Below are 72,089 nucleotides of genomic sequence, written 5' to 3'. Positions count from 1 at the left end.
GTAAACTACCTGTCAACTGCTCACAAGGCGCGGTACGAACTATAAGAGAAATCAGATATCGGCAATAATGTAAAGGCTACCCACCCCATGATCGAGAAATAGTTGTGGATCAGTGGAAGCCCGGCATCTGAGAAGGGAATGTGAAAAGCGCAGAACCGCTCATACAGTTCGTTGCCATGAAACCGCCCTTCTTTTTTCCTCATTTGACGTCACAGTAAAATGGAAAGCGTGATACACTGTACCTTATTGTTCCTTTAAGACGGAACTAATTAAACTGTTCCGGGGGCTAAGGTTAATCAACGCGTGTGATGTTTGCTTTATTTCTTTTTGTCTCGGTTCTTTTGTTCTGAAATTTTACATACCACTTGCAAATGGCATCGAAAGTTCAGTTCTCGTTTAAAGAGGGAGAGAATGAGGGAGAGATAAAGAATTTTTGGACGGTAACTCAGGAAAGTACTACCCCCCCCCCCCCCCCTGAAGAAGAAGAAGAAGAAGAAGAAGAAGAAGAAGAAGGAGAAGAAGAAGAGATAAGGAAAACAGGAAGGGAAAAGTGATTTCCTTTAGAGTTAAATAGTTCAGTTGACAGCTAGGCCTACGACATTTTTAAGCAGAACATGCTAACTATGTATTGTCAGACTGACTATACATAAATTTGATTTATAATTATGATTCTTGTAATGTTGTCATCAACACAATTTATGAATTTGTGAACTTTGTATTTTCATTCATATTTCTCTTCTGCTGAATAAAACAATGAAAGGGAAATGATTTGCAACCAAATTAAATTGTATACAAATCTGTCAAAATCACTTTGAAGAAGGAAGACCCTCTTTCAACGCAAAATTGGAGGGGCAAATGTTTTAAACAGAAATAAGATTCGGGCAACATTCCTTACTGACTCACTCATAGGCGTATATTTCACAGTCAATTGTTCACTCTGTACCGAAAACTCCATTGCCGTTAATTGACGGTTTTGTCTTCCGCCAAAGAATTTGGCCAAATATTATGTGGGAAGTTAATGAGAATGCATTTATTTGTCTTTGTTTTACATGTCGATTGTTAGATTTTAGAATTATTACACATAATTTGGTAAATCGATACCACATTCAGAATTACGAGCTGAATCTCACATTGACCTTTCGCATTTCTCCTGTTTTTATCGTTTGTTTGTTTGTTTTTTGTAGAGCTACTATTTTTGTGTTCATGCTCGAATGGACCACCACAACCGTGGAACGATGAAAATCTCGTTGTTAGTGAAAGAGCAAGCTTTGTTGCTGTGGTGGTGGTGGTTATTTTTTTTTTCCGGCAAGTCTTTCCTTAATAAGCTCTCACGTTCCTTGCACCCGAACATAAGTTGTTTGTGGGCATTGTACAAAATGCTCCATATTAACAAAAAATATCCTCGATAAAGTCTGGACTCTCATTTTTTTTTTTGGTATCATTGGTATAACATCGCGTTGCATAACATATAGCAGAACTTTGTCGTTAGACATAGGCCTAGGCTAAGAATCAAATGAAATGAAATATTTCCTTCCTGAATATAGGTATTCAAAGTATTGCCCAAACATGTCCATAAAACATAAGTAACAAAGATGAATGCCGTTTTGTGATACTAGTGATCGCACATTTACGCGTATTATAGTCATTGGGATGGTGCAAATTCTGTGGGTTTTTCTTCCTCTATGTTTCAGATCACCGTGGTTAAAGCTATTATGACAACTATGAGGAAGCGGAAACGGCACGACGAATACAAAATACCATGGTAAATTACTCCGGGAATTTTCTATACCAAACTTGTTTCGTCATACAGGACGTATTGTGGTTATCGCGATCATAAATACTATTTACATTTCGGCAGGGTTGTTAAAGGGAAAATCCAGTCCAAATATTAGTCAGACTGGTAAGAAAGAGTAAAATATTATGAGTTCAACGGTAACATTTTGATGGAAATCGGGTGAAAAAATAAGGAAGTTATGCCATTTTGAAGCTTAGCTAATTTTTCAGGAAACAGTTCTTGAACGGTCAATATGAATATGCAAATGACAAAGTGAGCATGTCATCCCTCACAAATTGCCATATAGTTTGTACATAAAATTTTGAAATTTCTAGTTTTTCATTCAAACGCAATTATGCCCGAGGCTCAGATCCTGGTACATCTAACTGATCACTATTTTGAAGTTATTCATCCGGGAATAACTTTATGTTTCAGATTTCAATGACAGAAGCATTGCATTTTCGTCATTTTTTCTTTGTTTTTTCTACACAATCAATGGAAAATTGGGAGGTTAGGGCCTATGACATGGTTAGCTCACTCATTTGCTTATTCATATTATCTACTGTACAAAGAACTGTTTTGAAAAAAATAGCAAAACTTCAAAATGTCATAACTTCATATTTTTTCTTCCGATTTCAGTCAAATTTTTACCTTTGAACTCGTAAAATTTTACTTTTTTATCAGACTAGCTTATATTCCCCTTTTATATCACCCCAACGTAGATATAACACTTAAAATATCATGATAACACCAAATGCTTTCGGTCTCTTATTTTGTCGATGCGATTGTGATATTCCCTGTACTGCCAATAAGCATAAGAGTACGAAATGTCCCGCTCAACAACACCGCAGTGGATACGATATTTCAATTTCTGTTGAAATAACCCTCATAATTATTTACTGTTGAACATGATTAACATGGGGTCCTCAATTCTAAAAACCCTATAGGCCCACTTCCCTTTATTAACACCCTCATGACTCACTGACAGCTAACATAATGAGAGGGGCTAAAGCGGTTGCTCATGTTTTAAAACGCCGGATATTGGATGCAATGATTAACAGTTATATTCGGTGGACCACGCCGACTTGCGTTTCTCGATGGATTTCTAGTTATACGTGATAATTCATCCCACCCTTTGTAGAATTGTTGTTCACGTTATATTGAAATCGCAAAAGCACTAAGCATATTACTCTCCACTTGATATCATTAAGTTATAAACACAAAAATATATCAAGAAGAAGTCTGTGTTTTACTGCATCTGTCACATAATTGGCTGTTGCTATCCAGGTTGGGGAAACTCTATCTCTGAGAATAATATGCTCATTGCTATTGACATTGAATAACGTTGATATTGCATAACCTCTATACGCCTTTGAATAGCTGGACCATCATGAACGTCTATTGCGTTATAATCAATGTAACTTACTAACCTTTTTAAGATTGGACTCCTGATGATGAGGGACTAAAATTTTCATTTTTATTTCTTTATTTATCTATTCATTTATCTACACCCTATAGTCAATTAGAAATACATTCTTATATTCATAACTGTTTATTATGTATTTAATCCATTATTATGTTTGTTCGTTTATTTTTTAAATTCATCTATGCATTCATTTGTCATCTACTACTACCATAAATTATGGTAGGATGTTTTGTGATACAACTGACATACACATATGCATCAAATGTGAAGACTCAGTGCCCCAATAGTAAATCGCACCTTTAAGCTTACACAATTCTTACCCCTCAAACCCTCTATTCTGTTTTACTTGTTTTCTTTTGTTAACCGATCTGCGCGTTTACTAACGTGTATTCTTGTGGAGTGTAATTGATAGCTCGTTTGCTCTGTGCGTTTAAATTGGTTGTCTATGAAGCATTATATAACATGTCGTGTATTGCACTGGATGTTATGGCAATGTAGGTCATACAACCTGCATTGCCATAAACTCCAGTACAGTATTTCACTCTCGGACAGCGGAAGGATTTTCTGATACGGTTGACCCTGTATTTTCTCTTTCATCGTACGTTGCATGCAGTTCTAATCTTGGCTAGTCGTATACAGTATAAGCCATCAGCCCTAAAGTGAGATTGTGCAATGTGCTTCAATGGAATTTCAACAATCGACTTTTTTTTTAAGGGAAACTCTACCTCAAAGGGAAAGTCTGTGTTGAAAAAGACGTGAGTGAAATTGCTGCAACAGTTCAACGACAGTTCAAAAAGTCACATGATTTTGTAAATCTTCAGAAAACTCGATTGTTTTAATGTCGTTTAGCAATATAAATTGGCGATCAAAGGTGACCTCGGATGTGGACACAACTTTGAAGTCGCTTGATTGCTTACCACGTGCTCTTCTCAAACAAAACACCGAAAATATTGATGTTTGTTTGCTGGTTTATTTATTTGTTTATTTATTTGGCGAATGTTATAGGAAATATAAATTCTTGATAAGACATAATATATGGAACAGAGACACGCAAAATAATCTCACCCCATTGTATAAGGGGGAAAAATCTGAGTAATATATGAACGTGATACTAGATGACTTTGGATCAATCATTTCTTTCGTTTCCCGCGATCCCTTTATTTGCCTATAAACTTCCCACTTGTGTTTTAATGGGTATTACCGTCCAAGACCGGAAGCATTGAAGGTCAAAACTCCGCGCGAATATTACTGACAGCCCCAGTTTATTTTCTAATATTAGTACATCTCATAAAGCAAAAACCATACAAGATATGAGATAAATGCACAAAGGCGAATCTTCGATCTCTCTGAGAACACGGTTAAGTAAATCGTGACACTGCGTTCAGATTGAAACTCAAATCTGTGCGTAAAAGGAAGTGCGAAGTCATAGCATGTGGTCTTTTACTTGTACGTGTGTTATAAGTAAACGCTTCATCACCTGCTCTCATCGTCACGCGCAGAATAGCAATGATGAACATGATGAACACGCATTTTGTCTGCAGGTGTTTTTTTTTTTTCTTTTTTCCCCCTTTTTTTTGGTTGCTTTTCTTTGGGGTTTTTGTATTCTATTTCTTTTATTTCGTTGAGTGATTTTTTTTGTTGTTATTTGTTGCTCTGTTTCACGTGAGATGTCAATATCTTTGGAAGCGTATCAGATTTATGTATACTTGTAAAGGGGAAAATCCTCTCACAGCTAAAGATGACTTCTGTTATATAACAGACGGACCTCATTATTGACGAATTACTTAGGATCAGTCTAAAAGTCAGTGATTCATATTAAAAAAAATCGAGAAAAAAAACCCCAGACATAATGCACTCTTGGGACTGTAAAGAAACGACACTTCTTAAATGGATCTTACTTTATTTGTAGTCTTTTAATTCTACCAGGGACAATAAATTGTGGAATGATATCATTGGTGATATTATGGCATTAATCGTAATCATAACGAAAATGGTCGTGAAAATATTGGCGGCAACAACAGCATCGTTACATTTCATACAAAGGACGTAAAGAACTGGTTTTACCCTTCCTGTGCCAATGACTCAAATGTGCACAGATTTCACACACATACCTATGGGCAGAAATTTGAAATGAAATATAGATAGCTGGCAGAGGATTAATACATTCTCATAATGGTCCAATTTTTTTTTTTTTTTATGATGATCTCGTGCGTCATTGGACTCGCCTTGGCCTATTTCTCTCCCTGCCAGAGAGAGGGGTGGGGTTTGGAGTGATAGAGAGAGAGAGAGAGAGAGAGAGCGTGAGGACCCGGGGGGAGGGGAATAGAAAGAAAAGGGGGCACATTGTGTCGGGGATATTTACGGAAAAGTTTCCTTTGAAGTTTGATTATACATTTTGAAATTTACTGTTCTGCTCTGACCAGAGTACTAGAGAATCCTTCAGATTTGTACCGAGTTTATTTGGCTGGAATGTTCTGACACATTCATATCAGGAATCAGTTGTGATTCTACCTGAGATTTAGTCATTTTCCCCTCTCATTTATGATAATTCAATGCAATAAAAAAGAGTCATTTTTCATTTGGATTTTTCCCTCCTGGCTTTTCCTCTGTTTTTGCAGCAAAACCATACATTGAGTTCTTGACTTTCTTCATACCCTCAGTTTTTTTCTCCTTTTTTTCCTTCTACTTTCAAACGTGGGAGATAATCCTTCTTAGCCGAGTCATCGGAATGGACCAAAATGAGCCGTTATCACGGCTGAAACACATTTGAATTGGGAGCATTCACGGTAATAAACTCTTGATTTCAAGCGCTCGGAGCGGCGTATATCCAATCCTTGATGACTTGACTGTATTACTAACTGTGGGGGAAGTCAATCCGGAGATCCCCTTACCCGTCCCGTACGGCTCTATAATGGTGATCCGCCGACCCCACGTGTACATCAATTTACATGCATGACCTTGCCATCTGCCACACATCCAACAACTATGATTATCTCTGCTTCATACAGAAAAAAAAAATGAAATTCTGAACAAAATCATATTAAATGATCATAGAAGTCATGTAGGAATGTGGTTTAAGTCATGGGTGTCCGCATGCCGCTTGTTATTCAATAATTGTCGAATGAGCTATTTTACCATGCTAAGTGTATCTGCTCACTGTACAATTTCAATATAATAGTGTATGCAAACATTGTTTATGGATATTTCCAGTCTGTAAGGACCTCGTAACAAGCTTTTTCGTGCACTGGTTGATGGCAATGTATATTCAACAGTTAAAATGCACTTTGAATACATTTAGTTGTTGCTATGTCGGGGCAATACTCAGGCATGTCATGTTGTTGTCAAGAAAGTTTGTGTTGCAGAGGTATGTCTAAAACTGAAGTGTGCTAGTAAACTAGTCTCTTAGTATAATAGTTACGATCAGTGGTCTATCTGTTAAAGCCACTGCAGTGTTTACCATTGGAAGCAGTGATTTAAAAAGTTCGAGTTGTCACATTTGATGCATTATGTGTCGGTCAGTTGTATGACAAAACATCGTACCATCTAAAAATTTCGCGATAAAGCCTAAACTATAAGGAGATATCACTATTTTCTCAATAAAGCATAACTGTAGACAGTTTATTCTTGAAACAATTTGATAAAACTATTGTTCACATTTTGTATATTTAACAATTTTTACATTGTTCGTTTCTATCCCAAACTCACATTTTGGAACTATTTTGAAGCACTTAAGCTGGGTTTTTGTTTCATCTACAATGTGGTAAATACTGTCCTCGAGTCTGAAGAGTACGTGAGAGCAAATGAACAAAACAAACTGTGGTACAGGAATAAACAGTGACAGACAGACAGACAGACAGACAGATGGCGCTGTATCGTTTCAACGAATGTTGTAATTCCTTAAATAAACAAAGTTTAAAGGAAAATAAGGGCCATGAATTATGAATTCCACCAATTTGTGTACCTGATTTGAATATTTCGCGTTGGCGTCTGTCATCAAAAATATGTAATTTGTAAGAATCACAGAACACTATTTGTAACTCCTTAATAGATCATTAACGTATAGGTTCGTCTTCTGTTACACTGGGTACAGAGATCTATAGTTGAACTTTCCAAGGTCCAAGGTGAGGCAATGGTGCAACTTGATGCAACACGGTTCCATTTTGGTTTTGAAATCCAAGAATGAAGGTGTGACATGCAGCATGGTGAATACATGTATATGCATGCCTCCACACTTTTCATTACCCAGTATACCCAGTGGCTGAAGAGAACAGTTTGTATTGATGCTGGTGTTGATAACATTAACAGGTATACCGATGCAGTCAAAGATACCCTGGTTGTATTACGAGACCGATTATTTTAATGCTGCAGGGCGTTTAGGATAACCGGTCACGCATTATTGGGTAATGCGATCCAAACATTGCAAACAACACATTTTAATGTGGTGGATATTACTTTGAGATAAAGCGTGACGGTTAATTTGTTGCTAACTGCGAGTAGGCGATGAAAAACATTTAAAATAGATACTTGTATCACTATGATAATGATATGATGTCGTGTGCATAGAAATCATGGAAGCAGATTTCTCCCTGTCAAGTAAAAGGTGTGAGTTGAAGAAAGTGATTAGCCAGTCTGACAGTGCAACTAACACGCTGTCAATGCCCTTGCGAGACACTTAATTAGGGCCCTTTCCTGTTTTGGGATTAGGTGAAACTCTATCCCTTAATCGAGCCATTCAGCATCACCATAATATCGTCTGTTGAGACCTATAACTTATTACAGCGAATCATTGTGGAGTAAAAGTTGTACACAGATGGCCCAGCCCTTCTTTCCAGCATTATGCACAGCATAGCGTTAACATTGATTATACTATCCTTTTCTCTCTCATTCTCCCCCCCCCCCTGTCTCTCACAATAGGTATATGTATATATATATATATATATATATATATATATATATATATATAGATATAATTTATGATATATATATACATATGTAATTTATAATATATATATATAATTTATATATATATATATATATATGTATAATATATTTATATTATATATAATATATATACATTCTACTGATATAGCGTGTATTTAGTAAGTTGTAATTCATTTTGTAATTATTGATCTGATCAGATTTTTCTACAGTCTGTTATTTTTTCACCACAAAACCCTTTGATTGACCACTTTCAGTGCAAATGAATGCATACAAATATTGTACCATAATATGTTTATGCATTCAGCCAGAGAGAGAGAGAGAGAGAGAGAGAGGGAGAGGGAGAAAGAAAGATAGATAGATTGTCTTGAAATGATATAACTATATCATTGCATAACTTGGTGGTAGATATATATCCAAATGTTCACGATACAGCAGCCGTATCCCGGCCGTTGGTGTTATGTTATGATACTATATAATACGAGATATATCTTAAAATTATAGTCAACAGATATAATTTAATTTCTTGATCTAAATATAGGTCCTATACACACTTTGATTCATTGACCAAACGTCCCCTCACGGAGTCATGGCAAATGTGTTGAATTTTGTGAATATTTGAAGCTGTTGTTCCAAATGAATGATATGGAAAAGAATGCAAACAGTAACGGCAGCAACATAATGACCAAAATGATATACACGTATTCTCGCAATGTGCTGTCACGCAGTAACTACAAATCAGGGAATCAGTATTATGTATAATAATTGGCCCCCCCAAAAAAATGATTTATGCTCGTCTTCTTTAGACATGTTAGAAATGGTGAACGAAACGGAGAATGTTAACGCAGAAAAAAGCAAGATATACTTACATATGACACTTCAGCGTCACCGAAGGTCTCCTGTTGGTGTGTTATCCACTTTTATCACTGTTTTTGTCCCTGCACAAAGTTTGTGATTACGAACACATAATCATTCCCGCTGCATCGGTAGTGTTGCGAAGAGTTTTTGTGGATAGCTATACTTCGTATACTAACCATTTTGCGTTCGGTAAAGTTGCTACTCTGACTAAAAATCAGACAGTGCACGCCGAAGCCGTATGAGGCAGCTCATGGCGGAAATTGGATTATGTTGGCTAAATTCGTTCCTTGTGGACCGCAGAGTCACTCCCCCTCTTTCCACGTTTCTATTTGGTGCGATTGATAAACGTTCCGCTGATATATAGAGCCCTTTGTTCTTTCATTATACTTATATCATGCAAATATAATTAAAGCAAATATACCTGTGGAGATGTTTGCTATATTTTGTTTTGTTTTCTTTTGTTGTTGTTGTTTTTGCTGTTGTTGTTGTTGTTGCCCAGATCCTACAGCAATTCTGATATTGTATGTGTAGATTTGTCGCTAAAGCATGTAAATGGTCGTCGATTTAATTCCTCGATAATTATCACTGGCCATTATATCCCTCTTCTAGTGGTTTATGGCGCTTTCCCCCCTTCCTTTCAGCCAAGTGTTCTAATGTAATCGTAGAATCTCCGTCATCGTTTCAAAGAACGTGGGTCTGTTTTGAATGCGTATTGGCCAGACATAGTCACGTGGTTTCCTCCGAATCGGGGGCAATGAGGATACCAGTCTTTAACCTCACTACAAGGAAAATTGCATCAATTTTGCTCGTAAAGAAAAAAAAAGAGGGGAAAAAAGACGCAAACTCTATTAAATGGCGCTATGAATTATTGATTTGTCATTGTGATGTTATGAGCTAGACATGATACCCTTGACAATTTCGTAGAAGATGAAGACAAACTTGAACACTTTTGGGGGCGTTGTTTCTCCAAATTATTACCACAGTTTCATTTACAATGCAACTGAATTGGAGTAGATAGGGGCCCTATTTCGTTTCTTCTTCTTTTTTTTTGCAACATGACTACTCATAATATTCTAACACACATAATGTAACCAGGTATTTTACGAGAGTTTTTCCTTATTTTGATAATATCGTTTTCAGAAACATGCCACTGGTAAGTTACAGATTAAAACACGCTATCAAATTTTGATAAACCCATCACTTATCGCATGATAAGAACCGGGTGTGTTCAGTGTAAGCTTCGTGGAACTATACACTGATTCAATGACACAGCGGGTCAACTGAGGATATCTGGCGTTGAATTTATTGGCTCCTGGTACACCCTCGCCATTATGGGCCGAGATCATTATGAATCGAGTTTGATATTATTATGGGCTCAAGGTGATTCAGAAGGGCCCCCCTATAAAAAGGCCGGACTGACATATTACATTTATTTATGGCCTACCTGGCACCGATCCCTGCTGAGCAGTTGAACCCGTCTGCCTCTCGGTTACCATGGCAATCCGGTAAGTTGATATACGATGAACCCTAGAAAAGGTGAGAGCTATAATTTCTCTGTCGGTCGGTTAACCTTTATTTTAATTTGTCAAACCATGTCCTGGTGTCAGCAAGCCATCATAACGTCAAACATCAAACTGCATTTCGCGTTCAAGTTCGAAATTTGTCACAAATTTTTGATATACAACAGTGTGCAGCGTAATTACGAAGATTATATTAGGCGTTATCTATCGTGTATTTCTGTATTTCATTGAAGGTATTTAGTGCTCCGTATGAAAAACAACAACATCAATCCGCACCATTGTGTACATAATAGGTGCGTACATCCCCCTCTCTTTCTCTCATTCGTTATTCTGCTGATCCCTAAATTCGTTAATCCATCACATCCCATCCACTGCAAAGTTATTCTTTTTTAAAAACCAGCACAGCCACTTCCTCTTGATTAACGTGTCGACTTGGAAATAATACTGTCACCTCCCCGCAAGGTTCTTAAATTAAATCGTTCTCCTGGAAGCTACACGTCGGGACAAAATTCAATACGAGTCATAACAGTTACTACACCACTCAATCTGTTTCTACTCGGCAGATTTTAAAAAGTAGAACTAAAAAGGTAGAAATGAATTAGAAACCAGATGTTCTTTCGTGCAATTCAATGCAATAATCTATTAATTTCCATAAAAAGATACATGATACAAAACGGTATATGTGTCAATTTGACATTCATCCAGCTGGGAAGGACATACTAAGTCTTGTATATGCACGAATGGTATATTGTAACAACAACAACAAAAAAAGGAACAATGCACACTTTGTCATGGTAACACAAAGAAGAAGTAATCATAATGATGGGGGGGGGGGGGGAAGTGTTCCACTAGAAAGCTGAGCTTGTGGGACTTGGAACACTTTACAAAAAGAAAACATCAGCAACACCAATATACCAATAAGATGTATTTGTATTAAATTCATACATGTACCATTGTACATTAATTGGTCAATGTGTTGTTGATAATACAAACATATACCTGTTTTAGAATGCAAATAAAGTTTACTGTGACATAACAATATTATGGAAAAGACACTGTTCATCAATTCATGCGTCCTGTGCTAGCAAATCATAGACAGCAATTACGTAAATTTGTATTTGCCCACAATTCATTCAAGAAAAAAGAATAAGCAGGGTAGTCCCGTTGAGTCCCATTGGCAGGAGGGAAGATCTTTGCAGTAAGATGAACATTTTATACGATGTGGAATGAAGATTACGTTGTTGAAAGTGCAAACTCATATTTACATGGAAAACAAAATCCTGACACACAAATAGGGCAGCTATCGATACGCATTGGCTTTACAGATTATCAATACATGTATTACAGAGTGAAGCAAAAAATCGAAATTAAGTGAAAAACACGAAAAATAAATAATTATGTATGGGAAACACAGGTTATAACTGAACAAACAAAGTACCTGATTACAAAAGGAAGCAAATCTATTTCTGTTAATTTGAGATATTTGTAATGAAAGCTGCTAAAAATCAAGAATATAATACGTATTGTTTATTATAACTTGAAAAATATTCCCTGTCATGTAACAAATTAAGTATCATTGAAAATGTTTTACTTTGCTCTAACTGATAATGGACTTATTTTAATTGTTAACTTAGACAAGTGGCACTTAATTTGTTTTATGATCAAACTCTTAAGACCTTTGTATAAATCTTTGATCGACTCCGTGTTCTTTTTGTCCTGAGTGATCGAAGATCATTTAAGGACGATCTCCGAATGAAGAGTTTGTTTGCAAAAACCGATAAGTCCATTTTTGAAGATTTTGAAGTACCGTTTCTGTCATAAAGTAGAAAATAATACCTTTTAAATGATATATTGGTCACTACATATAAAGGTATATTTTTGAAGTTATGGTCAAAAGAAGCACAAATTTTCTTATTATTCTCTTTATTTTTCCTGACCTTTAATGGCAAATATCTCCATTTGACAAATATGGACTTATCGGTTTTTGCAAACAAACTCTTCGAATGTTTATTTGGGGTCGATGTTCTACGTCCACACTCATGATAGACTTTCCCGGTGTGCAATAATGTGTCTACACTTATGTTGGTCCCGAGGGAATTTGGCTTTAGCCCTTGTGAATCTCCCTGTTATCGAATATCACACTTGAATTGCCAATTTGTGTTCAATAACTTGTATGGATTGAATGGGGATGACAAATGACCACTGTGCACTTATTTCGGAATAGCTGGTTAACAAAACATGTGATTATTATGAACGCTTGCAACAAACAAACAAACAAACAAACAAACAAACAAGTACACAAACCTACTCCTCATAGGAGCTGAAAGTTCTAAGGTCAAAATAAGAGGACAAATAAAGAGGTATCGAGATCAAAATGATGTACTCAAAAGCAAACATGAAGAGTAACTACTTTTTATGTATTTTAACTTTTACGTGTTTTGTACAATAATTATTTTATCTTCAGCTAATGATTCTGTTCGACTTCTTCACAGGTCGGACGTGAGAGCCCGCAGCGTCCAGTCCTTTTCGCCGAAAATAGTTTGTCGCCATCTCGTGCTGAATTTGTGTTACCAATTTCGCTTGTACCCTGGGCAGTTGTCACTCCATGCAGTGACATACGGTGCAGTTCAACACTGCAGAGTAGGCTCGCGAAGTATGGCGTATGCTATGGCGAGCTGAAAGACCAAAACCGTACGACCGCTGTATGTGTGTATACCACTGATAAAAGTTCAGTGGTGTAAATGCACTCGATCGTTCGTTCGGTGTTTCGCATCGATGGGGCGGTCTTGTACAGGTAGAATCGTGACCAAGGGAGGGAACCTTTTGATTCTACAGTCCTAATTCTACACCCTATTCACTCGACTGGTGTCTACAAACCTACTGAAAAATCGTGGCACTCTCATGATTATGATAAGGTTGTCTGTATGCCGCTATTGTCATTTGGACCGTGATTTGCATTTCTGTAGTGTACGTGGTAAAAACTGTTGTGGATATGTGAATGAATGAGTAGGATTGTGTCCACGTTATTAGAGAGCTAGCATAGCATCCAGCTAGGTACAGGTGTTATCATGTTATTGGAGTAACATGAAGAGTGGCTCATTGTAGAGAAACATGTAGGTAGATCTAAGATATCAATACCTTTTAACGAAACTTGCTTAAGTCAATTTTCTTTCCTGGAAGAGGAGCATCTGCATCTGTGTATTTTGCCCAGGACCAGGTTTGGTTGAGGACAGACTGTTAAAATGGCTCAGTGCTCGCTCAGTGCGAGAGAGTTCATCCAGAACACATTTGGACCAACCGTTGCTGTGGTTTGTAGCCATGATGCTGAAGTCCTTGCTCAGAAGAACAACTTGTCCTTTGTGGAAATGCTGCGACCATTTTGCAGACTAACTTCAGAAGGTAAGCAGACCCAGAAGGTTCAAGGTGATGATGGATGAAGATCCGAAACCCAATATAATCCGCTCCCATGAACACGATGAACATGATCATGAGTAACGGTACACAAATGTCCCTTTCCCCGAAATCTCTACACTTGAAGTAATATTTTTCAAAGAAAGCCATTAATTATTAATCATCATGTCTTTTTGTTTTGTTTTGTTGGTTGTTTTTTTCTGCCTCGGGGGTGTATATACCGGTAACAAAAATCTGCTGTTAGACATAAGAATCTACTGTAAAAGTGGATACTATCGCGCGACTAATTTTTCACGACCGGCGGGATAAGAAGAGTTTCAAGTGTTTTAAGTTCTGCGGAATCAAGACATCAACTACTCGAGCATATGGTGAGCAAAAAATATTTGCGTGCTTTTTCATGCTAGTTTTTCGTGCTAGTTTTGGGTTGCGCAAAACGCACGAAAATTTCAACGCTGTGAAAATTTCCACTTTTACAGTATATTGTCTCCAAGGTGGAACATCGATCACTTCAGAAAAAAAAAAGAGAAGATGATTCGTATTTCAAATTCTGCTACTGCGGTTCTCGATAGCAAACTCAAACACCTGTTTGATTGTCTTACAATGCGCAAGTCCGAATTTGCATCATTTTGTACTAAAAAACTTGCATTATATGACATATACATTAGTACAGTACCTCTTGATCATAGTTCTAGATTAACAAAACGGTGACTGAACAGCATACATACATGTATTATGAAAGGCTACTCAAAGTAAAAAATAATAGCCCCTCTTCAAATTTTTTAGAGTTTTTGAAAGTTTTATGGTCGATAACAGGGCTAAGTGAAGAGGAGAGAGAAAATATGCTAAATTGTTTCAACTTCTGTTTTCTTCTTGCCGCTTCTCGTTCATCTGCAGCGCACATTCGAGATCCAGCGGGACAGTCCCACTCCATCCACAACTTGTGCCTGATCATTCAGGAGATGAACACCCAGCCGCCATCCGCAGCCATCCACAAGAAGTTGTGCCATGACGCTGTCCAGAACTCGCAGCTACCCCTTTCCGAGGGACAAACCAGTGTGCTGTCGGTGGGATCATATGATCTTCAAATTAGCGGTGGGTACCTTGTCAATCTTAGGATGGATGTTTGTACTGCAGGTACCTTCGGAAGTTGTCCCATCTGATGAGGCTTTAAAGGCAGCATGCTGAGTTGTTATGAGCCGTTTGTTTATTTTGTGTCAGTATTTACTATGATGGGGCTGGGAATTCCACCCTAGCAGTGAGAAGGTGCTGCTTCTCTTTTTTTTTCCTCCAAGGACCACTTGTGTATTTCAGGTTGCTTTTCAGGGAGAATGTACCCAAGGAAACACAACATAGCATGAAGTAATATGGAATCAATGAAGTCAGAGTAGGCTACATGGAAAGATCATCTTGGCCTCATGAATTTGATGCCTATTATTGAATGCTTGTAATCATGATATTGGTTAACAGTTTTATTTTTTGTCCATTATTGTCGCTGGGGCGACAAGACCTTGTATCTACAAAATGTCAAATGTTCAGGAGAGCAAAAAAAAAAAAAAACATGGCAGCCAAAGCACTGTATCAAATGGAAGAGCCTTTCCTTCGACATGCCATGGTGGCTTTGTATTTGGAGTACTTAGACAGCTAGGATTTTGGACAGGACATCACTTAACTGATTATGTGAAAATCCAAAAAGTAATTTTCACCAAATTTCAGATACGAGGTCTTGTTGCCCCAGCGACAATATGTTATTTCACATTGTCTTCAAGTAAAAGAAATAATCCCTCCATTACTACATTCTAGTTTTCTTATCAAGGGTCACTAACCGATACTGAGGCAATGGAAGGTAACCCTTCAGAACAAGAAAACATGTTCTGGTGCTTCATTTAGAAGAAAAAAAAATCTTCATTCTGCCTTTTAAATACTTACTTGGACTCTTTCATTCCACCATTCTGAAGGAATACAGTGTATGTGGTATGATGATAGAAAAGTTAGTATTCAAGGTATTGCCCCTTTTTAGCTCACCTTCGGGAGCCAAAGGCTCAATTGAGCTCTTGCAATCACTCTTCGTCCATCTTGTGTCGTCTGGCGTCCGGCGTGTGTTGTGCCTAAATTTTTTACATTTTAATCTTCTACTTGAAAACCCAATGACCAATTTTCACCAAACTTTGCAGGTAGCATGCCTACATTGTAGGGGGATAGGATCTCAATTTGTTCTCATAGCGAAATCAGGGGCGTCCCCATTGGGACCCAGGGGATAGGAAGGAGAGTGATCCAAACGCAGGCCTAACTTGTGCATTTTCATCTTCTTCTTGAAAACAACGTGATGGATTTTCACCAAACTTGGCAGGTAGCATTCCTATGGGGATAGGATCTCAATTTGTTCAAGTGGGCACCATTTTCCATGTGAGGGCCCGAGGAGGGCCCCAAACCTCCCAAATTAAGGAATATTCAAAATATTCTTTTCTAGAATCAGAAGTGAATTTAGAGCTTTAAGTCTTTTTCTTTTTAACTGCATAGTCAAACTTTTCTGAGTACAACATAGCCGATATTTTTACAAGTGTGATGGAATGATATGCAAATGGGCAATTCCGCAGTTAGGTGGACATGACATGGATAAAAGAAATGTGACTCTTTTATTTTACTCTTTAATCTAGGTGTCAACTAATGCCATGGATGTTCACCAGTCATTAAGGTGTTTCAAATTCTGGAGATTTAATTTTTCGTATTCATTGATTTTGTGAGATCTAAAACCATCATTTAAAATGTACATGTGGGACTGGGGACGCTGAAATTCACTTAAATGCAAATTTCAGTGGGTTCCTTTGAAATTTTTTCCTCAAAGTTTTGCTAAAGGGTAAAAGATGAATACATTTGAATACTCCAGAAGTCACGTGACATTTTAGAATTACTCCGGACAAATGTAATGTTACCAACCGAACCATGCTTTTGGGGGTCTAGCTAAGAAATTATCGGTCGAACTGCTAAAAAAATTTGCATGTACATTTTTCATGGTGCAATAATTGAAATTAATGCAACACCTTGTTTGAAGTAACTTGAATTTTTGCACACTTTTTGTTACAAGACATTGATTTTTTTGTCATGTCCTTTTTTCGTAATGTTACTATCCAGCCCTTTAAGTTGCCATAGCAATTCTAATTTATTTTTTGGATTGTATTCATTCTTTTCTGTATCATAAACCTGGGAAGGATGAACATGTTTTTGACATACGGGTAATTTTGACTTGAAATGAATAATGGTAATTTAATTAGTAGTATTTAAAAACAAATATCTAAATTTGTTCAAATGTAACATTGCTAACTGTGGAATTGCCCAAATGGACATCATGCCCCCAGCTCTCAAATAAAGCTGCCCCTCCCCTTCCACCCCCCGCCCCCAAGTTTGCAATGTCCTTGGGTAAGAGTCTGCAAGGATGCATGGAAGGTGAACTGGCAATGCCAAGGTGAGCATGAGACCCTTCGGTCTCTTGTTCTCAGTTGTTGACATCAGATTATGACCCTGTTTACAGTGGGCAAAACTATGGCAGTGCCAAAAGTGAGGCCGGCCTGAGACCTACCTTTTGTTGATGTAAACGCAAGCGGACCCAAATGCTTGACCACACCCACTCAGCTGTACTTAAGAGATTGCTGGGGGAAAAAATGCATACGTACAGTGTATTAAGAGCACCACAGTCCACTATAGGGCTTTTTACACTTGCAAATTTTTGCTTAGTGCCGTACCAATGGTGGGGCTAAGGGGGGGGGGGGGGGGGGGGGGGCCTTAGCCCCACCGTTGGTACAATGTACCGGACTTTCCTTAACCCACTTTCTGTTTACACTTGTTTTTACCAAAGTGGGCTAGCCCCACCGATAATCCCGTACTATCTGGCCCTGCAAAAAAGCAGGGTTAGCACCGCAATTGCAGTGCCAAGGAAGCGAGTGTAAACAGAATAAAAAACGAGACATGAAAACTCGTCACATTGAGGACGAGTTAGGTGATACGCTTGTGGTCATCAGATGACAGTCATCTGTGATCGACAAAGAAAAGAATGTGATATAGGCACCTTGAAGTTATATTGAGCGTGCATGTGAAACCGTTTCTGTAACCACTCGGCCACGGGTCATCCACGGAAATGGTAAGACAAAAAAAACAACAACAATGTATAGATATAACAGGGGGAAAGTGAATGCCCACTCAACCAACGTGGCCGTGTGAACATCTATTGCATTGCTAGACGGAAAAGCGGCCTTGTAACGACTGAGGTCGCTATGCCATTTCTGGCAACTTGGGAAAAATACGTCCCACAGACATAAAACCTATAATCGGCTGGTTTTCATACCTTGCCTTTAATCACAATTTTCAGTGTAATGACGTCATCAAATTACAAAACAATGACATCGTCTTGAAAGACAATTGTTCAAAGTACAACACCTCAGTCGTCATCATTACATACTATGATCGGTTTGACAAAGTCAACCTGCAAAATTTTGCTGCAGTCGAAGCAATGTGGTCTCCAACAAACAAAAAAGAGGGATATGGCGTGTGTGTGTGTGTGTGTGTGTGTGTAGGTGCGTTTATATACGAACGTGATTTCTACATGGACGAATATGTAATACAAAATTGAAGAAAAAAAAGTAAAATAGCTAAGTATTTTGTTTCGTGATCTTGTGGGGTTCGAACCCACAACCTTACGTCTCTGAGACGTCGCCTTTAGCCACTCGGCCATACGTCTCGACGAGAAAATATGGGGAACGTAAACTTATGTATGTGAAAGATACATGAGGAATCGTTTTGTCCACATTCCATTTTCATTTTCAGTTTTAAACTGCAAAATTGTCAATCTGATGAGGAGATTCCAAAGGATAAAATGCATGATTACTGCAGCTTATTGTCTCAGCTACAACATACTAAAGTTTCAGAGGAAATGAAGCAAAATCAGCTGAGATAAAGGTGCTTAAACGTTGTTAAGTCAATGCATGGTTTAAAAAAAAATCACCTCCCATAGACATAACACGTAAACTTGTCCGATTTTGTGTCTTTACTTTTAATCACAATTTAAAGTATGATGACGTCATCAAATTTCAAAACCATGACATGGACTTGAAAGGCAAATGTTCAAAGCAAAACATATCTGAATTTGGGGTAATATTAAGCTTAAACAATAGAGATACGAGCAAATGAATGTCAGAAACAGTACCTCAAAAAAATTAATTCCACTTTTTTGATTTCAGATGATGATATGATGACGTCATGAGTTTTCCTGGCAAAATCGGTACTTGAAACGTTATTTCCAATTCATATGCTTTTGTAATATGCAATAGAAATATAGGGTCAAAGGACGATTTAAAGAGCTATGGCGAAATAAACAAAGACATGTTTTTTCACTATATTTGCAGAAAGACGCGCACGCGGAATTTCAACTTTGACGGCAGTGCATTCCTTTGTTATAGGTCAAAATCGATCGGAAATCAATGATTATTGTTACTCAAAGTATCAGAAATCCAAATCAGTCAAAAAAATTGCATTTTCATGTTAGTTACGCCCTCTGCGCGCGAAATTGCGCGGACGGACGCGCACGCGAGAAAATGTTTGAAATGCTTAAAATTGTCTGAAACTTCGAGATTTCCCATTGGGAAGTCGTTTTGAGCCTTTTAAAATTTTGACGCGCGCGTAATGATGACCTGGGTAACTAGCGTTAAAATGTAAGATAGAGCGTGACCTGAACTTTATGTCCACCGAAAATGATACAGAAATGATATCTAGTTATGAAGTTATGATCGATCATGTGACAAGGTCCGAAAATCACAAAATGGCGCCTAGATGACGTCATAGATATGTTACTGTCATGAAAACCTTATTGTGGCTAGATATTGTTATGAGACATGTTGACTGAAAATGTCATGTTATTCCGTAATGTCATTGTTGAGATATTGACGACACAAAATGTGGCAGAAAGAAAGAAGAATAAAAAACGAGATATGAAACTCGTCACGCTGACGAGTTAGGTGATACGCTTGGGGTCATCAGGTGTCGGTCATCTGTGATCGACAAAGAAAAGAATGTGATATAGGCACCTTGAAGTTATATTGAGCGTGCATGCAAAACCGTTTCTCTAACCACTCGGCCACGGGACATCCCCGGAAATGGTAAGGCAAAAAAGAAATGTATAGATATTACAGGGGGAAAAAGTCAATGCCCACTCAACAATCTTGGCCGCGTGAACATGTATTGCATTGCTAGACGGAAATGCGGCCTTGTAACGACTGATGTCGCTATGCCATTTCTGGCAACTTGGGAAAAATACGCGCCGTAGACATAAAGCCTATAATCGGCTGGTTTTGATACCTTGCCTCTAATCACAATTTTCAGCGTGATGACGTCATCAAAGTACAAAACAATGACATGGTCTTGAAAGACAATTGTTCAAAGTACAACACCTCCGTCGTCGTCATTACATACTATGATCGGTTTGACAAAGTCAACCTGCAAAATTTTGCAGCAGTCGAAGCAATGTGGTCTCCAACACAAAAAAGAAGGATATGGTGTGTGTCTGTGTGTGTGTATAGGTGCGTTTATATACGAACGTGATTTCTACATGGACGAATATGTAATACAAAATTGAAAAAAAAGTAAAATAGCTAAGTATTTTGTTTCGTGATCTTGTGGGGTTCGAACCCGCAACCTCACGTCTCTGAGACGTCGCCTTTAACCACTCGGCCATACGTCTCGGCGAGAAAATATGAGGAACGTAAACTTATGTATGTGAAAGATGAATCGGGAATCGTTTTGTCCACATTCCATTCTCATTTTCAGTTTTAAACTGCAAAATTCTCAACCTGATGATGAGATTTCAAAAAATAAAATGCATGATTACTGAAGCTTATTGTCTCAGCTACAACATACTTAAGTTTCAGAGGAAATGAAGCAAAATCAGCCGAGATAAAGGTGCTTAAACGTTGTCAAGTCAATGCATGGTTTTAAAAAAAATCACCTCCCATAGACATAACACGTAAACTTGTCCGATTTTGCATCTTTACCTTTAATCACAATTTAATGTATGATGACGTCATCAAATTTCAAAACGATGACTTGAACTTAAAAGGCAAATGTTCAAAGTACAACATATCTGAATTTGGGATAATGTTGAGCTTAAACAACAGAGATACGAGCAAATGAATGTCAGAAACAGTACCTCAAAAAAATTAATTCCACTTTTTTGATTTCAGATGATGATATGATGACATCAAAATGTATTTAGGGAAACATTGATACTTGAAACGTTATTTTCAATTCATATGCTTTTGTAATATGCAATAAAAACATAGGGTCACCTGACGTTTTAAAGAGCTATGGCGAAATAAACAAAGACATGTTTTTCGCTATATTTCCACATAGACGCGCACACGAAATTTCAACTTTGACGCCACCGCATTCCTTTGTTATAGGTCGAAATTGATCGGAAATCAATGGATATTGTTACTTAATGTATCAGGAATCCAAATCTGTCAAAAAATGTGCATTTTCATGCTGCTTACGCGCACTGCGCGCGGAAATGCGCGGACGGACGCGAACGCGCGGAACGCTTAAAATTGTCTGAAACTTCGAGATTTCCCATTGGGAAGTCGTTTTAAGCATTTAAAAACTTTGACGTGCGCTAATGCGCGCATAATGATGTCCTAGGTAATTAGCATTAAAAAGTAAGATAGAGCGTGACCTGAACTTTATGTCCACCGAAAATGATACAGAAATGACCTTTAGTTATGAAGTTATGATCGATCATGTAACATGGTCCGAAAATCACAAAATGGCGCCTAGATGACGTCATAGATATGTTACTGTCATGAAAACCTTATTGTGGCTAGATATTGTCATGAGACATGTTGACTGAAAATGTCATGTTATTCCGTCATGTCAATGTTGAGATATTCACGACACAAAATGTGCCAGAAAGAAAGAAGAACGAGACATGAAAACTCGTCACATTGAGGACGAGTTAGGTGATACGCTTGTGGTCATCAGATGACGGTCATCTGTGATGGACAAGAAAAGAATGTGATATAGGCACCTTGAAGTTATATTGAGCGTGCATGCGAAACCGTTTCTGTAACCACTCGGCCACGGGTCATCCACGGAAATGGTAAGACAAAAAAAACAACAACAACAATGTATAGATGTAACAGGGGGAAAGTCAATGCCCACTCAACTAACGTGGCTGTGTGAACATCTATTGCATTGCTAGACGGAAAAGCGGCCTTATAACGACTGAGGTCGCTATGCCATTTCTGGCAACTTGGGAAAAATACGTCCCGCAGACATCAAACCTATAATCGGCTGGTTTTGATACCTTGCCTTTAATCACAATTTTCAGTGTAATGACGTCATCAAATTACAAAACAATGACATCGTCTTGAAAGACAATTGTTCAAAGTACAACACCTCAGTCGTCGTCATTACATACTATGATCGGTTTGACAAAGTCAACCTGGAAAATTTTGCTGCAGTCGAAGCAATGTGGTCTCCAACACACAAAAAAGAGGGATATGGCGTGTGTGTGTGTCTGTGTGTGTGTATAGGTGCGTTTATATACGAACGTGATTTCTACATGGACGAATATGTAATACAAAATTGAAAAAAAAAGTAAAATAGCTAAGTATTTTGTTTCGTGATCTTGTGGGGTTCGAACCCGCAACCTCAAGTCTCTGAGACGTCGCCTTTATCCACTCGGCCATACGTCTCGACGAGAAAATATGGGGAAAGTAAACTTATGTATGTGAAAGATACATGAGGAATCGTTTTGTCCACATTCCATTCTCATTTTCAGTTTTAAACTGCAAAATTCTCAACCTGATGATGAGATTTCAAAAAATAAAATGCATGATTACTGAAGCTTATTGTCTCAGCTACAACATACTTAAGTTTCAGAGGAAATGAAGCAAAATCAGCCGAGATAAAGGTGCTTAAACGTTGTCAAGTCAATGCATGGTTTTAAAAAAAATCACCTCCCATAGACATAACACGTAAACTTGTCCGATTTTGCATCTTTACCTTTAATCACAATTTAAGGTATGATGACGTCATCAAATTTCAAAACGATGACTTGAACTTAAAAGGCAAATGTTCAAAGTACAACATATCTGAATTTGGGATAATGTTGAGCTTAAACAACAGAGATACGAGCAAATGAATGTCAGAAACAGTACCTCAAAAAAATTAATTCCACTTTTTTGATTTCAGATGATGATATGATGACATCAAAATGTATTTAGGGAAACATTGATACTTGAAACGTTATTTTCAATTCATATGCTTTTGTAATATGCAATAAAAACATAGGGTCACCTGACGTTTTAAAGAGCTATGGCGAAATAAACAAAGACATGTTTTTCACTATATTTCCACATAGACGCGCACACGAAATTTCAACTTTGACGCCACCGCATTCCTTTGTTATAGGTCGAAATTGATCGGAAATCAATGGATATTGTTACTTAATGTATCAGGAATCCAAATCTGTCAAAAAATGTGCATTTTCATGCTGCTTACGCGCACTGCGCGCGGAAATGCGCGGACGGACGCGAACGCGCGGAACGCTTAAAATTGTCTGAAACTTCGAGATTTCCCATTGGGAAGTCGTTTTAAGCATTTAAAAACTTTGACGTGCGCTAATGCGCGCATAATGATGTCCTAGGTAATTAGCATTAAAAAGTAAGATAGAGCGTGACCTGAACTTTATGTCCACCGAAAATGATACAGAAATGACCTTTAGTTATGAAGTTATGATCGATCATGTAACATGGTCCGAAAATCACAAAATGGCGCCTAGATGACGTCATAGATATGTTACTGTCATGAAAACCTTATTGTGGCTAGATATTGTCATGAGACATGTTGACTGAAAATGTCATGTTATTCCGTCATGTCAATGTTGAGATATTCACGACACAAAATGTGCCAGAAAGAAAGAAGAACGAGACATGAAAACTCGTCACATTGAGGACGAGTTAGGTGATACGCTTGTGGTCATCAGATGACGGTCATCTGTGATGGACAAGAAAAGAATGTGATATAGGCACCTTGAAGTTATATTGAGCGTGCATGCGAAACCGTTTCTGTAACCACTCGGCCACGGGTCATCCACGGAAATGGTAAGACAAAAAAAACAACAACAACAATGTATAGATGTAACAGGGGGAAAGTCAATGCCCACTCAACTAACGTGGCTGTGTGAACATCTATTGCATTGCTAGACGGAAAAGCGGCCTTATAACGACTGAGGTCGCTATGCCATTTCTGGCAACTTGGGAAAAATACGTCCCGCAGACATCAAACCTATAATCGGCTGGTTTTGATACCTTGCCTTTAATCACAATTTTCAGTGTAATGACGTCATCAAATTACAAAACAATGACATCGTCTTGAAAGACAATTGTTCAAAGTACAACACCTCAGTCGTCGTCATTACATACTATGATCGGTTTGACAAAGTCAACCTGGAAAATTTTGCTGCAGTCGAAGCAATGTGGTCTCCAACACACAAAAAAGAGGGATATGGCGTGTGTGTTTGTCTGTGTGTGTGTATAGGTGCGTTTATATACGAACGTGATTTCTACATGGACGAATATGTAATACAAAATTGAAGAAAAAAAGTAAAATAGCTAAGTATTTTGTTTCGTGATCTTGTGGGGTTCGAACCCGCAACCTCAAGTCTCTGAGACGTCGCCTTTATCCACTCGGCCATACGTCTCGACGAGAAAATATGGGGAAAGTAAACTTATGTATGTGAAAGATACATGAGGAATCGTTTTGTCCACATTCCATTTTCATTTTCAGTTTTAAACTGCAAAATTGTCAATCTGATGAGAAGATTTCAAAGAATAAAATGCATGATTACTGCAGCTTATTGTCTCAGCTACAACATACTAAAGTTTCAGAGGAAATGGAGCAAAATCAGCTGAGATAAAGGTGCTTAAACGTTGTCAAGTCAATGCATGGTTTTTAAAAAAATCACCTCCCATAGACATAACACGTAAACTTGTCCGATTTTGTGTCTTTACTTTTAATCACAATTTAAAGTATGATGACGTCATCAAATTTTAAAACCATGACATGGACTTGAAAGGCAAATGTTCAAAGCAAAACATATCTGAATTCGGGGTAATATTAAGCTTAAACAATAGAGATACGAGCAAATGAATGTCAGAAACAGTACCTCAAAAAAATTAATTCTACTTTTTTGATTTCAGATGATGATATGATGACGTCATGAGTTTTCCTGGCAATATCGGTACTTGAAACGTTATTTCCAATTCATATGCTTTTGTAATATGCAAGAGAAATATAGGGTCAATGGACGATTTAAAGAGCTATGGCGAAATAAACAAAGACATGTTTTTTCACTATATTTGCAGAAAGACGCGCACGCGGAATTTCAACTTTGACGCCAGTGCATTCCTTTGTTATAGGTCAAAATCGATCGGAAATCAATGAATATTGTTACTCAAAGTATCAGAAATCCAAATCGGTCAAAAAAATTGCATTTTCATGTTAGTTACGCCCTCTGCGCGTGAAATTGCGCGGACGGACGCGCACGCGAGAAAATGTTTGAAACGCTTAAAATTGTCTGAAACTTCGAGATTTCCCATTGGGAAGTCGTTTTGAGCCTTTTAAAATTTTGACGCGCGCAAACGCGCACGTAATGATAACCTGGGTAACTAGCGTTAAAATGTAAGATAGAGCGTGACCTGAACTTTATGTCCACCGAAAATGATACAGAAATGATATCTAGTTATGAAGTTATGATCGATCATGTGACAAGGTCCGAAAATCACAAAATGGCGCCTAGATGACGTCATAGATATGTTACTGTCATGAAAACCTTATTGTGGCTAGATATTGTTATGAGACATGTTGACTGAAAATGTCATGTTATTCCGTAATGTCATTGTTGAGATATTGACGACACAAAATGGGGCAGAAAGAAAGAAGAATAAAAACGAGATATGAAACTCGTCACGCTGACGAGTTAGGTGATACGCTTGGGGTCATCAGATGTCGGTCATCTGTGATCGACAAAGAAAAGAATGTGATATAGGCACCTTGAAGTTATATTGAGCGTGCATGCGAAACCGTTTCTCTAACCACTTGGCCACGGGACATCCACGGAAATGGTAAGGCAAAAAAGAAATGTATAGATATTACACGGGCAAAAAGTCAATGCCCACTCAACAATCGTTACCGCGTGAACATGTATTGCATTGCTAAACGGAAATGCGGCCTTGTAACGACTGATGTCGCTATGCCATTTCTGGCAACTTGGGAAAAATACGCGCCGTAGACATAAAACCTATAATCGGCTGGTTTTGATACCTTGCCTTTAATCACAATTTCCAGTGTCATGACGTCATCAAAGTACAAAACAATGACATGGTCTTGAAAGACAATTGTTCAAAGTACAACACCTCCGTCGTCGTCATTACAAACTATGATCGGTTTGACGAAGTCAGCCTGCAAAATTTTTGCAGCAGTCGAAGCAATGTGGTCTCCAACACAAAAAAGAGGGATATGGTGTGTGTGTGTGTGTTTATGTGTGTGTGTATAGGTGCGTTTATATACGAACGTGATTTCTACATGGACGAATATGTAATACAAAATTGAAGAAAAAAAGTAAAATAGCTAAGTATTTTATTTCGTGATCTTATGGGGTTCGAACCCGCAACCTCACGTCTATGAGACGTCGCCTTTAACCACTCGGCCATACGTCTCGGCGAGAAAATATGAGGAACGTAAACTTATGTATGTGAAAGATGAATCAGGAATCGTTTTTTCCACATTCCATTCTCATTTTCAGTTTTAAACTGCAAAATTGTCAACCTGACGAAGAGATTTCAAAGAATAAAATGCATGGTCACTGCAGCTTATTGTCTCAGCTACAACATACTTAAGTTTCAGAGGAAATGAAGCAAAATCAGCTGAGAAAAAGGTGCTTAAATGTTGTCAAGTCAATGCATGGTTTAAAAGAAAATCACCTCCCATAGACATAACACGTAAACTTGTCCGATTTAGCATCTTTACCTTTAATCACAATTTAAGGTATGATGACGTCATCAAATTTCAAAACCATGATTTGGACTTGAAAGGCAAATGTTCAAAGTACAACATATCTGAATTTGGGATAATATTGAGCTTAAACAAGAGAGATACGAGCAAATGAATGTCAGAAACAGTACCTCAAAAAAATTAATTCCACTTTTTTGATTTCAGATGATGATAGGATGACGTCATAATGTATTTAGGGAAATATTGGTACTTGAAACGTTATTTCCAATTCATATGCTTTTGTAATATGCAATAAAAACATAGGGTCACCTGACGTTTGAAAGAGCTATGGCGAAATAAACAAAGACATGTTTTTCGCTATATTTCCACATAGACGCGCACACGAAATTTCAACTTTGACGCCAGCGCATTCCTTTGTTATAGGTCGAAATTGATCGGAAATCAATGGATATTGTTACTTAATGTATCAGGAATCCAAATCTGTCAAAAAATGTGCATTTTCATGTTGCTTACGCGCACTGCGCGCGGAAATGCGCGGACGGACGCGAACGCGCGGAACGCTTAAAATTGTCTGAAACTTCGAGATTTCCCATTGGGAAGTCGTTTTAAGCATTTAAAAACTTTGACGCGCGCTAATGCGCGCGTAATGATGTCCTAGGTATATAGCATTAAAAAGTAAGATAGAGCGTGACCTGAACTTTATGTCCAACGAAAATGATACAGAAATGACCTTTAGTTATGAAGTTATGATCGATCATGTAACATGGTCCGAAAATCACAAAATGGCGCCTAGATGACGTCATAGATATGTTACTGTCATGAAAACCTTATTGTGGCTAGATATTGTCATGAGACATGTTGACTGAAAATGTCATGTTATTCCGTCATGTCAATGTTGAGATATTCACGACACAAAATGTGCCAGAAAGAAAGAAGAATAAAAAGAAAGAAAGGAAGATTTTGACAAACACAATAGGTGATACGCTAAAAGCGTATCACCTAAAAAAGAGAAATTTTGACAATCACAATAGGTGATACGCTGATAGCGTATCACCTAAATAATCCGGGGCTAAGTGACGGAGACGAAGTCCGACCCCCCACTGACCAATCAGAAACGAGGTAATCAAGTGCTGCCAGTGCGTGCATGTACTTGTACAGTGCACAGCGTAATCATGAATATTCATGTTGTTTGGAAAGTACGGGACTAAGAAATACGAGTGTAAAAGGTCAGTTTTCTCCTTAGTCCAGGACGAGCTTAGTACGGGATTTATTGGCGAGTGTAAAAAGCTGAAAAAATTGGTACGGGACTAATGATAGTCTTGGGTCAGAGAAAGTACGGGGTTAAGAAACACAAGTGTAAAAAGGAATAAATGACGAAAAGGTGCCAGGTGCGGCTCGACAGGCCAGTGTAAACGCACAAAAATGTAGGCCTGCCCGTCACTGTAACAGGGGTCAAAAGAACATGTATCTTTCTTTTTTGTAGTGCTAAAACCCAGTGGAATTACGGTATAGAGAGCAGGGTCTCTCACTCTAAGGAAATCCAGTTAATAACCTAATAATGCCAGTCAAGTTTAAACATGGGTGAAGTCTGACAAGGTCAAAGGTCAAAGGTCAATGAACTTGCCTTGATAAATCATTGTGCCCACCGTATTGTGATGTACTCTCGATAACTTTCCACAGATTTGAGATATGACCACCAAACTCACACTGTACACTTAACTTGTAATAACCTAAAGATGCCAGTCCAATTCAATGGGTGAATTCAGACAAGTTCAAAGGTCAATTGATGGTCTGTGAACTTTACCTCATAAGCAATGCACAAGTAAACATTATTGTAGTGTACTCAAATAACTTTTCACAGCTTTGATCTATGACCACCAAATTCACACCACAGATACATAGTACATCACCTAAAGATGCCGCTCAAGTTTGAATATTAGTGAATTCTGACAAGGTCATAGGTCAAAAGGTTAATGAACTTCACCACATACAGCAATACGCACTGCACTCTATACATGTGTAGTATTTTGGCGTACTTGCAATAATATCCCACAGCTTTGAGCTACAGTATGACCACCAAATTCACAACACAGGTACATCACCTCAAGATGCTGGTCAAGTTCGAATATTTGTGAATTCTGACAAGGTCAAAGGTCAAAATGTCAATGAGCTTTCCCTGATAAGCACCATATATTGTGTGCTCTTAATAACTTTCTACAGCTTTTAGCTTTCACCACAAAACTCACACCACAGGTACACTGTACGTCACCTGCAGATGCCAGTCAAGTTTGAATATTGGTAAAGTCGGACAAGGTCAGAAGTCAAAGATTTAATGAACTTACATTGACAAGGTCAGAAGTCAAAGATTTAATGAACTTACATTGAAAAACACCAATCACAAATTTGGGATATACAATACGCAGGGGAGACATCACTTAGCGTTTGCTGTATTTTGAGGAAATATTCTTATGTTCTGTTTTAGTTTGCCTTGTGTTCATGCACTCACTAAAGTGAATTAATTAATACAATGTATTCTCATGGTCGAACATCCGGGTATTTTGCGTGTCACAGGGTCATGGATAGCGGTGGAGTGAAAACAAACCATAGTCTATAATAGTCGCGTGAGCCTGGAGTGGTAACGCTGTACGTGTTTTCTGCCGGGGCACCCCGCGAGCATAGCGCTAGCGCAAGATGTACACTGTACTACTGTAGCTGTGCGGGCGGCAGGATTAGGCCCTAGGCCTACCCTAAGCCTACTACAGTACTAACGTTAGGCCTATAGACCTACCTGAAGTTTCTATGAGGTACTAAGTAAGCGTAGATATCGGGGTAGGGCCTACTCAAAGAGGTTCTACTGCACATCTGGCCATTTTGTCGGGTCGTTGATCCAGAGTCCTGCCGCGATTTCATACGGGCACAGGTCCAGTCCGGCTGCCTTCAACTTGGCAAAATACCGGGACTGATCGATCGACAGGATCCAGATTTTTAGAATATTGCTAGCAAGACATGATGCATGTATCTCATGAATGATGGCACAAATGACAAAATGGATAATGAAAAACAGTCCCCATGTCTGCGTAGAGTTGCACATAAATTATACGCGTCGCACATGCACAGCATGCAGTATGCGCATTATGCAGGCTTAGCGCGTGCAAGCGCTTTGTTTTCACTCCAGTCAACCGGAAGTGACGTGTAGCCGACCGCAAGAATAGTTAGTTGGTATATCTGACAAATTTGAAGGAGTGTCCAGAAGGAATGCATCTATAAGGGTTACCACCATAAATAAGAAGCACACATTTCTCTTTTCGGAATAAAAAACTAAACTAAAAAACTAACTAAACAATCGCAATATTGTTTACAGGTACGCAAAGTGTAAGAATAAATACTATCAACGTGGCGCTGCAAAAAAAAAAAAGTACAAAGATGGGTCACATCGCAGGTTCAAGTGCAGACAGAAATAGATAATTATTCTTAAATGAATTTTGGCCTTATTTACATCGCATGTACTGTATTGAAGCCAAAACATAGATCTGGTACGCCTGCAAAAGTTGCCAAATTTTGCTCCCAAATGTGAACGTATGCCTAAGTAATGTGCTGTAATAACAAGATAAGTAAATGTGCTGTAATAACAAGATATTCGATGGGTAACGACGAAAATGCGAAATATTAACCAAAACGGTTCAGTCTCAGAACTTACCCGAACGGGGTCAGGCTAAACTCGGACTCGGGGACAACTCTGCCTCGCTTTGACGGCGGGCTGAGTTGTCTTGGTTGTCCCTCTGGATTGTACGTACAGTTTTGTACTATGGGAGCGGTCTGTATAGCGCTTCGCTTTCTGGCTACTCGCAGGAATGGTCCGAGTTGATACAGTGTACAACGCGCGCATAAAAAATACCTCTGGCGCGCATGTAAAATTAGTGTGCACCTATCAAGCACCTCTAAAAACAATCAAAGACGCTTGATAAACAACAACTTCAAAGACGGTGCGTCTCAACAACTCAGGTGATGTGCGTAATACGCTTGAGAACCGCACGCTGTCCATTTGTTTTGTACAGGGTTAGCACGCACTTTCCTGTCTGTTCAATTAATATACAGTAGAATATGGCGATCACGAACTGCATGTAAATTGTCTGAAATAGGGTCGAGTTTTCCCTGAGACCGAGTTAGTCTGGATCCTTCTGGAATAAAAGTCGGTTTACCGACTTTTATTTTTTATCTCAAAATACTCCAAAATGACTCATCATCCCTGCAAATCGCGTCAGCCAGGTAAGTTTCTTTGTAGACTCTTTCGGTATATTCAGGGCTAGACACTAATGGTGGCCCGGTGGCTTGGGGCCACCAAAAATGCACGTCGGGCCACCAAAATTTCAGAAATGAAGATTTTTGGTGGTCCGATTGGGCCACCATGAAAAGTCGGATGTTTGCCTTTACTTTTGGAAATGAACAGCGGTAACAATCGGCTCCCTAAAATGCTAAAATAAATGTCAGATGTTTTTGCTTTTAATTTTGGAAATGAATAATGGTAATAATCGACTCCGTATGATACTAAAACAAATGTCGGATGTTTGCTTATACTTTTGGAAATGAATAACGGTAAGATTCAGCTCCGTACGGTGCTAAAATTAATGTCAGATATTTGATTTTGCGTTCAGAAATGAATAAGGATAATATTCGGCTCCGGAAGATGCTGAAATAAATGTCGAATGATCCCTTTGACGGTCGGAAATGAATAACAATAATATTCATCTCCGTAAGATGATTAAATAAATGTCGGATGTTTGCGTTTACTTTCGAAAGTAAATAGCCATAACATGCGGCTCCGAAAGATGCCAAAATAACTGTCAGAATAGGATGATTGCTTGTACGTTTGGAAGTGAATAGCAGTAACATTCAGCTCCATAATCATGATGCTAAAATAAATATCGGATATTTGCTATTACATTTCGAAATGAATAACATTCAGCTGCGTTTGATGGTAAAGTAAATGTCCGATGTCTGCCTTGACGTTAAAAAATGAAAAACAGTAACATTCGGCTCCGTATGATGCTAAAATAATTGTCAGATGATTCATTTCACTTTTGGAAGTGGACTGCAGTAGCATTCAGCTCCGTACGATAATGAAATAAATGTCAAATGTTTGCTTTTAAATTTGGAAATGAATAACGGTAATATTCTGCTCCATACGATGCTAAAATAAATAACAGATTGTGGCTTTTACATTTGGAAATGATTAATGGTATCAATCGGCTCAGGTAGGTGCTAAAATAATTAGCGGATGTTTGCTTTCACGTTTGGAAATGAATAAGAATAACATTCAGCTCCATAAGATGCTACAATGAATGTTGGCTGTTTGCTTTTACATATTGAAAATGATTAATGGTAGAATTCAGCTCCGTATGGTGTTAAAATACTAGTAAATGTTGGATGATTGCTTTTACAATCACAAATGAGTAACAGTAACTTTTGGCTCTTTACAATGCTGAAACAAATGTCGGATGTTTACAAATGTCTGCAAATGCTCCCACTTTCTCATTTCAAAGGTAAGTTTTGACCATCTAAATAGGCATCAACTTTTATAATAATCTATAAGCCTATTTGCTAAATCTTAGCACTCAGAATAACGGTAAGATGATTGAATTTTCTATTCATTCATTTTAGACAAGGGTACCTTCAGTATACTAAATACTTAATATCTATTCTTCTATGTTTAGTAGGACCGATTTAGTTTTCTTTATGTTTTTCTTGATTTTTGTTTCGGGCCACCAGATTTTACTTTCGGGCCACCAAAAATTAAAATCAATGATCGGGCCACCAAGAATAAAAGTTAGTGTGGAGCCCTGATATTGCAAGCAAATTATATGAAATGGTGCCAGACGGGTTCTCAAACCCTTACCAAAACTATGTTTTCACTTTAACTTTATCAAATGATATGAAAGATCCGCTTGCAAACAAAATATATCAATCACAAATCAATTCTTTCCATACTGTCTCATTACCACCCATGAGTTTAAGACTCTACAGTAGGATTACGCTTGATAACATGCATATTGTACTGTATCACATGTACGTGTATGTATTTCAAGTGGTAGATGAAATACATGAAAATTCAGCCTCCACATCTACCTTCTGAAAATGTACAATGTATAAAATAAAGCACGGTAATATTGATTTAATGCTGGAGGATTATATCAGCCCCGCTCAAGCACCGAGAGGTACGACAACCCGAAGTTATCATCCTGATAATTATGCTACTTCACACGGTTCTTCAACTGCTCTCGCCAACTCCTTCTTCCATAGAACAGCAAAGGATTGGAATAATCTGCCGAGTAATATAAAGCAGATTCATAAATTTGACACATTTAAAGAAGCGCTCCAGCGTCACCTCCGTTGTGATTAGCTGCACATCACACCACAGTGCTGAGTGATACTCTATCCAGAGTCTTTCAGCGTATTCATCCAGATCCAGATCCAGATCCAGGTCATGTATATGAACAGTGTACAGTGTCGATAAGCAAACCTCAAACATTGTAACGTCTTTTTGTGACCAAGGGAACAGTATTTTGGGACACTCAATTGTGACTTTGTACAACCACTGTACATGTATTCAATTATGACATGCAAACCATTGATCATGTGACCATCCATTTGATTAATTATGAGAATCCCGTGAGATTCCACATTAAACATGACTGACATATGTCTGTACTTGCATAAAAGTTGTCGTGACTTCCTTGGTTACAAATTGTACACGTCCGTGCAAGTAAAAAAGAAAAAGTATAATGGCTGATCTCTTACATTGATATCACACAAATTTCATGCTTTAGCTACACAACTTTCTTTAGGGTAAATTTCCGATAACTTGCTGTATGTGATGTACGTGTACGTGGTACAATGTACATTGCAGCTCTGTGCTGATGTGTACATTGTTCCCGATTGTATACAATGTAGAAGTAACTTCCATTGTACAACCCTTTATGCATGAAGAAAAATCATAATCTACATTATATATTTATGCCCATAAGCATATGTGCAAACTGTATAATATGATATTCTATGTCAGAAATATGAGAAGAATGATGTTAAGACATAAAAAACAAACAAACGTCCAAGTGTTTGCAATGTACATACATACATCTATGTTCTATTTATAGTGTAGAAATACATGTAGTTGCAGACACTGTGCCGGGTATTGGTAGTAGGACAAGCATCAGATGAAATCTTTGATCAAATGATAATGAAGGTAAAGGTCAAAGACCAACACAAATGTTCACACTTCATTGTTCACAAAAGCAAACTGGTGAAGCATTTGATGTGCTTTGAAGTAATGACTTGATCATGAAAGGGTAAATGTAATGGAGTTGACTGTTTAACCCCTTTAGGACGATTTGATTTTGCTACAACACGCATTTCCCATAGACACCTGCCCGAGTATACTCGGGACTTGTCCTCAACGGGATAATGCATAGAGTAAAGATTGTTCTAAATTTGGTGATGTACAATTTGTACTATTGTAGTACACTGTAATATATTAATGACAAAAAATGAGTGCTTTTAATACTCTTTCATCTGATGGGAAGTTGATGGTCATTGTTGTATAACAATGCAGGGGCTGTGTATGTTAAAGGGTTAAGATTGTGTACATGTACTGTATGTATACGCAGAATGTTTCGCGAGGTTTTTATTTTCGCGAATTTTCGCGAGTCAGGTGCTATTTGTGAAATTAAAGACATGCGAAAATATTGACACTGATCCCAATGTGAATGTGACGTATGCGTGTACATTTCTCCGTTCAGTACAGGACTCCACGATCGCGAATTTAACCACAACCACGTGGGAAATCGTCAGGAATTCCCGATTCGCGAAAATGTAGACTCACGAAATATGGCGTATACAGTATATCGTAGCAGCCAGTAAACTATAGTCTCTTACTTTAACACACCAAGGGATATAGATTCAGTGATACAATGTGGCATACTTAGGCATGTCAGTTGACATTACGATGTCAATTATCATGATGCCTCCAGTATGATTATCAGTTTTGTCTCCTTGTATTTCATTTCCATGCATGTTTGAGAATTGCATTACCAGGACTGTGTGTCAACTGATGCTAATTACTTCAAGTTTGATGAAGACAAAATATTCTGCAGACTCCGTCAGTGTAGTAAATTAGATAAATTTAAAAGAGAATATTCGCAACCTGTACACTCTAGTACATGCATAATTTGTTCTTCCTTTATTTGTCTATAAATATAATTCATAATATACCAGTTTGTACAAGAGTAAAGAATACTAAAAAGAAAAAATAAATAAATTTGCTATTCAGTACACAGTCCTGATTGATATGCATATGGAATGAAACTTGTTAAAGAAATCCATTATTTACCTTGAACAGTTGAATGTCAATACTATGAACTTGCTAAAATTATAATAGTTGAATACAGTCACAGGCTACATACTGTAGGAAATGACAATTGTGCATATTCTGTGTGTAATCCATTCTTGCAGCATCAACCCCCTGGTATGAGGCGTATAGAGAGAGCGTCCTGCAGAGTATGGCGACATCGGACCATGAATTCATCAGACACTTTGTGGCATGTATCCTTTTTGCAAATTTGTAGTATGCAAGAAGCCATGAATAGAAACCAGGGAAATGGCTTTGTGAATTCTCAAGTCAAGAGAAGTTACATACATTGTACATGTACATGTAGGTATATGGTAAAATGTTTGATACCAACTTCACTGACCCATACCTTTACAGGTTGGTTGGCTTGTTGTTTACAGTCTGTTTTATGGTTACTGATGTAGCTTAAAGGCTAAAGGGCTGCTACATGTTTAAATACAAAGTATAGAACAGCAAATGGAATGCTGCATAAATTCATCAATATGTGAAATGTCAAGTTGGAATTAGAAAAGCAATTCCCCCCTGTGGAGGAAAAGGAAAGGAATATCCAACAGCTTTTATGCCACTGAGTATGCTAGAAACATGAATCAGTGCATGTCCATGCATGAAATCTTCAGATTTGAAAGGGGCTACTGTAGTCTTTCTGGGAGTGCATCAATGCCAAAAGTATGTGATATAAATCCTGTTCAGTCCTCTTGCATTTCTTTACATTCTGCTACTCAATGCATGAATATGGGTTACTCTAGTCATTTATTAGTTGGACCAATCCAACTAGATTTTTGTCAAAGATTCTAGCAGGCTGGCTTTAAAACAATGCTGCTTTCCTAGTGAAAATTGCATGGAGCTTTTTGAACACATGATAAATACTGTGTATCCATTGACAACCACTGTCTTTATGATACAAAAAAAAAAGCCTTTACAAAACAAATGCATTATGGGACAGTCAAAGAAGTTTTCTGTGTTGATTGTTCATACAATACACATGTACATTGTATACAAATATCGACTGCTGCAGAGGGAGATGGTAAAACTATTTGCACCGAGGTCAAATAGTTTTACCATGGCCCGAAAGAAAGCAGTCGATATTTGTTTTATATCCCTCTCGAGCATTTTACTAGAGTAATGACGGTTCCCTTTTGGAAAAGTGTGCAGGTTTCATGAACGATAAATCTAACGTTAGGCTGTAGCAGTGCAGCAGCAGTGCGTGCAGCGCGTAGCGAACGACACCGCTGCGCTGTTGTTGATTCCTACACACGAGCTACACTACAGCGTGCAAAACTCCGAAAGATCGAGGAGGTCCAGGACTACGTTAGAAGTAGGCCTAAAGCGGCTTCGTTACCCAGATCATCTTCAAAATCGGTTTTAGTTTATTCCTAATTCGTACCTGATATGGTGTCCTCCTGCGATCATTCTTCTGTTACTGGAAGCAGTCACTTTGTCAATTGAGCTGAATGCATTGATCACGTATCACACGTCCACACGTTACACACCGACCGGTACCCACGCCATCGCACCACACAGATTTCTGTAATGCTGTCGCACATCACATGTCACACCGCACGCTCTCTTAGCGCTAGCTAGCTAGCTACAAGCCACAGGACTGTCGCTCAAAAGTATCGCTACTACGTGCACTGTGTACATTCTTAAGTGAGAAATGTAGATATCGATCACACGATCACGATGGGTGCAAATCGTGGATTCCCAAAAGTACTATATCACGCTGGCTAGTAACCAATTGCACCGCATCCAGCTGCTCGTAGCTAGCTAGTAAAACTACACCATGTTCGTGCTCTGTACAATCCTATGGCAAGAAGCTTTACATGAGGGATATAATAAGTAATAGCTTAAGGGTCTTGGCTTGATGATCTTAAAGTGTATCTGTACACAGAAATTTAGTTTTCTGACATTGTAGGTTATCGTACTGGCAATATCCCTATGAAATATAAGAGTGCAATGTTACTCACATACAGAGATATATAGCAATTATATATAAAGAGACGTAGAGCAATCTCTAAAATGCCAAAAATTACATGCGCCTTGATCTAAGAGTAGTCGTCTGGCGTTATTGACTGCATTTGATTGCATAGTTCGATAATTTTCTGTAAGATCAGTGTACTACGATACTCTCAAAACACGCAAACGCATGCAAATGTCGACGTACGCAGCTAAGTTGGTGTTGCCGCGCCACACCAGGCCACTGACCAGGCAGCCACGGCAGCATCTACTCATGCGGATGCATAATTGATGGCTCGATGAGGCGATACCGATAGAAGTTTTCGATATAGCTGTGTGCAGACGGAGGCGAACGAAGGAAACGTGCGCACACTGATGGTCTACGCGCGGCTTCTACATGTATTTTCAGATCTGGCTACTATTGCAGCGCGCACGAGTGCATGCTGACTTATTAAAATTAATATTTCACAGTTTGGGGCATTTTTTGTGATGGGATAGAATTTTCTCTAGGAGTTCTTAGGACATGCTCTCACACCTCTCAAATTTAGATTTTAGGGGAGAGATTCCCTTTAATAAAGTTTGATGGTTCGTATCAAACTTGTACTGGATGTGGCAGCAACCTGATGTAGGAGATACAGTGTATGTACACCTAGGCACACTGTCAGGTATCAGTTGGGCTGAATGTATTGTATTTTTGTAGACAGTGACCAGATTATGATTTTTTTTTTTCAGGTTGTAAGAGAAATAATACATCATGAATATGAGTATGAATGTGTGATACTTGGTGCATTTGTTTCTTTTTATACAGGTCTGGACCAATCGTTCATACATGTATATTTTATAATTTTATATACATAGCATTGCTGTAGAGAGGGAAATGATCTTTGGCCTTTCAGTGCATTGCTTTAGGCGAGATAAATTGCATAGAATTTTGCAAATGAACAAATATTTTTATCTCCTTCTTTTTATTTTTTATTTTATTTTTTTACAGAGAGAGATTGTCTCGCTTATCTAAGCTATGAGCATTTTCTGAGAACAGTTTACATTTGTGGGAACAAAACTGTATTTGGATGGTTATTCATAACACAAAATATATTATAAATAGCAGTCACAATGTGCCAAATGCTGCAACTATCAGGGGATTTATAATGGCTTTTTGTCTGGGAGGAAAATACATACGTGTAAAAATGAGGGAATACTGAAGTTAGCTGTATGTATAATCATGCTTTTGCTATTAAATTTCAAATTGCGCACAATTGAATCTGCTGGATAGCATGCCATTGTGACCTTGAATTCTCAGCAGGTTGTCATGATTTTCTCACAGTTTGATGAGTCATGATTCATGTAGTTCTCTACTGCCACAGTGCAATCTATGCAGATTGTGGTCTCAAAAAAACAAAAACAAAAGCAAAAAAGAAAACAAAAGAGAAAAGAAACAAGAAAAAGGAGAAAACAAGATCAAAAGATCCTTCCTTGACTAGATATCATTCGGCCAGGCATGTTGGTGGTGTCGACGGGGCACGCCGACCCCATGGACCAGTTTGCCAAGCTGTCCCAGCAGCAGCACCACCTGCAGCACTCGTCCAACACCACCCACCCCAAGTGGCTCTGCCCCAACATCTTCAAGTACTATGTTCTCTTGCATGACAACTCAGAGGGGGAGGAGGAGAAGTGAGTGGCGGGACCCGTAAAATGGCAGTCTGATGTAGATAAACTGTGCTATATTCCCAGGGCCCTGTTTCATAAAGCTGTTCGTAAAGTTACGAACAACTTACGAGCAACTGGTGATCAGTTCTGATGTGCTATACTTATCAGAATTTCCATAATTCAGCACAAGAACTGATCACCAGTCGCTCGTAAGTTGTTTGTAACTTTACAAACAGCTTTATGAAACACCCCCCTGTGCTTACTAACATGGACTCTGATGAGCAGTTTGTTTATTGCATACATCTATGCTTACTGGATTATGTGGGGCACAGATCTTAATGATGGAGACAAATTATGCATATCGAAGTCTCCCCTCATCATGGTCTTAATACAGTAGCAAAATCACTTTGCCAGATTTATAGTCGATGCTCATTTATGTACAATGTAATATTACATCTTCCTTTCAGGTATAATATGTGATTCTAATTGATCATCACTTTGATTTCTAGCATGTGATGGCTTCTCTTGGTCCTTTACACTAAAATATGATCTGTCTGAAATGAGTTATATGTAGGTGTACTGATTGCTCTGTGATGTACATTGTACATTATGATGTAAATTTTTTGTTTTGTTTTGTTTGTTTGCTTGGTATGGTAAAAGTAAGAAGTGTTTGATTTGTGTTTCAAATTTGAGGGCTGATGCAATATACCAGAGCATGAAATCAACATATGGCAGTCATGCCTGCCATCTACTGCGCATCAACTCGCGAGCAAAGACCACTGTGGATGCGACGTCGATGGCCTCGGAACAGATGTGTATGCCTGATCCGTGGAGCCAGTACCTGAACAAAGTCAATCAACAGGTGCAGTGTGCAAGATTTGGCCTTTGTTTTCCACAACTTCCTGGCAATCCATCATTTTTCCCATTTCAGTTGAAATAATAACGTGTTTGTCATCCACTTCTCTGAGGGATTATTACCTCATTTCATCCAGTTATCTGAAGCATTTTAATATACACTGTGTTAAATGTCATGTGGTGTATTGTTACAGTGTACCACATGACTAGACTTGACCACCAGTCAGCTTTTTGATTTTAGGTGACAGCTAATGTGTATTTAGTTGGTCATCCATGGTATGTATGTCAACTTATGGAAGCTTTTAAAGAAGTTGCTTTTTGGACACTGAAAAGTATTCTTCCAAAATCATCTTGATGATGCTCATAAATATTTGATATCACATAGCTCAGTCTACCGGTAATCGTGATATTCATGTTGGATGATAGGATATATGCTTTGAGTGTTTTCATCCTATGCCTGTTTACAACAAACTCATTCAGATTCTGAAATTTTTAAAGAGAGTTCATAATTGTTTAACTGTCTCAGGACCGGTAACTCAAATGTTCCAGTAACATTGCGCACAAGCAGGTTGCCAACGGTAACAACATAGTCAAGGATGAAGGGTCATCCACATGGTTTTGCTCATGCAGCAGTGCTTGGATTGAGCATTGTCTATATGGGAGATGTTTCCAACATTGGTTGCTTTGATACACTACAGTGTCTTCTAAGATGGTTTTTCTAGATCATCAAAACTTTACCAGTGAATTAGATGTTCAGTAAAGGTGAATCTTGTGTTTGTTTTTATTTTGTCTTGTTTTGTTATGTGTCAGGATCCAATGGAAAATGATGCAAGTCCTGCCAACGACCCATCCATGTTTCCAGACCAGGTCAGTGAGGGAACATCACCAGCGACAGAGGACTGCAACATTGTACTTACACCCAACAGCTCCGAAGGTCAGTGGTGATTGGGAGAGAGAGTAGTGGCAACAATGATGATGATGATGATAATGAAATAAAAGTAGTAAATACAGCATTTGTACTTGTGTGGTGTATTTTGTCAGGACACCCACTGGGCTGCTGACTAGTATACTTGTATGGTACTTTTTATAAAAGATAAAATGTATTGATGTTTTCCTGAAATTTGAAATAGTATGTTTGATGTGAGCAATTTTTAGCCTTCAAGATATGTTTGTTTTTCTTATTTTTCATCCGTATTTGTTTTCTATCTGTACAGGTTTAGCAGCCCTATAGATACATATATGTGTAGTTACCAGTATACAAAGTACCAACAGTAGCCTTTGCTCTGTCGGTATCCTGGGAGGTACATTTCAGGTCGAGTTTGTTGCTGCATGCATAATCAGCAACAACAAATCATATATGGAAGACTGGCATTATCAGAGTGAGTCAAACATGAGAAAAATGTTAAAGGGAGAGAGAAAAGGGTAGACAAAATGTTTCTTGAGTCTGGAGAGGGGGAGAAGATAACAAGGTAAAGTAAAGGAAGAATATGATTTGTGTTTCAGATTTCCCCAATGACCCCTCACCAGAAGACATAGTGATGGTCCAGGTAGATGGCTCACCAAACAGCGAGATGGTGCCCCACCCCCTCGCTGATGTGGATAGCCAGTCCAACCACACGGTGGCCTCTCCGACGGACCCCTTGTCGAATCCACCGACCGACCCCCTGTCGAATCCCCTGACCGACCCCCTGACGGACTCCCTCATCACCAACAATGCCAATGGCAGCAACTCGGTCCCACAGACCGGCAAGGGGGCAAACCAGGGGACGGCGCCGGCTCCCGTGAAGACCCCTGGTGGGAGCAACGTGCATGGCGCACACCTAACCCTCAGTGATCATGACAGACTAAGAATCTTTGTCCACGAGTTTGTTGTCCGAGGCCTACTTCCCTACATAGAGCGTATGATACGAAGCCTAAGTGAACAGGTGAGAGTACATTAGTGTTGTCTGTCCTCTGCATACAATGTACGCTGTGCAAAGCATTTGTACCCCGAACTCAAAGCAACTAGATTTGAAAAAGAAGGCATAATTGCTATATTTGCAGTGCCTGTAAGAGCTATTTAACTGCCTGGACAATGCTAGTATTCCTTGCATTGCACAGTATGGGTGAAGTACTTTCTTTGGAAATAATTGCTTAACAAGTGGTGTGTAAGAGATGAAAAGATGCAAAGAAGATGTCACTCCGCATTTTGAACTCACTTATATATCATCTCATGTGTATGTATGGAGGAGAGGACATTTTGTAGACATCAGGAATCATAGCAAGGAAAGTTAGTAATTGGGTAAATGACTCATGGGTTGAGGCTTTCCATGCAGCTAAATTATGCTTCAAACTGTAGATGTACAGTGCCACACCTCAGTCAGGTGTACAGAGAAACCCAATCAATTATTATGTACTTCGTACACTGGTAGTACCTCCAAACACTCAAAGCATGTATGGAAGAAAATGGAGAATACATGTGCTGGCAAACAATGAAGTGCAATGAACCCATGTAGCAATGTTGAAAAAAAAATACATATATGAGAGATGACACAGTGTATTTTTCAATGTTGCCTTGTGATTTTTCCAGTTGGCTTCAAGGAAAGGCATCCAGAGATCTCTGTTTAATGCCACAAAGAAACTCTTCATGGGCAACAAGCAGAACGAGAAGCTGCTGTCGGCCCCACAGAGTGACTCTTCACCAAAGTAAGTCTACCCTCCTATTGTGCTGCAACCTCTACATCAGTAACACGTAGCAAGCACGTCCCGTCATCTTCAAACCCAGCATCTCCCCTTTAAGACTACAGAGCCTTGGTCAATTTGGCTCAGTTCTGCCATGGAAGGAGGAATAATACCATGAGAAAGTCATGCAGAATTACGTGGGTCAGTCAAGTACTGGTCAGCGAGTGGTGGTTTAAAATGTGATGACATAAGAAGGGATCATTTTCGATGTTCCCCTGTGGACATAATGTTCTTGGGGTCATTCTCTGATCAGTGAACATTTTCATGTACTGGTAGACAAATATCAAAGTGATTGTTGAAGCAGCATGTGATGAATGAGGGCACATAATCGCCGTCCGCAGTACATGCAAGAAATTTAAAGACACTGAATCTAGTTATCCATTGCTCATTAGCTAAAGGCTTGTAGGTGATGCTGCAGAAATGGTTACCCTACAAAAAAGATTCAAGTTGTAGGTATGCGTTACTGTCCTAATTCAACTAACCCATGTAATAATGTAATAGATGAGGACATTTATTGTTTTTGCATAATACAGAATGTTGTAACCTTGGGGTATGTACTATGTTATATTATGTAAGTAACAGGAACTAGTCAGTCTCTTGACTTTGTATTTTCTTTTCCAGAGTTAACAACCCCCCTCAATAGCAGCATAATCCTTTTGGTTGGTCATTCTATATGTTTCACCCCCCCCCCCCCCCCCCCCCCATGCCAGTCTATGTGATATTGAGTCGCCATAAAAGAATGTGTCATTATGTTATGATGCCCGATTTCCTCCATTAGATACCTGCGAGAATCGCCGGAGATCCAGATGCGACGTCGGGCAGACCTGGCCTTCATGGTCCAGATGTACGAGCTGGCCTACACCTCCTACCACACGGCCAAGGGGGACTTTGGCAATGACCAGGCCTGGATGCATTATGCCGGCTCTCTGGTGAGTCATAGTCAGTGGGTTTAAACATTCGCTGCACACTGGCCACTGGCACTGGTCCGATGGTCCCTGACCAGTAAAAATCACTGTCGTACCAGTAACTTTTTCAGGAATGGACCAGTAAAAAATGGAAAAAACTGGGTACCTACTGGTCCAACAGAAAGGTCGGACCAGTAGAAAAAAAATGGGTCAGTGTGCAGCCCTACATTAAGAGAGAACATTGGCATGGTCATGTACTAGACTTTGGTAATGAATGCTGCTGACTTTTTTTTGGTGGAAATTCGCAAATTTTGGTTCTATGGACACAGTGTATTCAAAGTGCAATGTGCACATAAAATTTAAAATTAAAATACTTTGACATTTCGGGTTTAAAGGTCACATATCCCTTTTGCGTACGTCATGAAATTTTGCATGGCTGAAGAATAATGTCACCGAACATCATGTATGAAACACCTCAGAGTTAATATAAAAAAAAGAAGAAGAAAAAGAAATGGAAAACTAATCCCATGTCAGTCAAGAATATACTCTCCCTTTGTGCCAAGAATAACAGTTGGATTTCTTTTTTTGGGCGAGGGCTGAATTAATTCATTTGAAGTCTTTTGTATTGTTCCCCTTCCCCCGTCATAAAGAAATTTCCAGTTTTATTATTCGGAGGAAAGGTCTGAATTATGTACCTCCACAATGTAGCAGCTTCGGAAAGGAATCTAATTTTAAGGGTTGCAAAAGGGAATCATGAACTTTAAGTGTCAGTATCTATTAGCATTTTATTATGTCTGGTACATGCGTATTATGGTAATAGAATGCATGAGTGACACACCAGAGAAATACATGAGTATTTCCAGGTAGTCACAGACACCTTCTTGTCTTATCTGTAGAGAAGAGAAAAATGTTTCAAACTAGTATTCTCCTACAAAATATTTTCGAAATAGACCCGTGAGTGGGATTACATTGCACATGCCTGTGAGATGAACTGCTGTTTGCAAACCTTTTTTGATCATTCAAAATGTGAAGGGTGCCATATACAGTTGTATGTACTACGTGGTTTTATCAGTAAATTCAAACATATTCAAAAATTGACTAGAAACATGATATGAATGAAAATGATCAAGGAAAATATTACTTTTGGATTTGGAAATCTCAGTTTCTTTTACTTTCATTCATATAAAGTGTTTTTTAAAGGGATGGCACAGTATTGGTAGAGATGAGAATTGGGCTTTTTACTTTTTGCGAGATACCAAGAAAACACTTATAGTACAGAGCATACCATTTTAACAGGAATTCAAAGTTTATTTGATGAAAATCCGGTTTGGAATGACTGAAACATCCAAAAACAAAGTAAAACAAAGCGATCGTAATAAAGTGTGGGTCCCACACTTTATTAGAATCGCTCTTTTTGGATATCTCAGCCATTTCAAAACCGATTTTCATCAAATAAGAGTTGAATTCCTCATAGAATTACATGCTCTTTCATATTTAATAAGAGGTTTCTCATTATCTCACCAAAAAATGATAGAAACCTGAAATTAGGTCTCAACCAAAACTGTGCGATCCCTTTAATGCCGATAAAACTGAAACTGTCTCTGTTAGTGGGAACATTTAGTTGGCTTGTTCTCCATGGTTATGTAGCATTATTATTGTTGCCTGAATGCTGACTTCATGTGTTCCAATCATGCAGGTTTTGCCTACCTTACACACCCTTTCAGTACAGACAGCTGTCTCAAAGAATGTGTAGGTGTGTGTGTTGTGAGAGTGTGTGTCAGGAAAGGGTAATTGAAGTAGGTGTGGAAAGGAGCCAAGTTTTCCCCCAGCAGTATTTCTAAACTTCGGTCTACCCGTGGGATATGCTTCTGTGAAATCACGTCAGCTGTTGATAGCTAAATGTGCTAAATTTAAAAGACGACAGGAAATATGAAAAAAAAAGGAAAAAAAAAAGCTTTAGTGGAAGCAGCAACCCTGTTAGATAAGAGTTTGGTCTTAATCAGGTAAAAACATGACTTTGGAGTTGTTTTCTGTTAGGTCTGGTTTGCAAACGTTGTATCGTTTTTACCCAGTTTTTCTGCAGGTATCATTTCCAATAACACTTGACGTGGTACATGTCTGAAACTGTTGCTCAAACCTTCCAGACATTTCAGATATTTGAAATTCAAACATGTCTTTTTACTTAGAACTTATTCTTCTAGGGGAATTCTATCCTGATATTATATTGCTTAGTATGAAAACAGATAAGTGAGAAAAGTAGATGAGGGAAAATTTTGAAAAAAATTAGACACACACAAAAAAATGTATGAACTGTTAAAGAGAGCAAGACAAATTGATAACTCTATGTGACAGAACAGATATTGAGCAGCTGTCCATTCCATTTGTACACAAAAGTTTTAAATTCATTTTTTTTTTTTTTGTCACAAGATTTTTTTTTTCCAGATCCATTTTTGGTGTATAATAAGAGTAATACATGTACTTTTTTTTGGTCTATCCTCCTCAGCAGATAGTTCTATCTGTGCAAAAATATTTGAGAAAAATTTTAATTAGTGAAATATTGTGTACAAAACAAATTGAGATCTGCTCAACACTTATGTCACACAGAGTTGCCAATATGTCTTACTCTCTAAATTTTGTTGTTGTTTTTTTTTTGTGTGTGTGTTTAATATTTTCCCCAAAATTTTCACTGATCTACTTCTCTGAATTTTCTGTTTTCACACAAAGCAACATGGTATCAGGATGGTCTTTTCCTTCAATATGTTTCATTGTGAGTGAGCAATTTTTGATATTGTTTGAGTTCATATCATGTGGATCTGTAAGTTGCATCAAGGAGATTGAAGAGATGGAGTAACAACAGAGTTATTCCCTTTGATTTATGTTCAAAGCCGCCGCTCAAAAATATTTGAAGCATGTGCCAAAAAGGATCTGCCGTGCCGATATGAAGACAATTGACTCGTGTCTCATTGCATAATCACCAGCCACTTTCAAAGGAAGATATGTTTTTGTGATGGTAATTACTTTTTGCTATCCCTTCTTATAAAAGGTAGGTGGTACAGACACGAGGATGCGCGAACAGAAATTGCGGAAAAAATGCTGAAATGAAGATGAAAATTACTCGACTGGGCATACCCGGGCACTATTCTGATATATCTATCAATAAAGAATTATAATAATAAAGATTATTACACATTAGTTTCATTTGGGGAAATTAAGTCGAAAAGTGATAAAACCAGCTTCCCAGGATGGTACAGTTTTAAACATTTTCACATAATACAGCTCTGATTTACACTTTTGCGCAAATTTCTGAACGGAATTGACTTTTGTTTTACATGCTTTATTATTATTAAGTAAAATTTCATTTCATTTAATAAATAAATAAGCAAAATATGGCCAACATTATGATAACATTCAAAATGAATCTTCAGATTGCTCAGCAAGACGGCAGCTTGGAACATCGATCATCAAAGGCACAAGTGCACCTGTGGAATTCTTTTGTACATCAATAGAAATCTGACAACTGTTTGAATAATTACAGCCAGTTGGAACTCCATGTATAAAACCTCCTTGGTTGCATGTAGGTAGCTTGTCATCACCACTGCTAAGCAGTGTTGAAATCAGCACCAACACTGTCAGAGATAACTGTCAGGACTTTATTTTGTCAGAGTCAAGTTATGGAGATAATGTTGGCCATGCATTTGTTTTGGCGAGTGAATTGTGTTCCATGAAATGTAATGGTGTGTAGAAGATCCATTTCCATTACTAGCTCATAAGAAAAGCACCCCATTAACCCCTCCCCCCCCCCCCCAAAAAAAAAAAAAAAGAACAAAGGAGAAAACAAGAAATTGAATGTAATGCATGATTCTGTTTCTGGTCTGTTCACAGGAATTTGCTGCAATATCAGCCTTCATGCTAGGCCACATTCAGAAGTCCTATCCCTCACACTACATGGAGAATGCTGTGACAACGTATCTCACCACATGCAAGTGAGTGCTCAATTCAGCCCCACATGTCCATTTCTACTTCCCTTTACATGTCTTCTACTTTTAAAATAGGAAACCTTTCAGTTTGAATGAAGCATGTAACAGTGGTATTTTGAATCAACTCATTGTTTGTTTGTTTGTTTTAGATTAGTGCCTAATCTCCCACATGCTTGAGTTCAGCTACATATCAAGGCCGATTTTCTCAAAATTTGTTTCTGCATTATGCGTCTTTTCTAAAAATAGAGTTCAGATTACTTGTATGTCACTGTGAAACATTGCGCCAGGAGGAATTAAAACAATGTCCATGATTAGAAAAAAGAAAGATCAATGTTTTGCAGCATTTGCAGGCTTCTTAGATGATGAGTTACATGTACAAGGATTGCACTGGTTGCAGGTCATGTGCCCTGTTAAAGGCAAAACATACTTCCCAGAAGGGCTCAAAATTCGTCTCCCACCATTTCAGATTTGCTTGCAATATATCGAGAGGATCTACCAAGAAACTCCTCTGACTGATGCGATTTACCAGAATAATGAGTCCTTTCAGAGTGTTTTGAGATCAAAATTCAAAATGATTAAGATCTGAGTACCCAATTTTTATTCCTGAAGAGCCCTGCACATATGACTTTGATGTTGGAATCACAACGGCCCCCTGTGCTTGGTGGACCCTGATTTGGGTATGTACATAAGCAACCAAGCTGTCAATGCATGACTTTGTGTAGGCTACCCCTGAGACATGCCTAGTTCCTAATGCATACATGTATAACTCATGACAATTTACAACATTTTCTGTATTCTGTGTTCATGGCAGGCAACCCCATTTGGCCACCAGGGCTGTCTTGATAGGAACTGAGATCCAGAAAGCGAGGTTCATGTACTCGGAGGCGGCGCTCGAATTTATCCGACTCACTGGAGAGGTGACTATCCATTCTTTTTAACTACCAGGATGACCACACTCAGTGCAAGTTTCATACACTCTGACCACTCGCTAATGTCAATACCATGTGAAGAATTTTGAGTCCTAAGTATAAGAGCCATTTCAAACTCATAATGCTATCTCAAAGTGATATGCTGTGGCTTATATGACAGAATTGTTGGCAGTCAATCTGGGTGTTTTGATATCTTTTTATCATTCATAGTAAAAATTTACAGTTATTCTCATTTCACAAGCTTCATGATCCCCATACATTGATTTTCATACCTCTGACCTGTAATATATGGTGCAGGAGATGCAAGAGATACGCTTGCTTGATTAGTTTTCCATTCCATTATCACTGGATTAAACATATCTTGTTACAGTTTCAAGGAATATTACAAGTTTACATCCTTTACATCCTTTTGTATAGATTAAAGGGTGAGTACAGTTCTGGTTGAGGTGACGATTTAGCTTTTAACGTTTTGCAATGTATTCAGAAGCCACTGTATGAGATGTCAAAGAGCATGCAATTCTAAGGGGTATCAAAAGTTTATTTGATGAAAATTGGTTTTGAAATGGCTGAGATATCCAAAAACAAGGTGAAATGAGGAGATCCTAATAAAAGGCGTGGCCTGTCCCCTTTTAGTATTATCACTTTTTTGTATATCTCAGCCATTTGAAGACCGATTTTCATAAAATAAATGTTGAATCCTTCTTAAAATTACATGTTCTTTCATATTTCATAAGAGGTTTCTCATTATCTCACCTAGGAATGTTATAAACCTGAATCCCCACCTCAACCAGTACTGTACAGTCCCTTTAAACTAATTGCATATTATAAAGATAACTTTTTTTCATCCTGTTGGCTGCTTTCTGCTCAGAATGTTGATGTTGTCAATGACTTTAAAAAAATGATAAAATGTGCCGTTGTGAAACCCGTTGCTTTTATTTCATACTGAGAAATTAAGTGGGATTACCAGAAGACAGAATGAAAAGTTCAACCTGTGTTTCTCACCCTCTCTCAGGATTCGGATCTGAGGAGTGCCCTCTTCTTGGAACAGGCAGCGCACTGCTTCATCAACTCCTCCAGGCCCATGGTCCGCAAGTATGCATTCCACATGATCCTCGCTGGCCACAGATTCAGCAAAGCGGGACAGGTGCGAGAAGAAATGGTGTCTCACCCAGTTCGTGGAAACTATTTTCTTCTTCTTCTCCTCCTCCTCCTCCTCTTCCTCCTCCTCCTCTTCTTCCTTCTCCTTCTTCTTTGTATCTGCCTCCCTGAAGCCTGAAGATTCTTGCAGCTTGTGTGTGTGTATGTGTGTTTAGGGGACTGGTCATGTGCCATGATGCTTAAATAGGGTGCTTAAATACAAGATGCAAGTAAAAACACCTTCCTGTATATCTAGTGGCTTCCCTCCGTCAGATGGTGACCTTTCTCTCTCCTCTCTATGTGCATATGTGAATTATGATACATTCTGAATTGACAAAACAAAATCACATTCATTTATATGAAAGTCCTGGCTATAATGTATCATTTGTATGATTGATATTGAATTGAATGAAAAGGATAACATTGAATAGTAAAGAAAAAAAAAAGAAGAAGATTGCATTTGGTTTGAGAGATGATGCCAGTGTTGATGGATGGATGTCGGGTTTTTGATTCTGATATATTCCAAAATATTTTTTTGGAGGATATTGATTGAGTTTTCAAGAGTGGCATGCTATGGGGGGGGGGGGAGTGTTTAGGAGAGAATAAGTCTTATGAGGATATTGATTAAGTCTTCAAGTGTGGTATGGGGGGGGGGGGGGAGTCTGGAGGAGGTGTCAAAATGTGTTGCCTATCTTTACCCTCTCAGTGCAAGAGACTGTGGACAGTGTGTACAATGCTATGGTGTATTTTGTGCTAATCAGCACTCCGAGCTCACAAGGGGTTAAGAGAGAAACATCAGGTTTTTGCTGTAGTGTTACAAATCAAAGTCTGCACCTTTGCTGCTCCCTGCACTATTGTTTGAAACCCAGAAAGGGGCTAATAGTATTTCGATTAAGGCTGTAATTTTCCTCTTCTCTCCCTGTTCACAGAGGAAGCATGCCCTGCGATCCTACTGTCAAGCCCTGCAGGTGTACAAGGGCAAAGGATGGGCTCTGGCTGAGGTAAGTTCCATGCAAATTGCGCATTTTTATCACTCACATATATCCTTCAAACAAATAACAAAAAGTGTAAAAGTGGACATTCTGACACAATTCTTTCTCTTTTTCACTCAGTGTAGAAGGACAGAATTTTCATGGGGACATACACAAGCAAGATATTTTATTTTGTCTGCCTTTCTCGCCAGTATCATAGAGCACAAAATTCTGAGAAATACCCACAGTATGAAACATTCTATGTGTGCAGTTATGATATAATACCCATTTTACCGAGATGACAGTGTTTTGTTGCACAGCTCATTGAGCTGCTGTGTTTTGACTTGACATTTATGATATATGCCCTTTGTTGCGAAAGCCAGCACGAATTGTGGAATTTTGACCAATTTGACCGATTTCTCACAAGGTGCTTCCATCTATGTAATCAGTTCCTTTTATCGTGAAAGTTTTAGTCATCAGCTGCTTGAATCAGCCTCAAAGAGGCTGAGCAATGTTGTGTGTAAGCATACCATCCCCTCTAACAAGAGGCAAAACACTCTGTCCCTCGGATAGGACATAAAATGGAGGTCCCGTGTATGAGAGAGTCACAACTCATGCACGTAAAAGATCCCGCTTCATTCATCCATCGCAAAGAGCAGGGTGTTTAACCCGGTGAAGTGGTCCCACCTCACATCCAACTGGACCCCATGGAAGACCAGCTTAACGTAGCTGAATATGGGCTATCCAGCCATCTTCTTAGATGGAAATGAACAAACAAGCAAACAAAGAGGCTGAGTTAGTTGCAGATGACTAATTGATGATAAAATGAGTTAGTTGCAGATGACTAATTGATGATAAAAATGTGCTCGCAGGACCACATCAATCTGACAGTCGGTAGGCAGTCCTTTAACCTGAAGCAGCTGGAGAATGCGACGGCAGCATTCAAACATCTCCTGACCCGGGACAGCCGGCAGCCTGCAGTCCAGCAGGTGGCCTTTCTCAGAGAGTACCTGGCCATTTTCAAGGTATTTGATATTCATCTCACGCATGTGGTCTTTTCAAAGTACAGGCCCTTTTCTAGATATGCCTCCTCAAATTCCTGAAAATAGTATTATTTGCAGGTGGTTATTAAATGTATCACAAACAATTTTCATGTCATAGATACTTACTTCCTTCTGACTTGTTTTTGTTTGTTTGTTATAGGACATGTAGCTGTTCTTTTTTTAATTTCGGTTATCTTTTTGATTGCTTTGTGTGTCTCGTAGCTGCAGTGAAAACAAAGAAACCAAAACGACATTACATATTTCCCTTCAACCAAGTTCAGCTTATTACACAAGTTTTGTGACATCTAACCAGTAGACATATGAAAATGCCACTCGGATTATGATGATGATGATGATAACAGTGAGTGTAATTGTTATGTAAACAGTGAGTGTAATTGTTATGATAACAGTGAGTGTAATTGTTATAATTATCATCATCATCATCATCATCGTCACCATCATCATCATCATTACCATGATCATTATCACTCTCATTTCTTGCAGCAACTGCTAACAATTCAGTACGCTGACGGGCAGACTCTAGGGGCGTTACCTCAGCTCCCGCTTCCGGTCATCAAGAAGTCTGCCACCAGGATCCTGCTTGCCTCCCCCGACAGGCCTCAGTACTCAGGTGAGCTCAGTGAAGTTACACACCACTGTCTTGACAGCTCTAAGAAGGCTGCAAGGTTGCCCAGTCATTAGCATGTATGAATTGCAATCAGTGGCTGTGGGTTTGAGTCCCACCGAGTCTAGTCTCATGCCAAGGCCCTCTTGCTGTATGGTGGTGAGTGAATGAGGCGAAAGAAGTGATCTCAGCTGAGTTGGAGTGTGCGAGGGCCTTTTGAGATCTGATTCACATCCTTATGTTAGCCCTTTAAACTACCAACTTTTACTCCCTGAATAAAAGTCGACCAATCTGCGTGTATGTCTGCCCTTGCCCAATTTGCATACAGCGAATGCATGCCACAGACCTCCACTGGCAGTCAGTGATGCATGCCAACAGGCCAGACAATGCCAACACGGAGGATGTGGGGAGCGTGTCATTCCATTGGTCCACCGGAGCCTGTTAATATGAATATTCAGTAGGGTTTATGTTCCATGAATAATAATGTTGTGAAGCAGATTTCAAAAGGCCCTCACGCTATCATGCTCAGTTGGGCTCACCCGCTACAGCCATTATACAGCGAGAGGGCCTTGACAAAAGGCTAAACAGATTCTTGCTGAGCAATGTGTGTAATTATGCCTCCTCTATGTAGTTAGAGGCAAAAACACTCTGTTCTCGAACAAGACATGACATGGATGTCCCTTGTGATTTGTCATTGTGATATATTTTCTCTTCCCCTGTTATCTAATGTTTTATGAAATTAACACAGATGTCTGTAGTCTCCTTCACATTAACAGCTTAACTGTGTTATGTATGTATGCTTCCATTGTTATGTATTTTGTGTGTATTTATGATGGGACAGAAGCTTCATTCTGCTGATGCTAAGCTTCAGTAGTCAAAGCTGAAAATGACATGAAAAGTGTAAACATGTCAAGAATGCTGTATATTTGTGTTTTATATACAAATAAGATGTTAAAAAAAAAGAATTGTGTTGATTGAAGAAAACAATGTTCATTTCGTAATGTTTATGTTGAAACTGTAATACATCTTTTGAGTGAGTGTCAATATATTGATAGATTATAGACTGAAGTAAGAGAATGGATTAACATTAATGTGGGTTGAGAAATAATATTTACGATGGAAAATAAATTATTTGGTTTTTGGGGTATTAGCAATTCAGCATTGAATTGTATTACTATTTGTAAGATATGAAATTTATGATAGTAAAATAAAAAGAATAATACCTCATTCTAATTTATGTAAAGATGGCATAAGGGAATATTATAACAAAGAAACATTTATTGCAAGAAATAGTCATAAGCTGCAAATGTTTCAGGAAAAATGGTGTCTGTTTAGACACCTGTTTTCTTGATAGGTATGATATGTGACCCGCTACAACAAAATGGTCCTAAAGTCGCGCACTGTCGAAGCCGTGAAAATCGAGTTTGAAGTCAGAGCATCAAAATTGGTCAAAACTTCTGATTTTCTGAATTTGACATATTATTAGAGTATGGCATGTCTTCTATCATCTGTCGAAATTTTGAAGTAAAATGATGAAAGGAAAGACCAAAAAGTAGCGTTTTTCTGGGCCATGTTTTTTGGCGTTTCAAGGAAGCAGAAACTGGTTCGAACATTTGGATTGAGCGCCACAGATAGGCTCGACCAGAGTGATCTCATTGGTCAGTTTGCTGCTTGCCGCTAACCGAAGCGTGAAGCTCGCACACTGCCCGGTCAACTGGTGCGTGCTGGCGGGGTGCCCTATGCCCAGCCGCTTCTCCTCATCCTGGTCACTGATTGAACGGTGAGGAGACCACCGACGCTGTGTTTGAATGAGCATTTCGGGGGTTGCTAGGGCTTACCTTCTATTGTTCGGAGGTGGATACTGACTTGCGTGTCCCTTGATCGTGATTGCGTCGCAAGGAAAACTTTTAGGGCGCTTTTCTCAAAACAGTGATTTCCCAGACGTCTCGACATGCTCTCTTTTAAACATCGATATCCCTGCAGCCGATTATTTTTATAAGATGTGTTATATATCAATGTAAAGCAGAAAGATTAGGGAATTGTGTCATGCAATTTTCAAATAATCGACCTCGCCCGACTTTAGGATCATTTTGTTGTAGCCGGTCACATATGATATGACGGTCTGAATCACAATATTTCATTGCCTGTTTTTCAAAGTGCTTTGTTTGAGATATGATGATGTATTATGTGTTTAGATGCATATGCATTTGCTGTAGAATAATAAATATCCCAGTGGGGCGGGGGGGGGGGGGGGGGGGGAGGGGGAATGAATGCTGTGACAGTGCAGACATTATTCATATTCTGTTCATCATTTTATGTCTGCAACAGACAACAGAGTGGCAGCGACATCAGTAACCTTTGGCTGCATCTTCAACAAGGCCGAGATGGAGGAATGGTGCTCCATGGAGGAGGCGGTCGCCATGGCAGCAAACAAGACCAAGGCGGTCCCATCATGGTTCCAGTTCCACCCCCAGCTTCTACACAGTGGGACGGACAACTCCATCAGTCCAGTTGGTATCCTGGGAGGTGGGTCTATGTCTCTTTTGACTTTCCTTGACAATTTGTACTTACATGTTTTGTTTCTTTGTTTGATAAGTGTTTGTTTGATTTATTGTTTGTTAGTTGTTTTGTTTTGTTTTGTTTTTTCCATTTTTCCCTACAGCAGCATCACATGTTGTTTTTATCCCTGCTAGACTGTGCATGTACAGTAATAGCACCATTTTCTAAGGTTATAGCTGCTCCATTATCATGACTCAATATACTAAAAACTGTCATCCTCTTTCAGTCATGTCCTGTCACTATGAGAGTCTGATATAGTTGCTATACATCAATTTCCTGATTTTGATAGTTTTCAAATTTACAGCAGTAACTCTTCCAATGATACATGATGTGACCCACTTCATTTTCAGAAATCTACTGTAGAAATGGTAATATTTTTATCATTATGCAACCAGCTGAACACAGTTCAAACAAATTAGCTTAAACATTCAAATGCAGCCAAGTATACAGGATACAAGGATTGTAATTCAAAGCTCCATAGTGAAATACTTCATGAAAGCCCAAATATTGTGGCAATTTAATTGTGCAAAATATTATCACTTGAGATAAGGACACAGAGCAAAAAAGACAAGTTTATGGGGTTGATAGTAGAATCAGGTGTGCATTTGATACAATCCGCTAAAATCAGTGGGAACATACAAGTACTCTGTGCTGATCTCTAGGATGTACATACCTGATACTGACACTTGTGCAGAAACGAATGCAAACGTGACTTGTAGAGGGTTACATGTGTAAGCTATGGAAGCGTAACTTTGAAGTTCAGTGGCTGATATTGTGTCTCTTGACCACACATTACTAACAGAGCCAATGACTGTTGAGCTGGTCCTGGAGAACCCGCTGAAGATCTCGCTCGTCCTGACCAACATCACGCTGCTCTGGAAGTTTCTCCCCGTCAACTACGAGGGCGGTAATCAGGAGAACCCGGAGCATCAGCCGCAGGTGCTGACCAATGAGCCGCACGTCAGCGGCAGCGATGTGAGTGACTCTTCTAACACGATATTTCAAGAATAGATCATTTCTGGAATGTATTTGAATTCACAGACGTTTCTTCTCCTGTAGCATAGTAAAAGACCATTGCATTTCCCTGCTCCCACCAGTTAAATTTCTTCAGGCAGGATCTTAATACAGTGCACTCCCGTTACAACGAACACGGTTATAACGAAATTTCGTTATAACGAAGTAAATCTTCTGGTCCCAAAATTATCACCATTAAAGACTATGGTACAAAATTCGCTTATAACGAACACGGTTATAACGAAATTTCCGTTATAACGAAGTCTTTTTTGAGCGCCACAGACAAAGAAAAACAAAAGAAATGTGCTCCGTTATAACGAAATGCGAATTGCTTTCGAAAATACGTAGCGGAACAAACATATTTAGCGTCTCTGCATGGGTGAACGCTTCTCACCACTGTGTGTTCGCTCCTTGTGTCACGCACAGTTTCTGAGGGGAACTTGCGTTTATTATTGTAATACAGTTATCCCATCACATTTCACATAGCTTTCCAGTGTATGATGAGTATTCAGCAAACAGAATATGATATATATATGTGGTTTCCTTGTTTTCGTTATATATTGTATTTGTTCGGTTATAACGAAATTTCGTTATAACGAAAGAAAACTGCCGGTCCCGAGCATTTCGTTATAACGGGAGTGCACTGTATCATTCATTAGTTGTCACTAGCTAAGGCAGCCTGCCTGCAGGGTTTGTGGTTTTTTAAGGCAATCCTTGAGTAGAAGACGATGATTACTTTTGTTAGAAACTATTCAGCATAAGAAATTAGCCCATTTGCATCATGCTGTTAGTTTGGTTGTTGTGTGAGCTCTAAAAGAGCTCTAAAATATGCCCTGATTGTGTGATTGAAGTTTACTTGAAAAAGTATAGTGGTTCCCCATACATTCTCAACTCACAAGGTAGTCTGTTCGAAATTTTTACTTCTTAGAAATGAAAGATTTGGTCAATATGGGTTTTACATTTCAGGGGAAAAGGTTGTGTGGGGGTTTATTTGCAATGGGTCTGCAGATCAGATATTGTAGCTATGTATTGTAATGTTAGTGATGTATGTAGGAATGGTCTGCTCTTATCTAAGTTTGGATAAAAACTGTAAAGTCTCATATTTCCAAGAGACATAAATTTCAGCAGCATGGCCATACATTGCATGGGTTAATGCATGAGAATGTTAACATGATGCAGGCAAAGACTTTCAGGTTAGAAGTATTGAAAAAAAAAGAAAAAAAAAAGAAGCGAGACAACTGTGGATGATGACAATGATTTGTCTCGGCAGGTTCCTGGCGTGGATAGTGCGGTGAAAGTGCAATGCATTCCAGAAGTCGTCTTGGCAGGAAATGACTACAAACTGGTAAGCCTTACGACACGTCTCCTCGCCATCTGGTGGATTTTGAGCCGAGAGAAGAGACAGTGTGTCCTCTTGTCTGTTGGGGGGGGGGGGGGGGGGGGGGGGAGGTTGAGGTTTCTTCATGATCATCAATTCCCCCCTGGTAGTAACCAGTGTCTCCAGCATGACATTGAAAGAGGAAATACTGCTTGTGTTGAAGACAATTTACTTCAAATGAAGAACAGTCTGTACTTGCAAGAACTGACATACTTCCACTAAGGAGACATTGCACTCATTGTCTCAGGACTGGTAGCCTCCATTAAACAATTTAAAGTCTTCCAAGGGATCATTCTGTATATTCCCTCCCACACAAGTCATCTTCTCTATATTGTTTTTCTCTTGTTTTTCTTTGTAATAATGAAACCTCAAGACTTATACTCCCATTGTGTACCATTAAAGTGTAGGGGCCATGTATGAAGCCTTTCTAATTGTATCAACTACCTGAACTGTGCCATTTTAAAATGTTAGATGGTTGCATTTTTTGGAATACACATGTTCACACTTTCTTTTTAAGTCTACTAGTATCTGAGTATCAAAATAGATGTTGACATGTTCACTTTCTTTTTAAGTCTATCTGAGTATCAAAATAGTTATTGACATGTTAACATTCCAAATCTTCCCAGCTGCGACTGGGCCTGACGCCGCTCCAAACTGGCGAGCTTCACATAGTGGGCGTGGCTTACAGCCTCTCCGCCCAGTCCTCGGGACAGACCTCCGGCCAGGGCTCGGACTCCCTCAACCAGGAGGTGGTCAATGCTCACGGGAGGCCCGTGGTGAAGCGGCCAGTCTCCTTCACCTCCGGCCCGGCCCAGGTCCAGGGTCGCCAGGACCTGGACATCCAGGGGCCCCGCCTGAACAGCAACAAGGCAGAGAGATGCGGGATGCTATACGGTCCTGACAGGCGGTTGGATCCAGTCATCGCACCTCACATGCCCTTACTAGAGGTAAATAGGCCATTCAGTGATATTGTGTTGCATTTTTTTCTTTAAAAATCCTATTGAACATGCTTTGTGTTTATTGTTTTCCAATTTTGTACCACATAACTATTTGCCTTAAGAATATGTGTCTTGTCTATTTTGTGTGTGTGTGTTTGTGTTTTTCTGGTGTGTTTTTAGGTCTGGGACCAAGTACTAGAATGGACAGTACAAGTACAGATAAGATAATCTTTTTCTTATGTCATTTATGATTACAGAAGTCCAAAATTGTCATTGTTTCTCGCATAGCATAACCAGTTCTGGACCTGCATCCTGAAGGAAGATGTGTTCAAGACAAACTTGGTTATCAAAATTGTGTGCAATACTTTATATACAGTAAGAAGATTAAAAGGATATTTAGAATATCTTATGCAAAAACATCCCCCAAAATCCCCCATACAGAAGGCTATGAGGTTATTCATCTGGCAGTTTTAGTGTGTATGTTGTATTTTTGTAAGGCAATGATTATGATTCATGCCACTTAGGTATTGTCCATTATTTTCATTCTTGTTGTCCCCGCCGAACGAGTTCGAGCAGGGGACTATGAAACGGGCTCCGTACGTGTGTGTGTCCGTGCGTCCGTCTGTCCGTCTGTCCGTCTGTCCGTCCGTCTGTGCGTCCGTGTGTGATCAAAATGTTCAAAATGCTACTCCTTCGCCATTTCTAACCCGATTTTGATTCTGTTTGCTTTATATGATAGCACTACATGGGAGCTTTGAAACTTCTATACAGAATTTCAGTTGTGACCTTTGACCTTGACCTTTGACCTATATTGTACATTTTGCTTCAAAATGCTACTCCTTCGCCATTTCTAACCCGATTTTGATTCCGTTTGCTTTATATGATGGCACTAGGTGAGGGCTTCAAAACTTCTACACAGAATTTTGACCTTTGACTTCTTTGACCTTTGACCTTGATTTTTTACCTATATTGTACATTGCCTACAAAATGCTACTCCTTCGCCATTTCTAACCCGATTTTGATTCCGTTTGCTTTATGTGATGGCACTAGGTGAGGGCTTCAAAACTTCTACACAGAATTTTGACCTTTGACTTCTTTGACCTTTGACCTTGATTTTTGACCTATATTGTACATTTTGCTACAAAATGCTACTCCTTCGCCATTTGTAATCCGATTTCAATTCCGTTTGCTTTAAGTGATGGCACTAGGTGAGGGCTTCAAAACTTCTACACAGAATTTTGACCTTGGACTTCTTTGACCTCTGACCATGATTTTTGACCTGTATTGTACATTTTGCTACCAAATGCTACTCATTCGCCGTTTCTAACCCGATTTCGATTCCGTTTGCTTTATGTGATGGCACTAGGTGAGGGCTTCAAAACTTCTACACAGAATTTTGACCTTTGACTTCTTTGACCTTTGACCTTGATTTTTTACCTATATTGTACATTGGCTACAAAATGCTACTCCTTCGCCATTTCTAACCCGATTTCGATTCCGTTTGCTTTATGTGATGGCACTAGGTGAGGGCTTCAAAACTTCTACATAGAATTTTGACCTTTGACTTCTTTGACCTTTGACCTTGATCTTTTTACCTATATTGTACATTTTGCTACTAAATGCTACTTCGGCGGGGACATATATTACGCACCGCGTAATTTCTTCTTTTCCTTGTTAAATTGAATACAGGTGACGTTTTCATCGATGCCATCCAATCTCATGTGCGGGGAAATTGTGAAAGTGACCATGGAAATATCAAATGTGGGGAAGTGCCCACTCCACAAATTGCACACAATAGTGGACAGGCCCGAGATCTTCTCCTTTATTAGCCACGCCCACGAGGTCTCCTCAAACTCTTCTTCCAGCCAATCACAGACCAGCAGCATTAGTGACTCTAGCGCAATTAGCCAATCGGCAGATGGCCACAGTGGCAGGACAGTTCTCATTTCAGAGGAGGGCCTGTGTGCAGCCCACACTGTGGATACGGGCAAGTGCAATGTGAGTAGCGTAAGTAAAATTGTCTTGCCAGAGGGCCAGCTAGCCCCCGGATGCTCACTCCAGATGCCAATGTGGATCAGGGGACCAGATGATAGCGGACTCCACGACGTTAGGGTGCTGTTCTTCTACGAAACCACGGAGGAAAATACCCAGATCAGGTAGTGTAGCCTCATGATCAGTCTATGCATGCTTCTCTTTGGAGCAAGAACGGCACACTTCTTATTCATGCACGCATCCTCCTCGAGTATACATTGTACAGAATGCAAGTGCACAACAGCATGCAAAATAATGCACAATGTGCTTAAACAACATGAAGTGAATCACGTGATGCATGCCTCAAAAGCTTCAGTCATGTTTGGCCACACTGCACAAAACTAAGTGTAGTTGTGAGAGAATTAAACTTCCCAAGTGCATCCTATTAAGTTTCGCGGGTAACTTCTCAAGAAGTTGTGGCCGACAGCCCAAACTACACAAAGCAAAAAAGTTGATCAGGTTGGAGCTGGTGATAATTTGGGATGGCTTTGTTCTCATTGCAAATTGTTTCCAAATGCGAAACAAACTGCTTGGACTGAGGAGAAAGGTGTGCTGATATAGATACATATGGAAAGCTTTATTTCTTGTCGTCATCGATATTTTAACCTGTATTCTTGAGATTACTAGTAGCCAGCCAGCCAATGTCGAGTATTTTATCATTCTAGCCCCCTTTCATTCTGGAAGATTATAATACATATCCTGTTTTATTTGCGTCCAGGCATCGTACTCTGCAGCACACAGCCACAATCCACACCAGTAACTCGGTGTCGCTGACGGCCAGGACCGACCGCGCCCACACTATAGGTGGGAGGACGTGCGATTCCCATGATCCCAACAGCCTCAATCTTGTGGTTTCACTCACGGTGGAGAATATGAATCAGGTCGGTATAACCTTGTTTGATAGGTTGATCCCCCCTCCTGCTTGTTGTTGTGGCTGTCTCAAGCACCAACCACCTCTTAGCATGCTGGTGTGTTTAATTCATGCTGCCTTCATACCTCATCTCTATTGAAGACTAGCTGGTGGCATTTAAACCCTTTACTCTTTTATGTGGGTTTTACATCTAGGTGTATCAAAACTGTTTAAAAAAAAAAACTTTTTAGAAATCCTATAAAGTGATGTTTGAGCAAATTTCAAGCTGCAAACAGGGATGCCAGTTTTCCGGCAATAGCCGGAATTCCGGCTTTTTCATATTTTGGTGTCCAATTTCCGGCTTCGTGATATTATTTCCGTCTGTGTGGGAAAGCTGGAAAACACGAGAAAGAAAGAAAGAAAGAAAGAAAGAAAAACGAAAAAATATGATCATCTAAACTTACGGGACATTCACTTTCACGATTTCCGTAGTATGTTTCGCATATACTTGGGCATGAGAATATCACAAAACGACTGTCATGCAAAACTAGCGCGATGTTGCTGCTGCTAGCTGGGCCCATGGGACATGCAACACGTGCGATGATAGCGATCGAACAGTGTGTGGTGTTTCTATGCGATGTACATTTATACTATGTGCGGTCGCGGTGCATGAATCATACTGCGCTCTCGCTGTCTATAGCTAGAGCGCTGAGACGGTGTGGTGAGTCGATTGAGTCAGCTGAACGAAGCAAAACTACGGATTTAACGGCACTAGGACTTCTTTATTTTTGCTACAAATTCCTTTTTTTTTCTAGAATACGACCACATTATTGTCTGGAAAGCGTTATACCAGCACGTGCGATCGCGATCGAACAACGTGTGGTGTTTCTAGGCGATGTACTATACTGCGGTGCATGGATCATGCTGCGCTCTCGCTGTAGCTACAGCGCTGAGAGAGTATGGTGAGTCGATCGAGTCAGCTGAACGAAGCAAAACTACGGAGTTTACGGCACTAGGACTTCTTTATTTTTGCTACAAATTCATTTCTCTGGATTAGATTTGAGGAAAGAAGAGCCCTCAGAAATGCTCAGTTTGCACCAGAGAGCATCTAAGAACCCCAGAGCTTCCAGGGCCCTTGAGCAGGCCCTGGACCCCGGCCGAAGGGACTTCGCGCTCGTGATGTGCGCTTCGCGCACATCAGTTTCGTTCACAAAAAAAATTTCCGGCCCAAGAGCAATTTACCACTGGCATCCCTGGCTGCAAACTGTAACCCTCTGTGCCTAATATCGGGAAAGTATGGATTGGGTCGAAGTGTTTAATGGTGCATGTTTCTCTGTGCGAACAGGTCCATGATTCCAGTATCACTGAGATCAGCCTCCAGCAGGTGACGAGTGTCAGCCCATGGTGGCGCCTCTCTCCTCTATCTGGGATGGAATCAGGTGAGACAACAGGTGTCAGTGCCATCATCATCAAGTGCTCATTCCCTCTCAAGATGTATCACAAAAAATATATATAATATATCTAGTGCTCTAGAAATTATAACAATGTTTTGCAGCATGACACCAAAATTTGTCTTAAATAGCGTGGTTCCTAACATAATCCAAATCTTACAACAAAGCAAGATTTTTCCATCCACCCCGAGTCATTTTGACAGTGACAGCAACCTACATTGAAGTAGCCTAATAATTCTCATGTGTGTTGATATAGCCAGCTGACGCACACACGTTGGGATCGTAAAACGAACAGGAAAGTGTGTTTTTAGCAGTTTTTCTAGGACACCTTTTTTTGTTGAATAGTGTAATTAGGTGTGTCTTTACAGAATCCCCTTTTCATGTCGTAAAAACCCTGTACACACTCTTCACTTTCAACTCTAATAAGTTAAGAAAGAATGATGCTACTGCTTTGAAAGTTGGCATTAATCATGGACAAAATGTGTTAACCCATTGAGGACGAGTCCCGAGTATACTCGGGCAGGTGTCTATGGGAAATGCGTGTTGTAGCAATATCAAACCGTCCTCAACGGGTTAATAGAGCATGCTCAATTTCAGCTTAATCCGATAATCCCTTCTTTGTTGTTGCTCCAGTGGTTTACATCCTGTTTTTTGTCCCATTCATCGCATGGCCAGCACAGCTTGGTGAGATTAAGTGTTTGAATAGACCCTGCACTTTGGAGCTTCTTTTCTCAGTTCATACTTTTCCAGAGTGTGTGCTTTCTTTCCAATATTTACATAGGTTAGGACAGTCCACTTGAATTAAGTTATGCGTCATTTTAAAGCTTAAAGTCTGCTCTTTCAGAATCTGCTTTTAACTAAAACTTCATATCTGGTGACCTTTTGTTGGTTTTTGATGCAGGGTCACATAAGGTTTACAAAGGAGCATATAAGTGATTTGTGCAAGTTAGCCAGTCAAATGGATAGTATTTGATTTGTTTTGTTTTGTTTTGCTTTCAGATTGTAGTTCATGTCTTTATCTTATATTTCACTCTCTCCAGAATGTAAAATTGGCAGTGGGGAATCCCAGAAACTCTGTTTCAAGGCCAAGCAGATAGGTATGTTGCAGAGAATTTATGACTGAGCTCTGTTGAGCAACGTATATTTGCAACTTGTTTGTATTTACGAAAACTACTCCCTTTCCTATAGTACAGAATTTCTCTCATATGTACCCAAATATGTGCTATTGCCCATTTTTTCTCTGAGATTGAGAAAGGTAATTTTAAGTGTTTTACAGTTGCGTTGAACTTGTTCATATCTTTTCTTTTAAAACTGAGCATCTGTTCCGCAGCGTGAATATATACCTGTGTGATGTTGACGTCTATCTATTACACATAAAGGTGATCTTATTTGTCTCAGGAATATCAACATTTTATTATTAAAGCAGCTTTTATTTGCCAGTTTACTTATGTAATATTTTTACAGTCAAATAATAATGTCAGATAAAGAAAATACAAGAAATTTTCTATGTGTCTTGGTAACCTAACAAGTGATCTTTTTTTATACACTACAGGCAATACAGATGGACAGATGTTAACATTTTCCAGTGTGCTATTTGGTAAAGACAAGGTGAGTGCAAGAATGTAGGGAGAACATTTTTTTTTCTTTTTTTAAATAGTAACACAGCTGTAGATGTTTTTGCAGGATGCGGCCCCAAACTGAGATTTAAAAGACTTCCAGAAAACCTGATAGTCTTTTGCAAGAAATACTTTGCAGTGTGGACGTTTTTCATGTCAATTTTGACCTGACTGAACTTTTGCAAAAATATACTTTCATAAATGATGTGAGAGAGAATTCTGTAAAAGAAAAGTTCTTATTAGCAAAATTATGATTCTACTGTGATATTGAGATAATTGTCAGTAATACTATGTGGATACTATGTGAATACTACGTGGATCGAGCGATCGCCGCGAAAATTTACACAATGGTAGTGTGCGATGTAATCTACAAGATCGTTTATTTAAATTTTCCAAAATAGTCTTCTTTTATTTTATTTTGATTAATTATGCTAATTTATGCAAGAAATCAGACTCTTTCATCTAAATCAGTAAATAAAGCTCCAAAAGTGCTCATTTTTGGTCTAATTATTCTTTGTGGCATTCTTAGCAAATGCACTTGAAAAAAAAAAATTGGTATCAAAATTAATTTCTTATTTATTTTATTGTTTCATGAATTTCTTATGTATTTCTATGTTTTTTCGACCTTCTGTTTTTGTTGTTTTTTTAAACAAAATTTGTGGCAGACACTTTTTGAAGCATAATACTCTTAAAACAAATTAATTTCAGCCATTGAGAGTAAAAAGAAGCATATTTATATGAACCATGTGAAAAAACTCAATTTGCATTGACTTTGTACACAAAATCACATTTTTGAGCCATTTTCGGCCTCACATGCATGTACAAAATGTTATGTAACTTCGGAACCGTACCCTCGGGCGTCACAAATTTGGTGTCAAAATGTGCGGGAAACTTGAAAGAAAAAAGTCATGGAGCATCGCGGCGAGAGCATTGCGTGTTGCAGAGTAATCGCGCGAAATGTTGAGGGGGGGCTTTTAGGCCCCCCCCCCCCAGTCTTTTTAGGGTTAATGATGTAGAAACAATAGAAAAGTACAGTCTGAATGATACAACAGCATAATAATCATTAAATAGTGATGATTGTATAAATCTTATAATGGCAGTATATTTGATTCAACAAGGAAGCAGGAGACTGTTGACAAAAAGCAAGGCTTGACTAGATGACTGCCTCGTGGGGAATTTAGGTTACATTTGCCTTTCACAAAAGGGAGATTTGTGCAATAGTATGTAGTGGGAGGAAAGTGACCTTTTATGTGATCATTTATCATTACCTGCTAGGCTGCCATCAACTCTATGCCCTGCACCGACTTCTACCTGCGCTCCAAGCTGAAGGGTGTTCCAGCCAGTGCGGGGGTCGGCTTACCCTTCTCTTCCGTGGGCACCCCCGTTGGTAGTGGTAGCACGGCAGAGCGTGGCACCCAGGGAGGCTTGGCACCAGGGGGCCAGACCCAGAGTGGTGGCCCACTCCAGGAGTGCTGTGCAGCAGACCTAGCTCTCCTGGTGCTATGGAAGGTAAACTTTTATGTTAATCGTGAAGACTGAGGGTTTTTCAAGTGAGATGTTGTTAATGATGGGGGATTTAACTTAGCATTTATGATCACATCCACCAAATCAGTACATCTTTTTGGTATTCAGCATGCTTTATCTCCATCCAAAATGAGAAAATACTGCCTTAACCTGATGAAGACTAGTTGCGAGTATTCTTGGGATGGGGTAAATGGGAACTGTGTGTTATATTAAAATCAGTTCGTCTTCAACAAGTTAAGGGAAATATATATTTGTTTGTAATTCTGTGTGAAATTAGGCCGGTAGATGTAGGTGTATGTGTGCTTACGTGAACTCTCTATCAATTTCATGAATTGAAATGAAGATTCCCTTGGCATTCATCTAGGCATTTGTGGTCGATGAGGAGGGGAGAGACCACACCCTGTATGGACAGAGTCATCTCCTTCTGGACCAACTCAACACAGAAGTCCTCTCGCATCCTGTCAGGAAGGTATGGCCAAAATCTGACCATATTTGTTTCAAAGTCAGATGTGTTTTTGTCATAGCCAGCTGTATTTGTAGTGTCAAATCAGCATTGTTTGCATCAAAATCAGTCATATTTGTGTCAAAATATAGTATCATCAAAATATTGCAAAATAATGTGTGCGGTTGATAGTAATTGTCACAGAAATAGGGGATGATTGATCTTTCACATGACTCTAGTTTACAACATGCTTATCACTTTTCAGGGTCACAACTGATTAGGTAGGTAAAAAATTCTCGTGAAATACTACGAAGTTTAGTTGTGGAACAGTCATGAAATACTCTCTCTGTTATCAATCAGTTCGTGAAAGATTTGATTGTTTCAGAATTACATTGCAAGATGCTTTATTAGTCTGTGAGGTGAAAGGTTTTAGCATGGCTCAAAAGTCAAAGTTCTCAAGAGTGGCATTCTTTTGCAAAGCTCATTAGCTGAGGTATGTGTCATATTTGGCAATTACATTTTACACATCACTGTTGACATTGATTGCTATCCAGTGTATTGTTGCTGTGATGTAGGCTATTGCACACACACGAAGTTTCACTGTGTACATTAGTATTTGCGTGAACCGCTTAGTCAGGATACACATTAACCTTTTGAGGACGGGCAGAATTTTGCTAAAGCATGCATTTCCAATAGACACCTGCCCAAGTTTACTCGGGACTAATCCTCAACGGGTTAAATTGCAATGCAGAGGTGAAATGACCCTGGTTATGACATTTCTTTAGCTTCCAGTGGAACAGAAGCAGATCAAGTTTGCCAAGCAGCCGGTCAGCCAAGACCCCGTCCTGCCCGGCCCCGGGGTCATGACCTCGCTGGTCAAGTACAGCCTGAAGTACAGCGAGATGCTCCAGCACGATTTCACCAGGAACAGGTGAGTCTCCGTGGCAACGAACTATTCAACCTCTGGCATGCTTTGCTCTGTAGAGATTCAGCATGGCTTCCTATCTTACAATGTACTATTACTTGCACCAACTCTTCAGACAGACCAGTAGGAAGCTGACTCCTTTATTGGCAGAGCTGCCAAGTCTTCCTGAGTCTGTAGGGAGCTTCCTGAAAAAAAACTTCTCTATAGACGTGGTCACATTGGCAAAAGATCACAAAGTCTTCGCAATCTTAGGTCTAGTCACACTGGCAGCCAGACTTCTCGATATTTGGATCGAGGAGTTTGGGTCATTAGTGCCGCGTGCGCAAGGAAGAAGAAAGAATATACAGTCTGATGGCGAGTGATTGTGACGTAACAATGGACACCTGTACATTACAATAGCTGTGCGCTTCTGAGACATGGCCTGAAAACAGTTGGTGGACTGGTCTTGTGACAAAGATCGCAAAGTTTCAATTTCTAGTGGTCACACTGGCAAAAGATCGAGAAGTTTGGCAGGGGTGGGGTAATATCGCCAGATGGAGTGAGAAGTTTCGTAGGAATTTTGCGGTCACACTGGCAAAATTTTGAGATCTTAAAGATCGCCTTCTTAAACTTCTCGATCTCTTGCCAGTCTGACCGTGCCTACGAGTACTCTTCTTTATCCCTTCTTGTCCGGACAAGAGTACTGTAAATCACAATATTTTCGCGGCATGAAATTTTCCCGAATTGGAGCCGACGGACTTTTTCGCGGCATGAAAGTTTTGCGAGTTACCTTTAATATTCAGTGCATATAGTGTAGACAAGAACTTTCGTGTGCATTTTGATTTCGCTAATCCTGACTCTCGCGAAATTTGCGAAATTAAAATGCATGCGAACACTCCTCGTTTTACAGTATATAAAAATCTCCCTAATTTGGGACTTCCTGTTCCTATCCAAACCTTATCTTTATCTTGCTTCTTCCCTCATGGCAGGATATGCCCGCTCCCAGTGACGCTCACGTTATGTAATTGCACTGACTCGGACCTAGATGTCGTCATAGAAACCACATCGGCCATCGAGAATGAGAGGTGAGGCCGAGGGGATTGCTGTTCTGCCCTTGAGGCACTGCCAAGTACTGCAGTGTGTGGCTATGTACATGGACTGCCTGGGGTTGTCAAATGTTATATTGACTCAGCAGGGTGATAGGTTTTGCCCCAGCAGTTTAGGTATTGTAAATAAAATTTGTACTGTAGAAGGGAGTATCAAAAGCTGGCATTCAAGTCTAGAGTGATGCTGGAGGACATGTGGGTTGCAGAAAGTGAAAGACAGATGACTTATGTCAGGATTATTTTGTCCTGTTTTATTTTAGAATTTACTGACTGAATAGTGTGGTTATACATTGTACCTACTTGGATGCTTTTATAGAATATGTGAACCATTTGGTATGACTCGTTTAGCAAATGACGGTAATGTAGGGACACTGCTAGTTTAGTTTTGATGCGTAGTTTGTACTTCACATTTGACTGCTCAAGTAGTGACTTAAAGTGGAGTACAGAAGTGATGATGATAACAAGTTGTAAGTTTGCCATTGTTGCATTCTAAGACCAATGTCTGATGTGTCATATCCATCCACCTACAGTACCAGTGATGCGGCCAGGGCTCGTGTCGGCTCCCCGTCATCCCAAAGCACGAGCAGCAGTGGCTTCAGCTGGGTGGGCCAGTCCAGTCGGCACCTCTCCCTGGGCCGCCGGCAGGACCAACAGGTCCGGATCCTGTCCTGCTGCAGCCAGCCAGGCGTCTTCGACCTGAGCGGCCTGCGGGTCCTGGCGGCCCCGGCGGGTGCGACGTGGGCCCGAGAGCCGGTGCTTCAGCAGCGGATGTCTTCGTGCTTACTCACAGTCACAGCAGTATGAGGGAAGGGAAGAAGAGCATTATCGTGCCATGTAATAATCATATGTAATAGATCCTCCTCTGTCTTGACTGAGTGTGGAGTAAGTACTGTTTGGAAGGGCCAAACTGAGATAAGAGCAAGCAGAAATAGAGAGGTATGAAGTGTCTTTACACCAAAACTGGACTGTTCAGCATAGATTGCTGCAGTCAAAGAGAGGAAGGTATACATCAAGTACCAATCATTGTTATATTGTGTGTGGTTTGAATCACGTCGCGTCGCGAAACGAAAGTTGAAAGCTCTGTTAGCGAGTATGACGAATGTGGTGTGGCTGCAGATTGGCAGGATAAAATTCTGCTTCAAATTTCTGGGATGGTTGGTTAGACAAGTGACTTGACGTAAATGACGTAAAAGTTTTGCGAGAGACAGGATATCTTGTGCTGGGCACTGTGGCGTTTTGATACAAAAGGATGACTGAAATTTTCTAGTTTTCTGAAAGTATGGCTGTATGATGGAAAATTTGAGATAGATTCATGCGATTTCAACACAATCACAAAAGTGGTTTTCTCATACCGCGAAAACTATTCACTGTTCATGTCTGTGACTATTTATAGAATGCTCATGGTTCATCTAAGAGCTGGATTATCAAAATGTACCTCTTCATTGTTATGCCACATTATGCTATTTTTTTCTTCTTATGTTCGAGTGTCCCTTTTATTGTCAGAACTGACTAGTGGGTGCTAACCAGTATTCCAAGAGTCTTTGAATTGAACCCTCCCAGATATTCCTTATTCAAAATGTGAATGCACTTAACAAATTGAAAAACCCAAGTTTTCCCACAGTGTCTATCAGTGCCACTCTATGAAAGATTAGATTTTCTGGTACACCAGAGTTGAGGAGGAGTTTGGAGGAGAAGGAGTAGGGACACCCCACAAGTGCTTTGGTGTGGAATGAGGTTTGATGGCCTTCTTTTATGAGCTTTGGCTCGGGCAGGAGGTACTGAACAATCTAATGGTAGTGTAGTTTGTGCTTGACCCACATGGATTATGAGCTGTACTTTCATCCTACAGCCTATGGGAACCTGGCAGACCCCATACAAACTCTCTGCGGATTTCAGGTTTTGGTAGAGGATTGGTTAAAGCAGGGCTTTTGTCAAACCAGGCGTGCCACTCAGTCATGCATTTCAACCTACATAAGCACCTATGAAGGACATAATATCTCTGGTAAACAGAAAATTAGTTGGCCTTGTTTTCAGCTACATAGATTCATGCGTACACCCCATCCTGAAGAAGAAGAAAAAAAAGTTATTTTTACTGCATAAAAGACCATGTGTAATTTAATCTAGAACTGTATGATACAATATATCCTGAGGTTGGTGAATCTATGCAGCTAATGTGTCAGTCAGGTGGGGGGGGGGGGGGGGGGGGGAATGATGGAGATACACTGTAGGAAATGACTGAAGTAAGACCAAAAAAGAAAGTCACCACTCCTGTCAAAAAGATGTTCAATAATGATAATAATAATGATAATATGAAATATTTATTTAGCGCTTAATACGACATGTTTCGAAGCGCTTACAATGCTAAACAACCAAACAAACAAGCATACAAATCAGCTAAGAATAATAAATATACAAATGCATACAGGGCCTACATAATCATTAATTCTGCTCTAAAAACAAATGAGTTTTAAGTTTCTTTTTGAAGATGTCAACGGAGGTGGAGGTCTGAATGTGAGTAGAGAGAGTGTTCCAAAGAAGGGGGGCACAAACGGAAAAAGCACGGTCACCATAGCGGTTGTGGGTGCGAGGGCCAAGTTTAAGTTGGGTCGCAGATGATGATCTTAGGTCCATGTGTGTATCCGGTCTGGGTTTCAGTGAGATCAGGTCAGTTAGATATATGGGTGAGCGGTTAACTTCTGATCCACATTGTCATAGAGCTCACCGCATTGGTGCCGTATGATGCAGTAGTTGTTCTGCTTAGATTCTTGTCTGCGACCTTCAGATTAATGGTGAAGCTGGTTGGATTCCGTTTATTTTGTCCCCTGTTTCTATCATTGTAGGAAATATGCGTAGTGATGAGGGGAAAGGTATTCAGTAATGTTTCATATACTCCATCAGAGTTATGATAAATTTCTTTGGAGATTGACTGCTGATCTCCAACATTCAGGCGACCCAGAAAAATGTCAGTGTAGTCTTCATCGAATGAGAGATCATCCAAATTTGCCAGATATTTATGAAACATGGGTTTTGTGTAGGTGGTGCGTTGGTCAAGGCTGTTCCTGGGAGTTTGGAGGGTGAGCACTGTACTACAATTATTTAGAAAGTGAAGCATTTGATGGATTCACCTTGAGGAGCAATTGAAGGAGGAAGGGCCCTTGTAGTAAACTATTATCCTTTCCTAGCAGTATGCTTGCAATATATTTCTCATCCATATTCTTTCGTCACTTTTCATATTTTCATATTTTCTTTTGCTCTTGCTAGTAACCCATTGACTAAGTACTGAAAGCTGCCAGGTATTTAAAGGTCATGTGTATATATATATTTTTTTTCTTTTCAGCTACAGTGTAGATGCTTAGAGGTCATGTAATAACTCTGTCATATCAAGGTTCATCTTCAACCAACATCCATATGTAGCAGTTTGTCTCAGAATTACCGTCCCAAATGAGTAATCTTTCCTATTCAAGTCATGGTTCAACATTCAGAGAAATTCATAGGGTTTTAGGGAGATATATTTCATTCCATGAGAGATTGAGTTTAATATATCTATGCCCCAGTGTGTTTTTCTCTTCTCTGTTTTCATTAGCATCGCGATTTCATGATTTGTCAGATGTCATTCATCAAGTGTATGGCCTGGTATACTCTGTATGCCAAACTCTGCCACTATTCAAGTTGTGTGCAATCAAATGAGAGGGACAGAATGTGAAATTTCAAAACGCTACACCGCTGTGGTAATGGAAAACAATTTCCCAATTATTTTTGTGTGTGTGTCTTGTTTTCGTTTTTTACATGCATTCAAATCACCTATTACAAAAGTGTATGTTCACTGGCTCTGAACGAACAATATGTAGACTGCCATAAAATCTTGTGTATACGGTGCACCCCGGCTTTTGGCATCAAGAAGTAAGAAAAAAAAATCCACAGAAATCTGAGATATTTTTTATCTTGCACAACAATAAAAATGGATACAGAGAGCAGGTGGATGCAACTAGTGGCACCCGGCACATTTCAGGCATAAAAAAACAAAAAAAAATCATTGAGTGTTTACACACTTGCTCCTTCATTAAAAGATGTTACTGTAAAAGCATGTCTTTAGCAAGGAGAAAAGCAGTACCGATACAACACTGATACCATA

General features: G+C 39.3%; 1 protein-coding gene across 1 annotated transcript; it reads left to right on the top strand.

Annotated features, from left to right (window-relative positions):
- Positions 1 to 13,315: 13,315 nt before the first annotated feature.
- On the top strand, positions 13,316 to 70,000 carry LOC139714658 (trafficking protein particle complex subunit 8-like). The gene is made up of 29 exons (XM_071626337.1): positions 13,316 to 13,915; positions 14,822 to 15,019; positions 35,486 to 35,575; positions 38,831 to 39,005; positions 39,675 to 39,843; positions 40,647 to 40,770; positions 41,340 to 41,761; positions 42,406 to 42,521; positions 43,336 to 43,486; positions 47,345 to 47,445; positions 48,251 to 48,356; positions 49,381 to 49,512; positions 50,435 to 50,506; positions 51,349 to 51,501; positions 52,024 to 52,150; positions 54,473 to 54,670; positions 55,506 to 55,678; positions 56,988 to 57,062; positions 57,722 to 58,042; positions 59,723 to 60,189; positions 60,783 to 60,945; positions 62,260 to 62,353; positions 63,406 to 63,462; positions 63,918 to 63,973; positions 65,257 to 65,490; positions 65,870 to 65,974; positions 66,733 to 66,878; positions 67,841 to 67,936; positions 68,488 to 70,000. Exons 1-29 carry the CDS (start codon positions 13,759 to 13,761, stop codon positions 68,759 to 68,761), a joined length of 4,752 nt encoding a protein of 1,583 aa, XP_071482438.1. The 5' UTR covers positions 13,316 to 13,758; the 3' UTR covers positions 68,762 to 70,000.
- The last annotated feature ends 2,089 nt before the right edge of the window (positions 70,001 to 72,089 follow it).

The sequence above is a fragment of the Diadema antillarum genome, unplaced genomic scaffold (assembly GCF_040938485.1).
Source record: "Diadema antillarum isolate AM-2024a unplaced genomic scaffold, OU_Dant_1.0 seq00002365_RagTag, whole genome shotgun sequence".
Classification (NCBI taxonomy): domain Eukaryota; kingdom Metazoa; phylum Echinodermata; class Echinoidea; order Diadematoida; family Diadematidae; genus Diadema; species Diadema antillarum.
Note: the sequence above shows the minus strand (reverse complement) of the source record. Positions and strands in the feature narration are given on the sequence as shown.

Coding starts and splice junctions, on each gene's coding strand:
- LOC139714658 (XM_071626337.1), top strand. CDS start 13,759: ATGGCTCAGTGCTCGCTCAGTGCGAGAGAGTTCATCCAGAACACATTT. Junction 15,020..35,485: donor ATATGATCTTCAAATTAGCG/GTGGGTACCTTG, acceptor CCATTCTTGCAG/CATCAACCCCCTGGTATGAG. Junction 51,502..52,023: donor AGTACCTGGCCATTTTCAAG/GTATTTGATATT, acceptor CATTTCTTGCAG/CAACTGCTAACAATTCAGTA.